Below are 72089 nucleotides of genomic sequence, written 5' to 3'. Positions count from 1 at the left end.
CGACCCCATGAATCTCAGCACACAAGGCCTCCCTGTCCATCACCAACTCCCGGAGTTCACTCAGACTCATGTCCATTGAGTCAGTGATGCCATCCAGCCATCTCATTCTCTGTCAACCCCTTCTCCTCTTGCCCCCAATCCTTCCCAGCATCAGAGTCTTTTCCAATGAGTCAACTCTTTGCATGAGGTGGCCAAAGTACTGGACTTTCAGCTTCAGCATCATTCCCTCCAAAGAAATCTCAGGGCTGATCTCCTTCAGAATGGACTGGTTGGATCTCCTTGCAGTCCAAGGGACTCTCAAGAGAAAGAGGAAAAAAAAAAAAAAAGAGTCTTCTCCAACACCACAGTTCAAAAGCATCAATTCTTTGGCGCTCAGCCTTCTTCACAGTCCAACTCTCACATCCATACATGACCACAGAAAAAACCATAACCTTGACTAGACGAACCTTTGTTGGCAAAGTAATGTCTCTGCTTTTGAATATGCTATCTAGGTTGGTCATAACTTTCCTTCCAAGGAGTAAGCGTCCTTTAATTTCATGGCTGCAGTCACCATCTGTAGTGATTTTGGAGCCCAGAAAAATAAAGTCTGACACTGTTTCCACTGTTTCCCCATCTATTTCCCATGAAGTGACAGGACCAGATGCCATGATCTTCGTTTTCTGAATGTTGAGCTTTAAGCCAACTTTTTCACTCTCCACTTTCACCTTTATCAAGAGGCTTTGTAGTTCCTCTTCACTTTTTGCCATAAGGGTGGTGTCATCTGCATATCTGAGGTTATTGATACTTCTCCCGGCAATCTTGATTCCAGCTTGTGTTTCCTCCAGTCCAGCATTTCTCATGATGTACTCTGCATATAAGTTAAATAAACAGGGTGACATGCAGAGGTCTCTGAGACTATCCTCATTTCTTTTCATTCATTTTACTTTATTCTGCTCTTCAGAAGTTATTTCCATCACTTTATCTTCCAGCTCACTGATTCGTTTTTCTCCTTCAGATATTCTGCTATTGATTCCTTCTAGAGTATTTTTATTTATTTTTAATTTAAATTTATTTATTAATTCTTCTACATCTTTGTTAATATTTTCTCCATTTTGTTTTAAAGGTTTTGATGATCTTTACTATAATTTTTCTGAATTCTTTTTCAGGTAGTTTGCCTATTTTCTCTTCATTTATTTGAACTTCTGTGTTTGTAGTTTGTTCCTTCATTTGTGTAGTATTTCTGTGCTTTTTCATTATTATTATTTCTTTTTTAACTTACTCTATTTGAGGTCTCTTTTTCTTGGGCTTCAAGGAAAGTTGAATTCTTGCCCTGAAGAAGACTGAATTTTTTCTTCCTTTTGACTTCTTCCCTTCTAATGTTGCTCCTTTGGTTTGTGTAAGCTTCGTATGGGATGAAATTTGTCCTGATTTTTTTTTGTTTGTTTTTCCTCTGATGGGCAAGGCTAAGTGGGGTGGTAATCCTGTCTGACAATTATTGGGTTTGTATTTTTGTTTTGTTTGTTGTTTAGGTGAGTCATCCTGCATAGGGTTCTACTGGTGGTTTTGTGATCCTGGGTCTTGTATTCAAATGGTTTCCTTTGTGTGAGTTCTCAGTATTTGATACTCTCTAGGGTTAATTCTCGGAGAAGACAATGGAAACCCATTAGGGCACTCTTGCCTGGAAAATCCCATGGACGGAGAAGCCTGGTGGGCCGCAGCCCATGGGGCTGCTAAGAGTTGGACAAGACTCAGCGACTTCACTTTCACTTTTCACTTTCATGCATTGCAGAAGGAAATGGTAACCCACTCCAGTGTTCTTGCCTGGAGAATCCCAGGGACGGGGGAGCCTCGTGGGCTGCCGTCTATGGGGTCGCACAGAGTCAGACACGACTGAAGCATCTTAGCAGCAGCAGCAGCAGGGTTAATTCTCTGATAGTCTAGAGTCTTTAGTCAGTACTCCCACTCCAAAGGCTCAGGGCTTGATCTCTGTTTAGGAATGAAGATTCCACAAGTGGTTTGTTATGGCATTAAGTGAGATTTAAACAAATATCCAAAAATGAGAGATCAAACATAAACTCCCGGCAAATGGGAGTTACAAAATCTGGCAAATAATAATTAAAATAATGGAATACACACACACACACACACATACACACACATGAGCAAAGTCAAAACAATCCAACAAAAATAAAGTACAGTAGATTGACCTGGCGAACACAGGAAATCAAACAATAGCTTACTCCTTGGAAGGAAAGTTATAACCAACCTAGATAGCATATTCAAAAGCAGAGACATTACTTTGCCAACAAAGGTCCGTCTAGTCAAGGCTATGGTTTTTTCAGTGGTCATGTATGGATGTGAGAGCTGGACTGTGAAGAAAGCTGAGTGCCGAAGAATTGATGCTTTTGAACTGTGGTGTTGGAGAAGACTCTTGAGAGTCCCTTGGACTGCAAGGAGATCCAACCAGTCCATTCTGAATGATATCAGCCCTGGGATTTCTTTGAAAGTAATGATGCTAAAGCTGAAACTCCAGTGCTTTGGCCACCTCATGTGAAGAGTTGACTCATTGGAAAAGACCCTGATGCTGGGAGGGATTGGGGGCAGGAGGAGAAGGGGACGACGGAGGATGAGATGGCTGGATGGCATCACTGACTCGATGGATGTGAGTCTGAGTGAACTCTGGGAGTTGGTGATGGACAGGGAGGCTTGACGTGCTGTGACTCATGGGGTCGCAAAGAGTCGGACATGACTGAGCAACTGAACTGAACTGAAGTGATATCAGTTAAGAACAAAACAACTAAAGCACAATAGAAAACAAAACTGAAGCTAGGTGCCAGGTGGGAAACAAAGCAATGAAAACAAAACTAACAAATATGTTGAGAGGAAAGGAAAGGAAGAATAGATATGCAAAGTTGAATAGAGGTAGGTGAAAAAGATTTGTACACATTAAAGATTAACTTTAGGTGGAAAAGACCAGTACAAAAGCCAAATAAAGGAAATAAGTGATTTTTGAAAAATATATATGCCTAGTTAAATGGTAGTTTGGAGTAATGAAGACAGTTAGTATTATTAAAATGGAAAAACTGTTTCAAGAAATCCAACAGGTGTTTGATAATAGAAGGAAAATCATAATCCAATCATTTCATGGTCACTTAACATTAGACAAAGTTCAAAACCAGTTTACTACAAAAGAATTTGAGAACTTGTGACATCTTTTGGTTGTGCTTTGTTTTCAGTTCTATTTGTAAATATGCATTCTGCCCAACTGCCAAAAAGCAGACACTCTTTGCATTTCATGACTTTAAAACCCTAGGACATAAGTAGGATTCTGTCAGGTAAGATAAATGTAAGAATAAACAACAGAATACACACCTTTTTAGCAGCTACATGCTGAAACATTAAGCATTCCAGAGCATCCTATCTGCACTCAATGAAAATTGCAGTTGAGTTTAATATACCAAAACCCTTCCTTTGCCAGAGGCTTTGGAATTGCTCTGCTGAAAATACTTTCAGAATCCTCAGGGGGTCTGATATGGGGTAAGCTCCCCAGTGGTTGATTAATACTATGTCTCCTAAAATACTGCAAGGTTTCCATGGTGTTTATACTAGGCATTCCACATATATAACAGTGCAAAATCAACAGAGAAGCATTGCTTTGAATTGCCGCATCCACTTTACAACAGTGTTTTTGACACAGCATCTTGAAATTTCTGCAACAAGCAATCTACTCTGGGGCACTGGTCTATCCACAAGTACGTGAAATTGCTTTGTTTTCCAGTCCACAGCCAGTTTTTGTTGTAGTTTCTGCTGCTATTTCCTTTAGGGGAGGTAGGAGATATATTGGGAGAAACTTTTGTAAGAACCACTAACTAGAGGATAACATCTGTACTACCAGCCATATAACCATCTATATTGAGAATTAGAATTCCCTTGTTGTGGTTTGAACACAAACTGCAACTGCAATATTACTTTTACAGAGCTCTCAACTATATTTTGTTCCAAAAATGAAATTTAATATATATCACTCTAAAGTGGTGTATGCGTGTGTGTATGTGTCTGTGTGTTTGGTACTTTATGTTTCAATATAATATAAAGAGAATCTCATGTAGATATCTCATTGTTCTTGCATTTGAGAAAATCATGTTAAAAACAGTATATTTTGTCAAAAAAAAAAAAAAAGTTTGTTTTAAACAAAGAGCTTCAGTTCAGTTCAGTTCAGTTCAGTTGCTCAGTCATGTCCGACTCTTTGCGACCCCATGAATCGCAGCACGTCAGGCCTCCCTGTCCATCACCAACTCCCGGAGTTCACTCAGACTCACGTCCATTGAGTCGGTGATGCCATCCAGCCATCTCATCCTCTGTCGTCCCCTTCTCCTCCTGCCCCCAATCCCTCCCAGCATAGGGTCTTTTCCAATGAGTCAACTCTTTGCGTGAGGTGGCCAAAGCACTGGAGTTTCAGCTTTAGCATCAGTCCTTCCAAAATCATCCACAGCTGATATCCTTTAAAATGGACTGGTTGGATCTCCAAGGGACTCTCAAGAGTCTTCTCCAATACCACAGTTCAAAAGCATCAATTCTTCGGCACTCAGCTTTCTTCACAGTCCAGCTCTCACATCCATACATGACCACTGAAAAAACCATAGCCTTGACTAGACGGACCTTTGTTGGCAAAGTAATGTCTCTGCTTTTGAATATGCTATCTAGGTTGGTCATAACTTGCCTTCCAAGGAGTAAGCATCTTTTAATTTCATGGCTGCAGTCATCATAATATAATAAATTATCATATTACTATTGTCATATCATATCCTCTTTAGGTATAACAACTCTACATGAAAAGTAAGTTTGTATGGTTTATTTTTTCATTTAATTTTAATGCATTTGTTCTGAGTAAAGAAAAGCTTGTGTGTAGTTTGGAAACGCTTTGAAACATTTGCTGCTACTGCTAAGTCACTTCAGTCGTGTCCGACTCTGTGCAACCCTACAGACGGCCGCCCACTAGGCTCCGCCGTCCCTGGGATTCTCCAGGCAAGAACACTGGAGTGGGTTGCCATTTCCTTCTCCAATGCATGAAAGTGAAAAGTGAAAGTGAAGTCGCTCAGTTGTGTCTGACTCTTCGTGATCCCATGGACTGCATGCAGCCTACCAGGCTCCTCCATCCATGAGAGTTTCCAGACAAGAGTATTGGAGTGGGGTGCCAGGGCCTTCTCTGTGAAACATTTGCTAAAGATATTCAATTTCCTAATGTTATTACTCTTTCTATAACACCACTCTCTTTGGTAAATCCTGTGATTTTCTTAATTTCTTAGAAGCAAAATGGGGCTCATTGTTTTCACAAGAGTAAATTCACAGATTTTTTACATTAGCTGATCAGTTAAATAGATCATAAACATTATATGTGGATTCTTTCATAAATCAATATAGGGCTATAAGGGGGTAATTATTATTTTTTATTTTATGACAAAGCTTCACCATAAACTTAAATCTTGGGAAATACAGATTTGTGTGCATACAGAGGTCTTAACCTTTAGTAGAAAATTGTGTACAAGAAAAAAATAATAATAATAAAATAAGTGCCAGTTTTCACCTGCAGCTAGTTTCAAAACATAGCTTACCAATTCCTTCATACTGTAGTTCATTCAAACAGAAATAAAAGCAAAACCAAACCCATTGCCTTAGTTAAGGTCTGATGTGGACAGAACCATGCTAATAATTGATTTCGACTACTGAAGTGGCTGCAAGTTAAAAAAAAAAAAAAAAGTACAATGGGAGCTGAACCATAATTTAAACCCTGATCTTCTCATGCTAAATCCAACATTAAAAGCTGTATTGTGCTGATATTTCATAATACAAATTAAAATAAAGAATAATAATGTAGCTACATTGTATATCATCCAATTTTGGTTTCAAGTATTCCTAAATTAAAGTCTTCCTGTTCCTTATCAAGAGTAATATTTCAAGAGATCTAAATCTACATGTGGCAAATATATAAATATATATAAATAAATAAATAAATAATACATATACATATATGTATCTTCCAGTTTTATAAGACATACTTGATTAAAAATATTTGTTTGAATTCTAAGATGCTTTGAACTAATTTAAATTTAGCTAAATAATAAAGCTGGTTTTATACTAATTTTGCTGAAGCTTGTCAAATCCTTGATACAACTTTTGTTCTTTATGATAAAGCCTTTCACAAAGCATGATTTTTCATAAGTGCTTGCTAATAAACATTTCAGTGAACTATTTCTTTTATAAACAAATGAGATCAATTCAAGAACAATTCTATAGATTTTTTTTCTTACTTTTGGATTCTTAAAATGAAATTTTTCTTTTTTAGGCTTGTGAAGTGGCCATATCAATAAAAAAGGATGTCATATACATCAGCTATTCTGGCTCTCCAAATTTTAATTGCTGGGACTGGAGGGTGCCCTGGAAGAACAAGGCTTCCATCTGGCAGCTACCAGACTGGAGGCGCTCCCTGTGATCAAGGCTATGGTTTTTCCAGTGGTCGTGTATGGATGGCAGAGTTGGACCACAAAGAAGACAGCACCGAAGAACTGACACTCTTAAACTCTGGTGCAAATAGATGGGGAAACAATGGAAACAGTGACAGACTTTATTTTCTTGGGCTCAAAAATCACTGCAGATGGTGACGGCAGCCATGACACTAAAAGATGCTTGCTCCTTATAAGAAAAGCTATGACCAACCTAGACAGATATTAAAAATCAGAGACATCACTTTGCCTACAAAGGTGCATCTAGTCAAAGCTATGGCTTTTCCAGTGGTCATGTATGGATATGAGAGTTGGACTATAAGGAAAGCTGAGGACAGAAGAATTGATGTTTTGAACTGTTATGTTGGAGAAGACTCTTAAGAGTCCCTTGGACAGCAAGGAGATCAAACCAGTCAATCCTAAAGGAAATCAGTCCTGAATATCCATTGGAAGGACTTATGCTGAAGCTGAAACTCCAGTACTTTGGCCACCTGATGTGAAGAACTGACTCATTGGAAAAGACCCTGATGCTGGGAAAGTTTGAAGGCAGGAGGAGAGGGGACAACAGAGGATAAGTTGGTTGGATAGCATCATGGACTCGATGAACATGAGTTTGAGCAACCTCCAGGAGTTGGTGAAGGACAGGGAAACCTGGTGTGTTGCAGTCCATGGCGTCACAAAGACCTGGACACAACTCAGTGGCTGAACTGAACTGAACTGTGGTATTGAGAGACCTCTTGAGGGTCACAAAGAGTCGGACATGGTTGAGTGACTGAACAACTCCTTATGGTGAGTGAGGAACTAAGGATGTGAAAATTCAAATTTCAGGATGGTGGCCCAAGATAGCTGAGATGCATATGAAAATAATAATTTAAGTAAGCCGACTCTTGCATTTCCCCATACATAGAAAAGCACTGAATTCCTTAATTTGAGATAACTGGTTTTCCTTAATTAACAGTCTTTTTGATATTCAGACTTGTCATTTTCCCCATGTTGCAAAGTTTTATATAACCTGACTGCTTGATACACCCTCCCCTTGCCACCGGCTTCAAGGAATAGTTCTCTCAGGGTCACCTGAGATGCTGTCTCTCAGGTTTGAATTTCTAAAAATTCCCACCAAATAAAGTATAACTCTAAGGTTCTCAGTTGTGACTAGTTTTTAAATTTGACAGGCTACTAGGGTGATAATAAATTAGTAATGCAGAATGGAATGATTATAACAGCATGATTTCTAGATATCACTACAATACCAGTGCAAACTTGCCACATATATACCTGCCCATGGTCAAACTTTTTCATATTTCCTATAGCAACTATTCCAAAGTTTTAGTCTCCATATTCTCCTTACTCAATCTGTTCTGGAGCAAATAGACAGAACAAATTCGTGGCTAAAGTGTTAGCTTCCTTCAGTGCCATGATAATATACTTCTCTGTATCTGAATCCTTCCTTCATTCCTTTTGCCTCAGTCACCCTCCTTATTGTATTGTTTCTCTTGATTTCTCTTCATTTCTAGACTCAATGAAAATAACCCAAAATAAGAATGAAGTTTTCCATTTTCTCAAATCAATTCATATCTCAGCCACAGCTTTTGATCTACATTCCAAATTTCTATTGCTACTGAAATCATCGAAAGAAAAGCAACTCTCAAATTTTCATTTACTGTGATCTACTGTTATGTTTTGACATTTCTGTCCACTCAGCTGTATTTTTGAACCTTTCCCCCCTCCCCCTTGCATCTCACGAGCTTACCCCCCTGGGGTCTCCTCCTATGCTCAGTGTAGCTGTGGCTCTCAATAGACCCCTGTCCTTGTACACACAATAGGTCTCAGCACTCTCTGTTAGACGTTGGCCTGCCTTTTGCCCCAGATGCTGTTTAAGAGTGAAATTATCTTTGGAATCATCTGTTTTTCTGACTTTCAGTCTATGGATCATTGCCACATCTATACATTTCCTCTGTTCCAAGATCCACTATCTTCTGTGTATCTAATAGGTAATTTCAAGTTGACATAATTCAGTCTATAGTCATTAGCCTCTACTTCCAAGTCTTACTCCTCCTATGCCATTGCTTATTGGTATCATCATTTACTGAATTTTACAAATAAGAAACACTAAAGTCAACCTCAACTGATTTCTTTTCCTCAATATCCACTATCAATGTCTTTTATTCTTTTCTCAGTTAATTAATTTTAGGATATAGCTTTGTGGGGGGAAGAAAAATATGTTATCTTTCTTCTGGTTGATCTCATAATTAAATTGACATGATACAGGTTAACAGGAGAAAATAAAATATAATTTTATACTTCTTGGGGTTCCATAAGATAAGGAAGCCCAAGGACAAGTTAAGCAATTGAAGCTCACGTGTCATTGAAAAAGAAGGTGAAGGCAGGAGGTCAGGACTTCAAAGGGTAGGAATACAATTTTCTGGAAGATCAAAAATAGCAAATATTTGGTAAAAAAGTGTTTGCTGGTTCATGCAGAGACAAATGGACACAGGCAGGACTTTCGTCAACCAGACCTTGCTAAATTTCCCTAAGTCCACGTCACCTAGTTCATTATATGTTAGTTATTTATGATGATAGTTTTGGTGGAACAAGCCCTGTATCTAAATTATTTTAGGCAGTTAAGGAGAGGAGGTAAATGCTTTACCTGAGCCCTTTGCTTCATAAAAACAATCAGCCCCAAATAATTCTCAAGAGAAAGATACACATTTTGGGGTGGCAAATTTTGTTTTCCTAAAGTCTAAATTTGTTATCTAGACATTGTCAAGACACTGACTTCAACTTACACTTTGGCACATATAGTCAAGGAAAAAAATTAAAAGAGAAAAACAAACTCGGAAAAAGTTCCGTGATACTTTTGTATCTGTCTTTTAAAGAATGAGCATGAGGTTAGATAAAAATATTTCACTAATCACACAGTAACTTATTTTTATGATATTACATTAAATCATAAACCCATACAATTTAAAAAAGAATAAAATGTTAGAATCCAATTTCAATCCATCTGTTTTTCATCTGTTTTACTGTATTTTTTTGTAAATCTCATCATAATGTACCAAATCTTCTCATTGTTCTTCCGGTTCCAAATAGGAAAAGGAGTACGTCAAGGCTGTATATTGTCACCCTGCTTATTTAACTTATATGCAGAGTACATCATGAGAAACGCTGGACTGGAAGAAACACAAGCTGGAATCAAGATTGCTGGGAGAAATATCAATAACTTCAGATATGCACATGACACCACCCTTATGGCAGAAAGTGAAGAGGAACCCAAAAGCTTCTTGATGAAAGTGAAAGTGGAGAGTGAAAAAGTTGGCTTAAAGCTCAACATTCAGAAAATGAAGATCATGGCATCCGGTCCCACCACTTCATGGGAAATAGATGGGGAAACAGTGGATACAGTGTCAGACTTTATTTTTCTGGGCTCCAAAATCACTACAGATGGTGACTGAAGCCATGAAATTAAAAGACGCTTACTCCTTGGAAGGAAAGTTATGACCAACCTAGATAGCATATTCAAAAGCAGAGACATTACTTTGCCAACAAAGGTCCATCTAGTCAAGGCTATGGTTTTTCCTGTGGTCATGTATGGATGTGAGAGTTGGACTGTGAAGAAGGCTGAGCGCCGAAGAATTGATGCTTTTGAACTGTGGTGTTGAAGAAGACTCTTGAGAGTCCGTTGGACTGCAAGGAGATCCAACCAGTCCATTCTGAATGAGATCAGCCCTGGGATTTCTTTGGAAGGAATGATAGTAAAGCTGAAACTCCAATACTTTGGCCACCTCACGGGAAGAGTTGACTCATTGGAAAAGACTCTGATGCTGGGAGGGATTGGGGGCAGGAGGAGAAGGGGACAACAGAGGATGAGATGGCTGGATGGCATCACTGACTCGATGGACATGAGTCTGAGTGAACTCCGGGAGTTGGTGATGGACAGGGAGGCCTGGCGTGCTGCAATTCATGGGGTCACAAAGAGTCGGACACAACTGAGCGGCTGATCTGAGTTTTATTCAGTTTTGAAAAATTATTTTTATAATAATTTAAGTAGCCTATTTTGCCTGTTCATTCTTTTTAGGGGAAACTTATTTACCTGTTACTTTTAGTTACGCAAACCCTCCTACCTTCCCAAAGAATTGTCTCAGAATGTGGAGGGATAATCTAGTGAGCTCTAGGTGTAACCTTGCTGATCTAGTGGTCTCTGCTATACTCTTTCTAGTAACTCTTGTTCAGTCCCTTGTCCAGGTACTGGTGGTGGTTCCTGATTGACTCAGCTCCTCCTTTCCTGACTCACATAATAGCTTCTCAGGGTGTCTCCCATCTTTTCCTTCTGAATCCTGGACTCATCTGTGTACCATGCAGTCTCAACTTCTGGGTAAAGTTTCCCTTTGAAATAGTAGACATCCTGTAGACTGCCAGCCTTGACATCAACTTCTTTCTCAGTCTCCTCTATGCAGCACCAGAAGGTTCTGCAGACTAATGGCTGCTTGTAAGTACTAGGCATTTGGTAAAGTCAAAACTGGATTTCAAGTAACCATAATGCCTATAGCTGTGGACAAAATATGTCTCCTGCCATTTCAGTAAACAAAGGATGTTGGGCTATAGCCATCAGTCACTGCAGTAACCCCCAAGAGTGTACACTGAGGAGAACTCAGGATGGAGAAAAGCAGGATATTGTTCCTAGATATTTAAGATGCATATCAAAGGAATAATTCCAATAAGTCCAGATTCTAGCATATTTTTGAATCAGATGCCCACTTACCCCCACACCCAGACACCCAGGGAAAGCAATTTGAGTTCATTCATTGAGGAAAGAAACTCCAAACTATCAGTAGAAGCTCAATCCAGAGAGGAGGCTGGGCTTTCCCAAATAAAAGATAAGAGACCACGTGTTTCTCACTCTTGAAGTCAAGGAAACTTCCCTGACTAGAAAGATCCTTGGAGGTAAAATGGGAGTGATGTCAAAACTATCCATAGACGTCTTCATTGGAATCCATCTTGGGTGAGAGCTGCATGCACACACGTCACAAGATCCTGAAATATACCAAATAATCAATATGACTGACTAAAGAAGCCTGGAAGAAATGCCACATATAACTGATTTAAACTAACACAAGAGTGCAACTCTCTCTCTGAATCCACCTGTGTGTTTATTCATACTGTATTCCTTTTCAACCTAACAAACACTTCACTTGTTTTCAGTACTTTCTGTCCTTGTAGGAATACTTTTTCTCAAAGCTGAAGGGACAGGGCCTTGTGACTGACCAGTGGCTAAGATTCAACTTTCTCACTGCTCCAGCCAACCTCTGTCTCTGGCCTGGAACTCAAACCCTGCTTCAAGCCACTGCAGGCTGAGGCCAACTGAGATCATTACCACACATGCATATTTGCTCAATCACTAAGTCATGTCCAATTCCTTGCAACACTGTGGACTGTTGCCAGCCAGGCTTCTCCACCCATGGGATTCTCCAGCAAGAATACTAAAATGGGTTGCCATTTCCTCCTACAGAGGATCTTCCCAAACCAGGGATGGATCCCAGGTCTCCTGCCTTGGCAGGTGGATTCTTTATCACTGTGCCACCTGGAAACTCTTTCGTTAACATGCATGGAAAAGTAACATGTTAACCCTTTTGTTAACATGCATGGAAAGTCATTAACTTGAGATGTCTGCTTTTTGTAATTAGCTTTAATTTTTTGATGTTCAACTATATATTTTTTTTCCCCAGAAAAAACTCTTATATATATCCTGGATTCTCCTTTACTCTTTGAAACAGTCCCTCAGAGCTAATTGAGAGGCTATGTCTATAGCTATAGTTTTCAGTAACCCTGTCAAGTAAACCACAATTCTCAACTTTTAAGTTGTGCTTTTTATTTTATTTTTCCAGCCAACACAGAACTGTATTGTGATGAGGCTATCCTCTGAGATGGTGTGAGGGTATAGCCTAGAAGGTGATCGCTCATCCCATACATAAGTGGTAGACAGTAACCTTTGTCTTCAGCACAACATCCCTATGGAATCCTAGAGTCTAAAGAAATGTACAGGTTTCTTTCATTTTTTTCTGAAGGTGTGATGGATACGTTCTGAGGAATTTACACTTCTATTTCTCTCTTCTCTCTCACCCTCTTTTTTTCTTTTTGTCATGAAATATAGAAACATACTCTCTCTCCTCTATTTTTAACACAATCCTTAAGAATTGGAAGTGATCTGCTTTTCTGTTTTCTACTTCTGGCCTGATTAGGTCTTCCCTTATCTAAAAGTTTATTATCAAATTTGCCAGTTGAAATCATTAGCTGATTAAAAAAAGAGAGAGAGAATGATAATGAAATTTAGCTTACTCACTTTTTTGTTACACAAGATAACATCCCCCTCTTTCTTGAGAAAATCATTTTCTTGGCTTGATGGAGGTGGAAGGCTGCAAAAAAATATTGTAAAGGATTATAGTGTAAGCCTTGACAGTTGATTTTTCTTCTTTGTAATGCAAGTGCCTGACTTAAGCTTTGATTGCCTAAGAATTCACTTCAAAGAGGCATCAACTTCAAAGGCAGCTATCTCTAATAAACACATTTTCACATGTCTGACTAGGTAAAGAGTCAGCCCCCCAGCCTCCATTGTTTTAGAGATCTTGGATGATTTCAATAAATGACCAGTTAGTAGCCCTGATTTTATTTTTTCAGTTCCAGAGATTTAATTCTCACTCTTTTGTTTCAAATTCACCAGTAGAGTCAATTCTAGAAAACCTAGGCTTCCACAATAGGTCAGTAAAAACAGAATTCTAGATCCCCTAATTTTCTCTCTCTCTCTCTCTACCTGTGATTTTAAGGGGCTTCCCAGGGGGTGCTAGTGGTAAAGTATCTGCATGCCAATGCAGGAAACATAAGAGATGTGAATCTAATCTCTGGGGGTGGGGGTGGGGGGTGTCAGGGAGAAAGATTCCCTGGAGGAGGGCATGACAATCCATTCCAGTATTCTTGTGTGAAATGAAATATTTTCTGCTGTACATTCTATCAGTAAACAAGCCTTTTCCAAATGCAAATTTCTGAAACCAGGGGAAACAAACCCAGCTATTTGGAAGCCATTGGCTACTTTCTCCCTGGTAAGCATGAGGAACTGAGAAGATGTGAGGGACAGCCATCCCCAAATTCACCATCTCTTATGGTAAACAAGGAATTAGTATGTGAACAATAAAGAAAGCAGGATTGGCCCCAGAGACCTAAATGCATATGAAAGAAAGAATTTTTGCAGGCCCAGAAACTTGAATTTTCCCATACACCAGTTCAGTTCAGTTGCTCAGTTGTGTCCGACTATTTGAGACTCCATGGACTGCAGCATTCCAGGCTTCCCTGTCCATCACCAATTCCCAGAGCTTCCTCAAACTCATGTCCATCAAGTCAGTGATGTCATCTGATCATCTCATCCTCTGTTATCCTCTTCTCCTCTTGCCTTCAATCTTTCTCAGCATCAGGGTCTTTTCTGATGAATCAATTCTTCCTATCAGGTGGCCAAATTATTGGAGTTTCATCTTCAGCATCAGTCCTTCCAATGAATATTCAGGACTGATTGCCTTTAGGATGGACTGGTTTGATCTCATTGTGGTCCAAGGAACTCTCAGGAACCTTCTCCAACACCACAGTTCAAAACCATCCTTCAGTGCTCAGCTTTCTTTATAGTCCAACTCTCACATCCATATGACTACTGGAAAAAAACACAGGTTTGACTAGATGGACCTTTGTTGGCAAATAATGTCTCTGCTTTTAAGTATGCTATCTAGGTTGGTCATAGCTTTGCATCCAAGGAGCAAGCATATTTTAATTTCATGGTTGCAGTACCATCTGCAGCAATTTTGGACCCCCCCCCCAAAATAAAGTCTCTCTTTGTTTCCACTGTTTCCTCATCTATTTGCCATGACGTGATGGGACCAGATGCCATGATCTTAGTTTTCTGAATGTTGAGTTTTAAGCCAGTTTTTTCACTCTCTTCTTTCACACTCATCAAGAGACTCTTTAGTTCTTCTTTCACTTTCTGCCATAAGGGTGATGTCATCTGCATATCTGAGTTTATTGATGTTTTTCCCTGCAATCTGGATTCCAGCTTGTGCTTCATCCAGTCTGACATTTTGCATGATGTACTCTGCATATAAGTTAAATAAGCAGGGTGATAATATACAGCCTTGACATACTCCTTTCCTGATTCGGAACCAGTCTGTTGTTCCATATCCTGTTCTAACTGTTGCTTCTTGACCTTCATATGGATTTCTCAGGAGGCAGGTAATGTGATCTGGTATTTCCATCTCTTTAACAACTTTCCATACATAGAAGATCACTAAATCTCTTCAGGTGAGAGATTTAACTTTTTTTTAACCAACAAAACTATTTTCATATTCAGATTACTTGTCCCTTACTGCAAACATCACCAAAGAATGTTCAAACTACCGCACAATTGCACTCATCACGCATGATAGCAAAGTAATGCTAAAAATTCTCCAAGCCATGCTTTAACAATACATGAACCGTGAACTTCCAGATGTTCAAGCTGAATTTACAAAAGGCAGAGGAACAAGAGATCAAATTCCAACATCCGTTGAATCATCGAAAAAGCAAGAGAGTTCCAGAAAAGCATCTGTTTCTGCTTTCTTGACTATACCAAAGACTTTGACTGTGTGAGTCATAACAAACTGGAAAATTCTTCACGAGATGGGAATACCAGAACACCTGACCTGCCTACTGAGAAATCTGCATGCAGGTCAGGAAACAACAGTTAGAACTGGACATGGATCAACAGACTGGTTCCAAACCAGGAAAGGAGTACGTCAAGGCTGTATATTGTCCCCATGCTTATTTAACTTATATGCAGAGTACATCATTTGAAATTCTGGGCTGGATGAAGCACAAGCTGGAAACAAGATTGCTGGGAGAAATATCAATAACCTCAGATATGCCAACGATACAACCCTTCCGGCAGAAAGCAAAGAAGAACGAAAGAGCCTCTTTATGAAAGTGAAATAAGAGAGTGAAAAAACTGGCTTAAAACTCAACATTCAGAAAATTAAGCATGGCATGGGTTACTAAACCATGGTTTACGTGGTTTCCATGGCATTGAAATCCAAAACATGGCATCTGGTCCCATCACTTCATGGCACATAGATGGGGAAACAGTGGAAACAGTGAGAGACCTTATTTTGGGGGGCTTCACCATCATTACAGATGGTGACTGCAGCCATGCAGTTGCTCCTTGGAAGCACATTTATGACCAACACAGACAGCATACTAAAAAGCAGAGACATTACTTTGCCAAAAAAGGTCCATCTCATCTAAGCTATGTTTTTTTCCAGTAGTCATGTATGGATGTGAGAGTTGGACTATAAAGAAAGCTGAGTGCCAAATAATTGATGCTTTTGAATTGTGATGTTGGAGAAGACTCTTGAGGGTCCCTTGGACTGCAAGGAGATCCAACCAGTCCATTCTAAAGGAAATCAGTCCTGAATACTCATTGGAAGGACTGATGCTGAAGCTGAAGCTCCTGTACCTTGGCTACTTGATCTGAAGAATTGACTCATTGGAAAAGACCCTGATGTTGGGAAAGATTGAAAGTGGGAGAAGAAGGGGACAACAAAGGATGAAATGGTTGGATGGCCTCATGGACTTGATGGACATGAGTTTGAGTAACCTGGGAATTGGTGATGGACAGGGAAACCTAGAGTGCTGCAGTCAATGGGGTCACAAGGAGTGAGACACTACTGAGCGACTGAACTGAGCTGAACTTCTACAAACTTGTATCTAGCCTGGCTCCTCCCCTGCTGCCTTGGAGTCTGCTCCCTTGGGGTCACCTGAGATGCTGTTTCCCATGCTCAAGTCCTAACATTCTCACAAAACAAAACCTAACTCTCAACTTTTAGGTTGAGCACATTTTTTTAGTCAACATTTGCTTGGAGAATTCCATGGACAAAGGAGACTGGCAAAGATTCAACACAACTAAAGAGACTTAACACAAGCTACCTGTCACCTTACTGTGTGACTCCACCTGTGCCCTGTACCCTCCAGGAGTTTTAATAAAATCTTGTTCTTTTTCTTCCCTAAAATTCACTGATTTTATTGCTGAAGGTATCATCCAATCATAGTAAGACCCACAAGAGCTGGTCCAGCCACTACATTGGTTATGGATAGGTTAAGATAGGTACAAAAGGAGGATGAAGTAAAGATTTAAGTTAATGTTTTCAAATTGTTTTCCACATAATACTTCCTTGGTAACATTTGGTGATACTTAAAAACTTTTTTAACCCAAATATTAAAATAGGGCTTGAGAAACTATAACCCAATTCCTGTTTTTGTAAATAATGGAACAGAAGCACATCCATTCATCCACATGTATATGTGCCCAGTATGAGAGATTTAAATATAAAGTGATAGCCCAGAGAGAATGCACAAAATAGGGCAGTAAACATTGATAGAGTAATAGATATCCAGATTGCCATAGTCTCCTTACAAATATGTGGACTTGCTAATGAGCTTTTGTAACCAGAGTCAGTATTGACTCTTCCACTCTAGAGGTGTGTTTTTGGCATCTTTTGCTATTATAATTGCACATAATGGCCTGCCTCAGAGAATCCTGCCCCTCTGCCTGGCTGTTAAGCTAAAGTGCCCTTGTTTAGCACCCTGTCACCTGTGGATGGCAAGAAAGACAAAATTAGCACATCCCCCTGCCTGAGGCTTGCGATTTTAGGAGATATTTGCAAGATTAAGTGGCCTTTTTACTTTGTTTCCCCCACATTTCCCCTTTCCTGAATCATTAAAGAACCTAGCATCCAGACACCTACAAAATGGTTATTTTGAGACGTTAGTCTGCCATCTTCTCTGTCAGCCTACTTTCAGAATAAAGTCTTAATGCTTGCCTTAACACCTCATCTCTTGGATTCATTGTCCTCTTGCACAGCAAGTAGAGCAAGCTCAGACTCAGTAACACTCACATGAGCTATTGAGTTTTTGCACTAAAAACACAGTTTCAAATCTTCCTTATGGCTGGATCATATAAATCTACCACTGATCTTTTCCTAAACCCCACTTAAAGTTAATTACTAGAATTCAGTGTCTAATAGCTAAAATATTTAACTTCATTTTGACCACAACTCTTTGCAAAGTAATTCTGCTAATATTAATTCTGCCCTTCAGAATGCTGCTTACTATCTAATTGACACACCCAAATAGTAATGTCTGGGGAGTGTGTAATTTCCTTGGTTCTGTCTCACCACAGAAAAAGGTAAAGTGATGGATGGACCAGTGTTATAACTCAGTGTGAGGGCAGGCCAGTCCAAAAAACTTTAAGAGAAGAGAAGCCCATGGCTCAGTTTTGGCTCCTCTTTTTATGTCTTTTTCTCCTCCCCCTAAGCCTGCCTTATGTAAATTGGGATGGCCAGGAGGGCTGTTTGTTTTACCTGAGGTTCTCACTCTGGTCCTTGGACCTTCCTTTATTCCATTTTCATGGGTTTTTTCCTTTCTTTGTCTTTTCAGTTCAGTTCAGTTCAGTAGCTCAGTCGTGTCCAGCTCTTTGCGACCCCATGAACCAGATCTTTGTCACTGATTCTAAGGTAGGAGATAGATGGGCTTCAGGTTGGACATTTACAATCAGCCAACCTCCTTTTACATTTCCTGAGACAAGAAATAGGTGGGCTCCAGTTTTGGAATTTACAATCAGCCTCCTCTTTGCCCTCCGAAATGGAAGTAACAACAGAAACAGAAAGACTGGGTAAATGCCCAGTCTTTGTCTCTTGTAAACATCTTAAGGAAATAATCATGGCAGGGATGGAGAGGCAAAATTCTCTTTGAGTAAAGGATTAAGGAATCTCCACTCCCCCATCTTTAGGATAAGGGAGACACTACACATGCTACACAGAAAGACTACACTACACAGAAAGACTCCTTGGAGTCAAAATTAGAGGATAATTTGAGGCCATAATGAATCTTGTTCCTCCCAAAAGCCTTCACTTCAAGATTCATCTTGGCTGAGGGGTGTATGCACACCCCAGGGAAGAGTCATAATACACATTAACCAGGAAAAGGGGGAGGGGTGAAAAGCAAAATGATTGGCTTGAGAAAAGACAAAGACCCAGAAAACTGCCCCTTTATAAAGGATTTTAACTTCCCAAAGGCACAACTCTCTGTCTGAGCTCACCTATGCGCCTCTCTGCATGTACTTTTCTTTTCAATAAATTTCTTACTTTACTTATTTACTTATTTTACCTTCTGCTTCCTCACATGAATTCATTCTTGACTAAAGAGGTAAGAATTGGGGACTCTATCCCTAACTGCTGGCTCCTGTGGTCCAGTGCTTAGGTCCCCTGGTCCAGAAAACTTTGCTTCAAGCTATTGCTTGCTGGGGCTTGCTGCAAGTTGTCACTTACTGCTGAGGGACTGAAATAAATTCTTTCCACAAATAGCCCTAGGTTCAGGATTATAAAGGACCTATAGCCTGTAGTGTATGTTTCATGAAGCTTTCTAGATCATTTGAAAATTTTCAGTGGCAAACCATGCACCAAATGGCAAACACATGAGTGAGATGTGATCCCTATCCACAAAATACTGGAGAGATAAAACATGCAAGTAAATTTCATATAAATAATACAGTGGTGACCCTACAGGTATACTGGTCTACCTGAGTGATGATAGCAAGAATGTTGGGAAAATAATGAGAAATAAAATAAAAAATTGTGAATTTAGACTGAAAATATTTTGGAAATGATACTTATAGCAAAGCATGTTAGTATTAGTTACTCAACCATGTCTGACTCTTTGCGAGCCATGGACTGTAGCCTGCCAGGCTCCTCTGTCCATGGAATTCTCCAGACAAGAATACTGGAGTGGATTGCCATTCTCTTGTCCAGCTGATCTTCCTGACCCAGGGATTGAATCCAGGTCTCTCACCTTGCAGGCAGATTCTTTACCATCTGAGATACCAGCAAAGACCTACAGAAAAGTATATATGTGTATATATATGTATATATACATATATGTGTGTGTGTGTGTATATATATATATATATATATATATATATATATTAAGTCTAGACATAGACAAATTGGATTATGAGCAATTTGCTTCAAAGACAAAAATGCTGAAACAGTAAAATGTATACTGAAACAAGGTTTTTCATATTAGCAGTAATTGGACTGAAAATTAGTGACTAGACAAGTAGAAAGATGGGACTACAAAACATAGAGATATTAAATACCAGACCATATAGGTACTGGAGATTAGCCAAAAATTTGAAACTTGGAAGGCTGCATTAAGAAAGATATTAACATTTTCCAAAAAGAACCTTGTTAACTGTGGCAGTGTTTGCTCATTTGGGGGTAAAACAGTTCTATTACACAAGTAGGGTATTGATATAAAAAAATCTAACACAATTGTGTTACTTTTTCATGTTTTATATTATATTTTAATACATTTAAAATTATATTCTTTATATTTTAGTTTTCTGGTGTACAATAATATATTTTTGTGAAAATTTGTGTGATTACCTTTTAGGTGGTGAGTATATAAGAGAGTTATTCCAAGCATTGGACTTAAGACATTTGGGGGAAAAAAGATCTTAGGAAAAGTCATAAATTTACACACAACAGTACGTGCTAAATAGAGCTGTATAAATTCAAATCAGGAACTTTGATATATATGTGTGTGTGTTTGTGTGTGGAGAATGTGAGGTAAGAATTTTTATTATTACTTCATCTTTAGGGATCACTGCATCAGTTTTTCAGTAAAGCAAACAGATTACTTATATATGTGCCAAGAATTCAGTGGAATTCCATTGACTGATTTAAAGGGTCCATTGAAAAGGGTTTTGTCATGAAGCACCTTTAATTTATTTAATGACAATAATCACTGAAATATATATATATATATATATATATATATATATATATATTTATTTATTTATATATATCTCCCAGCCATAGGAGCTTAAAACAGGAAAGGAGAATGTTGACCCCAACCAAGGGACAGAATAACCCTACATTTTGGGGACTGAATGTTTGTGTATCCCTTGAATTCATATATTGATGCCCTAACCCTAATGTGAAGAAGGCTGAGCACCGAAGAATTGATGCTTTTGAACTGCGGTGTTGGAGAAGGCTCTTGAGAGTCCCTTAGACTGCAAAGAGATCCAATCAGCCCATTCTAAAGGAGATCAGCCCTGGGATTTCTTTGGAAGGAATGATGCTAAAGCTGAAACTCCAGTACTTTGGCCACCTCATGTGAAGAGTTGACTCATTGGAAAAGACTCTGATGCTGGGAGGGATTGGGGGCAGGAGGAGAAGGGGGCGACAGAGCATGAGATGGCTGGATGACATCACTGACTCAATGGACGTGAGTCTCAGTGAACTCTGGGAGTTGGCAATGGACAGGGAGGCCTGGAGTGCTGCGATTCATGGGGTCTCAAAGAGTCGGACATGACTGAGCGACTGAACTGAACTGAACCCCAATTTGAAGGAGTTTGTAGGTAGGGCCTCAGGGAGGTAATTAAGTTTAAACTGAGTCATGAAAGTGAACCCCTGTGATAGTATTTGTGTCCTTATAATAAGAAGACGAGATCATGGCTCTCTGCCATGTGAGGACATAGCAAGAAGGTGGCCATCTACAAGTCAGGAAGAAAATTCTCATCAGAATATGACCCTGCTGGCACCCTCATTTTGGACTTCTAGCCCCTAGATTTATGAAAATATAGATTTCTGTGTTTTAGCCATTTTGTTATGGAAAACTAAACTGACTAAGACACATTTTGGCAACTGGAAGTGAGGTGTTGCTGTAACAAATATCTAAAAATGTGAAAACAGCTTTGGGATTAGGTAATGAGTAGAGGTTGAAAGAGTTTTGAGGTACAAAAGCCTTACTTTTCTATGAAGCGACTATTAACTGTTTCCGGTGAAGGCTCAAGAAGGAAAGAAGAGAGTTATAGAAAGAGCTTCCATAAATAGTCATGAATAGAATGTTGGTAGATATATACATGTTAATGATGATTGTGATGAGATCTCAGATGGAAATGAGAATGATGTTATCGGGAACTGGAGGAAAGGTAATTCTTGTTAAAATGTTGCAAACTCTTGGCTGGACAGTGTTCTAGTGTTTTTGCAAAAGGTAGAACTTGAAAGCAAAAATTTTATATGTGTAGCTGAGGAGATTTCTAAACAAAATTTTGAAGGATAGTCTTGGCTCCTCCTGACACCTTATAATCAAATGTGACAGTAGAGAGTGAAACTAAAGATGGAATTGTTAAGCAAAAAAGGAAACATAACTTGGAGGTTTACAAACTTTCAGCCTATTCTTGTTTCAAAAAATGAGAAAGCCTGTTCAGAAGAGAGTGCTAAGTGTTGACTACACAGTCATAAGAGAAGGAAAGAAGTGCGGGTGTGAATACTGGACTGAATCAGCCTTTCAAGGAAAAGACAAAACAACAAAACTGCAGTATGAACTGAAGGGAACAGAGAGGAGAAAAATGGAGGGGTTTCCCTGGTGGCTCAGGGGTAAAAAATCTGTCTGCCAATGAATGGGATGTGTGTTCCATCCCTGGGTCAGGAAGATCCCATGAAGAAGGAAATGGCAACACACTCCAGTATACTTGCCTGGGAAATCCCACAGACAGAGGAGTCTAGTGGGCTATAGTCCATTGGGTTTCAACAGAATTAGGCCTGACTTAGTGAACTAAACAATAAAAACAAAATGAAGGAAGACTGTCAGATTTCTTAGACTATACCAGACCATATCATCAACACTTTCAGCCACAAATGTGCCTTATTCTTTAATACAAGGAGGAACGACCCTGAACATTATTCAGAGACCTTCAGGGCTGCCTCTGTGGTTTTAAAGGTGGAGATGGGGGTCCATTTCCCCAGTTTCAGCAGACCAGATGATGGCTATCTGGAATCATAGAACAGGGCCAACTGAGCTGTGGGAAAAGTGTGTCCTAGAGTCTTGGGGCTACCAATCCTGCCTAGAAGAGGTGCAAGCATAGTATGATAGACCCACTGGGTCTGAAAAATGGAGCTGCCATCCCTGTAGGTCAATAAGACAGAGCCTCAAATCAAAAAGGATTACTCTTAATAGTATTTTTCTTGCTAGGTTTTGAACTCTCTTAGGACCCATCATATCTTATTGCCACTTCTTACTGTTCATGAGGTTCTCAAGCAAGAATACTGAAGTGGTTTGCCATTTCCTTCTCCAGTGGACCCCATACTTTGGACACAAATCAGATGCAGAGAACTGATTGATTGGAAAATATCCTGATGCTGGGAAAGATTGAAGGCGGGAGAAGAGTATGAAAGAGGATGAGATGGTTTAATGGCATCACCAACTCGATGAACATGAGTTTGAGCAAGCTTTGGGAATTGGTGATGGACAGGGAAGTCTGGCATGCTGCAGCCCATGGGGTTGCAAGAGTTGGACATGACTGAGCAACTGAAATGTACTGAGTTGGAGGACCATCTTTCCCTGTCATTGTGATGTCTCTTTTTAGAACAGGAATGTCTATCTTATGTCTTATATCTTATGCTATTCTAGCATATTTTGGAAACATAAAATTGTCTGGTTTCACATGTTCACAGTTAGAGAGGAATTTTGCCTCAGGACAAATCATATCTCAAATTCTAACCATATCTGATTTAGATGATGTTTTAGAAAAGACATTGAACATTATTTAAAAATATTTTTCTCTACTTATTGCTATATTATTGACATATAGCATACATATGTAACTGCAAGTTGTACAATATGATTACTTGTTACACATATATTGCAAAACAATAACACCTCCATTCATATACATATTTATAAATACACTCATATTTATACTTATACTTTATAAATATATATATGCTGCTGCTGCTGGTAAGTCACTTCAGTCGTGTCTGACTTTGTGCGACCCGATAGATGGCAGCCCAGCAGGCTTCCGCTGTCTCTGGGATTCTACAGGCAAGAACACTGGAATGGGTTGCCATTTCCTTCTCCAATGAATGAAAGTGAAAAGTGAAAGTGAAGTCGCTCAGTTGTGTCCGACTTTTCGCAATCCCATGGACTGCAGCCCACCAGGTTTCTCTGTCCATGGGATTTTCCAGGCAAGAGTACTGGAGTGGGGTACCATTGCCTTCTCCAATAAATATATATATACATAAAGATATATAACATGTATGTTGTTTTAGTTGTTAAGTTGTGCCTAACTCTTTTGCAACTCTATGGACTGTAACCTGCCAGGTTCCTTTGTCCATGGGATTTTCCAGGTAAGAATACTTCAGTCAGTTGCCATTTCTTTCTCCAGGGGATCTTCCCAACCCAGGCATTGAACCCATGACTCCTGCTTTGGCAGGTGGATTCTTTACCCCTGAGCTTCCAGGGAAACTCCTGCATATATACATATGTATATATAAATATATACACATTTTTGGGTGGTGACATTTAATTAACATTTATATTAACATCATTATGTTATAGTCTCCATGCTGTACATTAAAGCCCCCCAACTTACTCATCTTAAATCTGGGAGTCTGTACCCACTGGCCAATATCTTCCTATTTCCTCCACTTCCTTATCCCTTGACAACTGTCATTCTACTCTATTTCTATGAGTTCAGGATTTTAGATTCTGCATAAAAGTGAGAATATACTGTATTTTTACTTCATTTTGCATAATGCCTTCAAGGCCCATCGGTGTTGTTGCAAAAAGCAGAATTTACCTTTTTTATGGTTGAATAATATGTCATTGCATGTATGTGTGTGTGTGTGTGTGTGTGTACCACATTTCTTTAGCCATTCATCTATTGATGGACACATACATTGTTTCTATGTCTTGACTGTTGCTAAGAATACTGTAATAAGCATGGGGGTACAGATATGTCTTGCAAACAGTGTTTTCACTCTCCAGAAGTAGAATTGTTGAATCTTATATATTTCTATTTAAAACATTTTGAAGAACCTTCAGACTGTCTACAAGGGCCAGTGTGAGAGGGAACATGGATTGGTGGGAGCTCATCGGGGAGCCATCTAAGGCCTTGGGTTTCTGCCTGGTGCCCAGGTTGGCTAGCCCTGGAGTCTGCCATGAAGCCAGGTTCACTTTACTCTCCTGTGGGGAAGGTGTCTCTCTTCAGCTAGACTTCACAGGCTTGAGAGAGGGATAATAGAAGTGGTGTGGATCTATCTTTCCTACCTTCCTCAATATGTCCTTTCTTATTTCTGCCTTTCACCCTGGCTCTTATGAAAGTGCAGATAGTTGTTTAAATTGATGCTACTTGGGGTGCACCAAGAGAGGTAGAAATGCCAATGCCATCATTTTGCTGGCATCACCCTTATATCATGACTTTGGATGATAGACTTTAGGGTTGATGCTGGAATGAGTTAACCTCCTTTTTGGGTGTTGGGAATGTAATGAATATATTTTGCCTGTGAGAAAAACAGACATTTTGGGGGTCTAGGTAGAATGTTTTGGATTGCGTTTTTATACATCCTCCAAATATATATAGTGAATCATTAACTCCAAATGTGATGGTATTTGTAGATGGGGCGTTTTTGAGGTAATTAGGCTTGAATGAAGTCATAGAGATGGGATCCCCATGATGAGATTAGTGTACTTAGAAGAGGAAGAGAAGGGAGTTTGCTCTCTCTGCCTTGTGAGGACATGGGAGAGCACGTGTTGCCATGTAACCATATGCAAGCCATGATGAAGACCTTCACTAGAATCCAACAATGCTGGTATCCTGATCTAGAACTCCAGCCTCTAGAATTTTGAGATGCATACATATATATACTATATGCGAGGCTTCCCAGGTTGTGCAATGGTAAAGAATCCTACTTGCCAATGCAGGAGATGCAAGACATGGGGGTTTGCTGTCTGTATTAGAATGATCTCCTGGATGAGGAAATATAATCCACTCCAGTATTCTTGCCTGGAAAATTCTCCAGGCAGAAGCGTCTGGAGAGCTGTAGTCTATGGGGTTGCAAATAATTGGACATTACTTGGCACACACACACACACACACACACACAATAAATAGTGAAAGCTATTTATATGTAGCATTTTGTCTATGGCATTTTGTTATGGAAGCCCAAGAAGACTAAAACTCTAAAACATTGCCCTGCTACTTGTCTTCAAAATTGTTCTCTAAACGTGAATACTCCTCAGACACACAACTATTCTCTCCAATAATAATACAAAACTAAATAACACTTAAAACATCTAAGGATCAGGAGATGCTCTGGGGTGAGGGGGAGGAATTTACAAGAGAAATATATGTTAGAAATATGCTTTTTGTTACCAGTAATATTTAAGTACATGTATTCTGTTGGGATCCCATCACTTCATGAGAAATAGCTGGGGAAACAGTGGAAACAGTGTCAGACTTTTCTTTTTTGGGCTCCAAAATCACGGCAGATGGTGATTGCAGCCATGAAACTAAAAGACGCTTACTCCTTGGAAGGAAAGCTATGACCAACCTAGATAGCATATTCAAAAGCAAAGACATTACTTTGTTAACAAAGGTTCGTCTAGTCAAGGCTATGGTTTTACCTGTGGTCATGTATGGATGTGAGAGTTGGACTGTGAAGAGAGCTGAGCGCTGAAGAATTGATGCTTTTGAACTGTGGTGTTGGAGACAACTCTTGAGAGTCCCTTGGACTGCAATGAGATCCAACCAGAGCATTTTAAAGGAGATCAGTTCTGGGTGTTCTTTGGAAGGACTGATGCTAAAGCTGAAACTCTATAATACTTTGGCCACCTCATGCGAAGAGTTTATTCATTGGAAAAGACTCTGATGCTGGGAGGGCTTGGGGGAAAGAGGAGAAGGGGAAGGCAGAGGATGAGATGTCCGGATGGCATCACTGACTCAATGGACATGAGTTTGAGTAAACTCCTGTAGTTGGTGATGGACAGGGAGGCCTGGTGTGCTGCAATACATAGGGTCGAAAAGAGTCAGATATGACTGAGCAACTGAACTGAACTGAACTGATTCTGTTGGGGCAGGGGGAGGAAGAAAAAGATGTAACAGAAAGAACTAGTAAAACAATAAATTGAATTACTAATTGTCTCCTTGGGGTTGCAATGACCAGTGCACTAAGCACTGCCGAGAGGAGCTACCCCACGTCTGAGGTCAGGGGCAGAAGCCAGGAGGACCCCATGCCCGAAGGACGGCCGCCAAGAGGAGTTAACCCAAGTCCGAGGTAAGGGGCAGCAGCCGAGAGTGCCAGGCTGCTACGGTGCAGAAATGGCTGAGAGGAACTACCCCGCGTCCAAGGTCAGGGGCGGTGATGAGAGGAGTTACCCTGCGTCTGAGGTCAGGGACAGCGGCCGGGAGGACCAACCCCACGTCCAAGGAGCCGTGGCTACACGGGCGCAGGAGGGCCTAGAGGAGCTATCCCACGTTGAAGGTCAGGAAGGGAGGCAGTGAGGAGATACCCCTCGTCCAAGGTAAGGAGCACTGGCTGTGCTTTGCTGGAGTAGCCGAAAAGAGATACCCCACGCCCAAGGTAAGAGAAACCCAAGTAAGATGGTAGGTGTTGCAAGAGGACATCAGAGGGCAGACACACTGAAACCATACTCACAGAAAACTAGTCAATCTAATCACACTAGGACCACAGCCTTGTCTAACTCAGTGAAACTAAGCCATGCCTCTGGGGCAACCCAAGATGGGCAGGTCATGGTGGAGAGATCTGACAGAATGCAGTCCACTGAAGAAGAGAATGGCAAACCACTTCAGTATTCTTGCCTTGAGAACCCCATGAACAGTATGAAAAGGCAAAATGATAGGATACTGAAAGAGAAACTCCCCAGGTCATAGGTGCCCAATATGCTACTGGAGATCAGTGGAGAAATAACTCTAGAAAGAATGAAGGGATGGAGCCAAAGCAAAAACAATACCCAGCTGTGGATATGACTGGTGAGGGAAGCAAGGTCCCATGCTATAAAGAGCAATATTGCATAGGAACCTGGAATGTCAGGTCCATGAATCAAGGCAAATTGGAAGTGGTCAAACAAGAAATGGCAAGAGTGAATGTTAACATCCTAGGAATCAACGAACTGAAATGGGTGAATTTAACTCAGATGACCATTATATCTACTACTGTGGGCAGGAATCCCTTAGAATAAATGAAGAAGTTATCATGGTCAACAAGAGTCTGAAATGCAGTACTTGGATGCAATCTCAAAAACGATAGAATGATCTCTGTTCGTTTCCAAGGCAAACCATTCAATATCACAGTAATCCAAGTCTATGCCCCAACCAATAATGCTGAAGAAGCTGAAGTTGAATGGTTCTATGAAGACCTACAAGACCTTTTAGAACTAACACCCAAAAATGATGTCCTTTTCATTATAGGAGGCTGGAATGCAAAAGCAGGAAGTCAAGAAACACCTGGAGTAACAGGCAAATGTGGCCTTGGAATACGGAATGAAGCAGGGCAAAGACTAATAGAGTTTTGCCAAGAAAATGCACTGGTCATAGCAAACACCCTCTTCCAACAACACAAGAGAAGACTCTACACATGGACATTACTAGATGGTCAACACTGAAATCAGACTGATTATATTCTTTGCAGACAAAATGGAGAAGCTCTATACAGTCAGCAAAAACAAGACTGGGAGTTGACTGTGGCTCAGATCAAACTCCTTATTGCCAAATTCAGACTGAAATTGAAGAAAATAGGGAAAACCACTAGACCATACAGGTATGACCTAAATCAAATCCCTTATGATTATACAGTGGACGTGAGAAATAGATTTAAGGGCCTAGATATGATAGATAGAGTGCCTGATGAACTATGAAATGAGGTTCATGACATTATACACGGACAGGGGTCAAGACCATCCCCGTGGAAAAGAAATGCAAAGAAGCAAAATGGCTGTCTGGGGAGGCCTTACAAATAGCTGTGAAAAGAAGAGAAGTGAAAAGCAAAGGAGCAAAGGAAAGATATAAGCATCTGAATGCAGAGTTCCAAAGAATAGCAAGAAGAGATAAGAAAGCCTTCCTCAGTGATCAATGCAAAGACATAGAGGAAAACAACAGAATGGGAAAGACTAGAGATCTCTTCAAGAAAATTTGAGATACCAAGGGAATATTTCATGCAAAGATGGGCACAATAAAGGACAGAAATGGTATGGACCTAATAGAAGCAGAAGATATTAAGAAGAGATGGCAAGAATACACAGAAGAACTGTACAAAAAAGATCTTCATGACCCAGATAATCACGATGGTATGATCATTCATCTAGCCAGACATCCTGGAATGTGAAGTCAAGTGGACCTTAGAAAGCATCACTAAGAAAAAAGCTAGTGGAGGTGATGGAATTCCAGTTGAGCTATTTCAAATCCTGAAAGATGATGCTATGAAAGTGCTGCACTCAATATGCCAGCAAAGTTGGAAAACTCAGCAGTGGCCAAAGGACTGGAAAAAGTCAGTTTTCATTCCAATCCCAAAGAAAAACAACGCCAAATAATGCTCAATCTACCGCACAATTGCACTCATCTCACACGCTTAAAGTAATGCTCAAAATTCTCCAAGCCAGGCTTCAACAATATGTGAATCGTGAACTTCCAGATGTTCAAGCTGGTTTTAGAAAAGGCAGAGGAACCAGGGACAAATTGCCAACATCCTCTGGATCATCAAAAAAGCAAGAGAGTTCCAGAAAAGCATCTATTTCTACTTTATTGACTATGCCAATGCCTTTGACTGTGTGGATCACAATAAACTGTGGAAAACTCTGAAAGGCATGGGAATACCAGACCACCTGATCTGCCTCTTGAGAAATTTGTATGCAGGTAAGGAAGCAACAGTTAGAACTGGACATGGAACAACAGACTGGTTCCAAATAGGAAAAGGAGTATATCAAGGCTGTATATTGTAACCCTGCTTATTTAATTTCTATGCAGAGTACATCATGAGAAACGCTGGACTGGAAGAAGCACAAGCTGGAATCAAGATTGCTGGGAGAAATATCAATAATCTCAGATATGCAGATGACACCACCCTTATGGCAGAAAGTGAAGAGGAACTAAAAAGTCTCGATGAAAGTGAAAGTGGAGAGTGAAAAAGTTGCCTTAAAGCTCAACATTCAGAAAACGAAGGTCATGGCATCTAGTCCCATCACTTCATGGGAAATAGATGGGGAAACAGTGGAAACAGTGTCAGACTTTATTTTTCTGGGCTCCAAAACCACTGCAGATGGTGACTGAAACCATGAAATTAAAAGACGCTTACTCCTTGGAAGGAAAGTTATGGACAACCTAGATAGCATATTCAAAAGCAGAGACATTACTTTGCCAAAAAATGTTTGTCTAGTCAAGGCTGTGTTTTTTCCTGTGGTCATGTATGGATGTGACAGATGGACTGTGAAGAAGGCTGAGTGCCGAAGAACTGATGCTTTTGAACTGTGGTGTTGGAGAAGAGTCTCTTGGACTGCAAGGAGATCCAACTAGTCCATTCTGAAGGAGATCAGCCCTGAGATTTCTTTGGAAGAAATGATGCTGAAGCTGAAACTCCAGTACTTTGGCCACCTCATGTGACGTGTTGACTCATTGGAAAAGACTCTGATGCTGGGACGGATTGGGGGCAGGAGGAGAAGGGGCCGACAGAGGATGAGATGGCTGGATGGCATTACTGACTCAATGGACGTGAGTTTCGGTGAACTCCGGGAGTTGGTGATGGACGGGGAGGCTTGGCGTGCTGCGATTCATGGGGTCACAAAGAGTCGGACATGACTGAGCAAGTGAACTGAACTAATTGTCTCCTTGAGACAAATAACAAAAACAACAAGTGAGTAATAATGGAAACAAAATGCCGCATCAGAGTTAAAATCATTGTGAATAATGCAGAAAAATGAATGAGTGCTGTAAAAATAAGAAAATATGAGAAATTTTTATTCTGGAGAATAGAAGGAAATAGAAAGGGAAACCTGGGCATAAACACTCAAAGATACAATGGGAAAAAAAAGAATTTTCTACATTAAGATTTTTCATAAATCTAGATTTGTTGTGTGGAAGAAAATTATTTGAAAATAAATCATTAATTCCTATGCAGAGTACATCATGTGAAACACTGGGCTGGATGAAGCACAAGCTGGAATCAAGATTGTTGGGAGAAACATCAATAACCTCACATATTCAGATTACACCACCCTTATGGCAGACAGTGAAAAAGATCTAAAGAGGCTCTTAATGAAAGTGAAAGAGGAGAGTTCAAAAGTTGGCTTAAAACTCAACGTTCAGAAAACGAAGATCATGGCATCCAGTCCCATCACTTCACTTCACGGCAAATAGATGGGGAAACAATGGAAACAACGACAGACTTTATTTTCTTAGGCTCTAAAATCACTGAAGATGGTGACTGCAGCCATGAAATTAAAAGATGCTTGCTCCTTGGAAGAAAAGTTATGACCAACCTAGACAGCATATTAAAAAGCAGAGACATTACTTTGCCAACAAAGTTCCGTCTAATCAAAGCTATGGTTTTTCCAGTAGTCATTTATAGATGTGAAAGTTGGACTATAAAGAAAGCTGAGCACTGAAGAATTGATGCTTTTGAACTGTGGTGTTGGAGAAGACTCTTGAGAGTCCGTTGGACTGCAAGGAGATCCAACCAGTCCATCCTAAAGGAAATCAGTCCTGAATATCCATTGGAAGGACTGATGGTGAAGCTGAAACTCAACTACTTTGGCCACCTGATATGAAGAACTGTCTCATTGGAAAAGACCCTGATGCTGGCAAAGATTGAAGGTGGGAGGAGAAAGGAACGACAGAGGATGAGATGGTTGGATGACATCACCGACTGAATGGATATGAGTTTGAGTAAACTCTGGAAGTTGGTGATGGACAGGGAGGCCTGACGTGCTGCTGTCCATGGGATCACAAATAGTCAGACATATCTGAGTGACTGAACTGAACTGATTGAACTAAAAATTTCCCACACATTAATAGATAAATAGGCTAAACTAAAGAACTTAAGATGGAAATGTATAACTGAACAAATAAATACTAGGCAATTTGCTCTTCTCATAGGCACTGTGGTAGTAGGACAGTGGTAAAGAGATTTTAAAATGTGAATGATTCAAAAAGTCTTCTGCCATATACTTAACCATGTAACGAAGTACTAAAAGACTCAAATAATGAAAACAGCACCAAAAATTAAGCATCCACAGAGGATGAATGCAGTATAAGACAGACAACATAAAATAAAAATAAGAAATAAGAAGGATAAAGATAAAATAAAACATTAGGAAATTAAATAGCACAGTTAAAAGTTTTTAAAAAATCATTAAAAGACAAATTCCTAGTTAATTTGAGGATAACAGTTAAAGCTACACAATTAAGTAAAAGTTTTATATATTTATAACTGAACTATTTAGTAAATATAGTTTCAGAAAACACTGAAAAAATCAGAATAGAATAGAAGATTTTTAGAATATATAAAGATCAGTAGGTCTTAAAGAAGAAGCAGAGATTAAAGTTAGACTGACAGCAAGGATGTAATGAAATAACATGCCCAATACCTATCTTAAATAGAAAACACCAAGATCATATATATATTTTTAAGATAAATTTAAAATTTGCTGTGAATTTTTTTAAACATATATCTTCAAGGAGTTCAAACGTAAAAAAAAAGGATACCAGATTTCTGAATTATTTTATGAGGCTAGGAAACCTCTGTTACCAAAACAAGACAAAAATAGTACAAGAAAGAGTATTAAAGATACATTCCATGTTTGAAAAATGAAGTGAACATCTTAGTTTGATATGTGTGTAAACTAACAAAACAAAACTAGCAAAACAATCAAGCAGGATTATTTTCTGGGAGTTCTTAGAAAGGATAATACAATCAGTCTACTAATGTTCCAATGTATTAATATAATTCATTTAATCATAGGTCAAAGGGAAAAATATAACTATGTGATAGATACAAATTGGATAAAATTAAATAGATAACATTGATAACATTTGTTAATGGAATAGGAACAGAAGGGTATTATTTTGTATATCATAAGTGTAGTTATTAATCAGATCAGATTAGATCAGTCGCTCAGTCGTGTCTGACTCTTTGCGACCCCATGAATCACAGCATGCCAGGCCTCTCTGTCCATCACCAATTCCCGGACTTCACTCAGACTCACGTCCATCGAGTCAGTGATGCCATCCAGCCATCTCATCCTCTGTTGTCCCCTTCTTCTCTTGCCCCCAATCCGTCCCAGCATCAGAGTCTTTTCCAATGAGTCAACTCTTTGCATGAGGTGGCCAAAGTACTGGATTTTCAGCTTCAGCATCATTCCTTCCAAAGAACACCCAGGGCTGATCTCCTTCAGAATGGACTGGTTGGATCTCCTTGCAGACCAAGGGACTTTCAAGAGTCTTCTCCAACACCACAGTTCAAAAGCATCAATTCTTCAGCGCTCAGCCTTCTTCACAGTCCAACTCTCACATCCATACATGACCACAGGAAAAACCATAGCCTTGACTAGACGAACCTTTGTTGGCAAAGCAATGTCTCTGCTTTTGAATATGCTATCTAGGTTGGTCATAACTTTCCTTCCAAGTTGTAAGCGTCTTTTAATTTCATGGCTGCAGTCACCATCTGCAGTGATTTTGGAGCCCCCCCAAAATAAAATCTGACACGCTTTCCCTGTTTCCCCATCTATTTCCCATGAAGTGATGGGACCAGATGCCATGATCTTCATTTTCTGAATGTTGAGCTTTAAGCCAACTTTTTCACTCTCCACTTTCACTTTCATCAAGAGGCTTTTTAGTTCCTCTTCACTTTCTGCCATAAGGGTGGTGTCATCTGCATATCTGAGGTTATTGATATTTCTCCTGGCAATCTTGATTCCAGCTTGTGTTTCTTCCAGTCCAGCGTTTCTCATGATGTACTCTGCATATAAGTTAAATAAACAGGGTGACAATATACAGCCTTGACATACTCCTTTTCCTATTTGGAACCAGTCTGTTGTTCCATGGCATTAATCTTGAATTTTCATCCCATGGAATAAAATAATACATCTATTGTTTAAAAAAGTGTTTAACACTTTTTATTTTAAAAATAAATGTTCCCTCTAGAAAAGGCAAAAATATTGATTCAAATGGTCTCAGAAATAATAATAGATTAATTAATAAGACTGCTTTAAAATGAGAATTTTAAAAAGCAATGATTCTTCCCATATTTGACAATAATTTGTTAAGTAGAATAGGAGCCCCTTTTCATAATTAACCAAAAATATAAATTTAAAAAGTGTTTAGCCAGAAATCTAAATTCCAGTAGGATTCAGGCACTGGAAGCTTTTCTAAATGGTGTTTTTCAAAGATGGTTCATTTTTGAAGTGCTAAGATTGCAATAATGGAACAATAATGAAGTTCTCAGTGAATCACATGGATATGATCTGCTCTGTACAGATGAGCAGGTGGTAAGTCTTTTCAGCACAATTTGCATAATGATATAGGCTGTGTGGGTTGTAATTAAGGAATTGTAAATGGCACTGTCAGAAGCTACCTCAAATTGGCCAAAAATGCCATACATTTCCAGGGACATAGACTTTGAGTTTTTGACTAGAGAAACTCCAGATATATAGACTGAAGCAGGAATGCTAAAAAAAAAGTTGTAGTTAAGTTGATAAGATTATAAATGCATATTTTCAAAAGTGCTCTTTATCCCTCTCTGTGGTTTTATGCAGATGCTGTGAAAATAAATTCAGTTGAAAAATTATTTTGTTACAGACTTAATGCAGTATTTCCTGGTAAGCAATTTGCATTATTGATTTGATTGAGTTTTAAAAAAATTTTAATGAAAACCAGTGAATTTTGCAAAGTCTGAAGTTTTGTGAAAGAACTGGTAGAGCAAATGCATTATTTCTGCTCGAATCCATAAATTTTAGATTTTCATGTAACCTGCTATTTCTTCAATTTTCAGATAAATTATTTTAAATGGATCCAAAAATGACAGCACATTGGTAATCCATTTTCATTGAATGATAATGCTGCATAATGGTGGAAGGGGCTCACTGGTATATACTGCTGCTTCCATTTTGGGTGTGGATAATTTACATGCAGAGAAGGAAGAGAAAACCTACTGTCCTCTAAATTGTCAACTTTTCTATGGAGAGACAAGGTACTGTTTGCTATATGTCATCACCAAGGTTTCAGCAGAGTGGAGCCAGCCTCAACTCAAAAGTTAGGCATGGGACCAAAGCACACCATGGGAAAGAGCAGGAAAATCTCCCAACATCACGTTACATATTTGTAAGTTAGCAGCCCAATATAAGCTAAGGAATGCCTAGTTTCTCTTTTGCTTGAGAAATCTGGTCCAGGAGAAGTCCTGGGATGCATACCTATGCCCTGGAAACAGTTCAACCAGCCAGAAATTGTTCAGCTGGACAGTTACCAGTGTTTGTTGTTGTTGTTGTTACAGCCTATATCTTAGGGAAACTTCCCTGTTTTAATTATTTTGATCTGGAACTATAACAGAACCAAGAGTTTGAAAAACTAAGAGTGGGTAATTGTATTTGATGTGTTAGAAGAATGTAAATGATTTGTGGGAAGAGGGCCAACTCTGATGAATTAAAAATAGACATAGGTGCTTTGCCCCTTTTCTTTCATGCAGCGGAATCTAGTAATCTTCCCCTTGAATCTTGACTGCCTGTGATGGCTTTGACCAGTAGAGCATAGCAAAAATGGCTTTCCTAAACCAAGCCGTTAAGAAGCTGGAAGCTTACGCCTTAATTTCTTGAACCCTGAGATGACATGCATGAAATTCAAAAACTGCTAAGGAAACCATGTGGAGAAGCCCTGAGATTAGATGGAAGGGGACCTTTCCAGCTCTCCATGTTGGAATTATGGGCAAGGGAATTATTATGTATGTGAATTGTTAGGTATTAGATATGCAAATGAAACTGTCTTGGAAACTTCAGACCAACTCAGTCAGACTGGAATATAACCAAGTGACCCAAATTGAAACTGTGTGGCACAGAATTGACTAGCCAAGCCTGGCACAAATTTTTGATCCCCCATGTCCATCATAGGATATGATAAGATGTATGTCACTTTAGGCCACTAAGGTTGGAGGTAGTTATACACTAATTGAAAACTAGAACAAAATTCTCTTTGGATGAATATCACCTTTTCATGCAATTTCAATAAAACCCAAGTTCTATTTTTTAACTGATAGAAATATCTCACATGGGAAAAAAAAGTGAAATCCAAATTAAAAAAAAATATTGTAAAAGAAAGTTAATGGAGAACTGTAAGGCCAGATAATTAAATGTATTCTAAACTTTAAATAGTTTAGGAGAGTATGATACTAGCACTATAAAACACAACCATGGTAATAAAACTAAAGTGAAAATACAGAAAAAGATCTCAGCTTGCATAAGTGTTGTTGTTGTTGAGTCACGCAGTCATGTCTGACTCTGCAACCTCAAGGACTGCAGCATGCCAGGCTTCCCTGTTCATCAACTCCCAGAGTTTACTCAGACTCATATCCATTGCATTGGTGATGCCATTCAGCTATCTCATCCTCTGTTGTCGCCTTCTCCTCCTGCCCTCAATCTTTCCCAGCATCAGAGCCTTTTCCAATGAGTTTGTTCTTTGCATCAGGTGGTCCAAATATTGAAGCTTCAGCTTCAGAATCAGCCCTTCCAATGAATATTCAGGATTGGTTTCCTTTAGGATTGACTGATTTGATCTCCTTGCAGTCCAAGAGACTGATTTTATGATAAATTTATCATTGGTGAATAATTCTTTTATAATGTATCTTGTATATTACTTAGCATGTTATAAGCATTTCTAAATTAGACAAAACTGAAATCCCCAAAGAACTGAAATGGAAATGTGGCTGATTATTAGATTGGGATTTTTATAATTATTTAAAAAGCATATTTATTCATGCATTTTTCACTTGTTTAACTGAATATTTTTTATGGGCAGAAATCATATATTTGTCTTTAATCTCTCACAGTGATTATCACAGTTTAATATTTTTATGAGACATTTAGTACTTTCTTCTATATATAATGCTTCTTCCAAAATGTATAAATGTGATGATTTAGTAACAACCCTGGATTATATTATTAAAATGTAGACAACTTTCCCTAACTAGTGTGAGAAAAATTTGCATGCAGTCAATTTTTGTTCTGCTAAAGAATCTTGCTTCCAAGACATCAGAGCACAGAAAGATATTCTTGCAGTTAATACACTGCTATGTGGGAAAATGTATAGTTTCCCATGTGCAAGGGCTCATGATATCGAGTGACATTTAGCAGCATTTAACTCTTGGCTACTAATTTATCACTTTGCATTATACATTTCTTACATAAAAACTAAGACATAGGGAAGTTTGCAGTTGGTATGTCCTTGTGGGATGATAGCATGGTTAACATAAGAGTAATAAACGCAGACTTCGAATGTACAGAGACAGCCATATTTTCACCCTCTAACATTTGCCCACACTTCAGACTTCCATGCTGAAATGCTGAACAATTACAGAAGGAAAAAAACAGTGCACCATGGAAAAAAGTAGTATAAAAATAGATAACACTAAGTACAGTTGCTATATGGTATACCATTCACTATATGACAGTTCTATTCTTTCTGGGTAGTTACTTTAAATACCACTTAGTGAACAAGGCAATACATTCATTTTGGAAGAGATTTGCACTTCTAGGCAGTATTATAAAACACGTTTTAAATCAAAGAGATTGACTATACAGCATTTCAAATTGAAAATTTTCTTATTTTTCCTGACACATTACAAATAAAATCATATTTTTCTCCAGATTACCACTGAATATTTTGAAGTGCCATAATATGAATGCTAGTTGCTTAAGTGAGTTTAAATTTTATTAAATTCATGATCACATCACTGCTACTTTTTATCTCCTCACACGTGTAACAGGGGCAGAGGATACAGCTGAATACTTCACACCTGACAGACCTTGAAAGGTCGTTGAAAAAACAAATGTGTGTGTACTCAGTCAGTTCAGTCGTGTATGACTCATTGCAACCTTATAGATTCTGCCCATGGGATTCTCCAGGCAAGAATACTGGAGTGGGTTGCCATGCCCTCCTTCAGGGGATTTTCCCGACCCAGGGATCAAACTTGAGTCTCCTGTGTCTCCTGCATTGCAGGTGGATTCTTTACCCATTGAGACACTGCAATAGAAAATTGAGCTAATTTGGTAAGCAGGCTATTCAGTAAAGTAGAAGCATATATAACAATACTAGTGAATAGATATTCAGTCAGCTCAGTTCAGTTCAGTTGCTCAGTTGTGTCCGACTCTTTGCGAGCCCATGAATCGAAGCACGTCAGGCCTCCCTGTCCATCCCTAACTCCCAGAGTTCACTCAAACTCATGTCCATCGAATCAGTGATGCCATCCAGCCATCTCATCCTCTACCGTCCCCTTCTCCTCCTTCCTCCAATCCCTGCCCGCATCAGGGTCTTTTCCAATGAATCAACTCTTCGCATGAGGTGGCCCAAGTATTGGAGTTTCAGCTTTAGCATCATTCTTTCCAAAGAACACCCAGGACTGATCTCCTTTAGAATGGACTGGTTGGATCTCCTTGCTGTCCAAGGAACTCTCAAGAGTCTTCTCCAACACCACAGTTCAAAAGCATCAATTCTTCAGCACTCAGCTTTCTTCACAGTCCAACTCTCACATCCATACATGACTACTGGAAAAACCATAGCCTTGAATAGACAGACCTTTGTTGGCAAAGTAATATCTCTGCTTTTGAATATGCTATCTAGGTTGGCCATAACTTTCCTTCCAAGGAGTAAGCATCTTTTAATTTCATGACTGAAATTACCATCTGCAGTGAATTTGGAGCCCCCCCCAAAATAAAGTCATCCACTGTTTCCACTGTTTCCCCATCTATTTCCCATGAAGTGATGGGACCAGATGCCATGATCTTCGTTTTCTGAATGTTGAGCTTTAAGCCAACTTTCACACTCTCCTCTTTAACTTTCATCAAGAGGCTTTTGAGTTCCTCTTCACTTTCTGCCATATAGGTGGTGTCAATAACCTGCATATCTGAGGTTATTGATATTTCTCCCAGCAATCTTGATTCTAGCTTGTGCTTCTTCCAGCCCAGAGTTTCTCAGGATGTACTCTGCATAGAAGCTAAATAAGCAGGGTGACAATATACAGCCTTGACATACTCCTTTTCCTATTTGGAACCAATATATTATTCCATGTCCAATTCTAACTGTTGCTTCCTGACCTGCATACAGGTTTCTCAAGAGGCAGGTCAGGTAGTCTGGTATACCCATCTCTTGAAGAATTTTTCACAGTTTATTGTGATCCACACAGTCAAAGGCTTTGGCATAGTCAATAAAGCAGAAATAGATGTTTTTCTGTAACTCTCTTGCTTTTTTGATGATCCAGAGGATGTTGGCAATTTGATCTCTGGTTCCTCTGTCTTTGGTCAACACTGAAATCAGATTGACTATATTCTCTACAGCCAAAGATGGAGAAGCTCTATATAGTCAACAAAAACAATACCAGGAGGTGACTGTGGCTCAGATCATGAACTCTTTATTTCCAAATTCAGACTTAAATTGAAGAAAGTAGGGAAAACCACTAGACCATTCAGGTATGACCTAAATCAAATCCCTTATGATTATACAGTGGAAGTGAGAAATAGATTTAAGGGACTAGATCTGATAGATAGAGTGCCTGATGAACTATGGAATGAGGTTCATGACATTGTACAGAAGACAGGGATCAAGACCATTTCCATGAAAAAAAATGCAAAAAAAGCAAAATAGCTGTCTGGGGAGGCCTTACAAATAGCTGTGAAAAGAAGAGAAGCAAAAAGCAAAGGAGAAAAGGTAAGATATAAGCAGCTGAATGCAGAGTTCCAAAGAATAGCAAGGAGAGATAAGAAAGTCTTCCTCAGCGATCAATGCAAATAAATAGAGGAAAACAACAGAATGGGAAAGACTAGAGATCTCTTCAAGAAAATTAGAGATACCAAGGGAACATTTCATGCAAAGATGGGCTCGATAAAGGACAGAAACAGTATGGACCTAACAGAAGCAGAAGGTATTAAGAAGAGGTGGCAAGAATGGTATTCTCCAGGCAAGAGCACAGAAGATGGTTGCCATTTCCTTCTCCAATGCGTGAAAGTGAGAAGTGAAAGTGAAGTCGCTCAGTCGTGTCTGACTCTTCAGGACCCCATGGACTGCAGCCCACCAGGCTCCTCTGTCCATGGGATTCTCCAGGCAAGAGTTCTGGAGTGGGGTGCCATTGCTTTCTCCAAGAATACACAGAAGAACTGTTCAAAAAAGATCATCATGACCCAGATAATCACGATGGTGTGATCACTCACCTAGAGCCAGACATCCTGGAATGTGAAGTCAAATGGGACTTAGAAAGCATCGCTACATACAAAGCTGGTGGAGGTGATGGAAGTACAGTTGAAGTATTTCAAATCCTCAAAGATGATGTTGTGAAAGTGCTGCACTCAATATGCCAGCAAATTTGGAAAACTCAGCAGTGGCCACAGGACTGGAAAAGTTTTCATTCCAATCCCAAAGAATGGCAATGCCAAAGAATGCTCAAACTACCGCACAATTGCACTCATCTCACATGCTAGTAAAGTAATGCTCAAAATTCTCCAAGACAGGCTTCAGCAATACGTGAACTGTGAACTTCCAGATGTTCAAACTGGTTTTAGAAAAGAGGGAACAAGGAGCTGCTTAATAGTACGTTTATCATTTTGGAATAAGAATAAATCTAGTTTTTGTCATTGTTTTTGCCATTTTTTGGCCTTTAATACTAATTCACAGATGTTATTTCTAGCAGTATGTTTCTCATTACCATATTAAATGAGTTCAACAAAGGCACATTCACCCACTGCCACCTCCTAACATTATTCAATGCTGCCTGAAGCATCCGAGTCACTTTCCAGACACTGAGCAGTGAGGGACTAAATATTTCAATGCTGTTGCATTGTGGTCTCTTTTTTCTGCACTTTGGCTGTATATTTATTTGTTAGAAAGGCATTCTCCCATAGTACATATAATATGCATCACAGAAGAACTAGGTGGCCCTGTAGGATTTGTAGTGTGAGCTATCCATCCATGTACTTACAGCTTTTCCTTAATGTTATTCCCATTATTCAGAAGATTGCTTTTGTTGGACTGAATGATATCCACTGGTGCAAAGAAATTTTATATTAGCTTTCTTAGGATTTCAATACTTCAATGCATGCCTGATCTGTAGGTTTAGCTTGTTATATTTTACTGCAATGTATTTGCCATCCTGCAGTTTCTCACTGTTTAGATCATTTTGAAGTATAATTCTTTCCTACTTACTAAGACATTTCTTATGATATTTCATCATCAACACTGTTTCTTATACTCTCAGAGACTGTAGAATCTTTTTTTCTTAAATAAACACACCTATGCAAGCAGACATATGCACACACAACATGCATATATATATATATATGTGTGTATATATATATATGCATGCATACATATATACATATATTTAAGAGAAGGTTAACCACAGGAGTTAACTGTCCAGTGTTTTGGCTGGGCTAGCCAAAGAGGACTGTATGTAAGGGTCAGTACTTGGGACTTTGTGTCTTCTTAGCTTTGGTGTCACACAAAATTAAGTCCTTGATTGTCCATATGATGATTTGTGATGAGGAAGATGATACAATCTAACTCTTCATAGGCTAAGTGAAGCAGAAATTGGTGGTATAAGGGTGAGTGATTGTCAACTTTTATTAATTGAAAAACTCCATTCTGATGATTCTATTGTTACTAAAATATAAGGAATTAAAAAGACTCTGCAAGAAACACATAGAAAAGAATAGTTTTTCCTTAAAAAAAAAAAATGGTCCTATTTTGTCTATCTTACTCATGCACCAATAAAATGCCCTCTTTAGAGTAGTTCTGATTATTTATGGATGACAATTGTTTTAATATTTACTCTTGGTAAACATCTGCAAAACACTTATCACCTGCTGCACTCAAGAGATTTATGGGGAATCCAAACAGTTATATGTGTTTGATTTGACATTTTAATTAAATAGTAATTAAAGGTTGGGTTTCATTGACTAAACTTTAAATCTCAGGTAAAAGTAGCATAATGAAAGGAATGCCATTTAACTAAGCAAAAGTACTTTTATTTTTATAATCTATGTTGAAAGAAAATGCTCTTCAATACTCAAATTATCTTAAATGCTCATTATGAACATGAGAAATTATTTGGTAATTTATATTTTGCTTTGGGCTTTCCTGATGGCTCAGAGGGTAAAGCATCTGCCTGCAGTGTGGGACACCAGGGTTCGATCCCCGGGTCGGGAAGATCCCCTGGAGAAAGAAATAACAGCCCACTCTAGTACTCTTTTCTGTAAAATTCCATGGATGTAGGAGATTGATAGGCTACAGGCCCATTTAGCCAATTAATTTACAAATACTATGTTTTATGAAAATCGGATGAAACATGAGTAAAACTACAGATACAAATATGTATATTATTACTGTCTATGAGGAATAAGTGCTTGAAAAAAAAGGGCTGTATACTTTTTTATATGTCTGAAATACTTCACCATCATCATCATAAAGAAATGAAGGATAAAAGGAGGGGTAGAATAGCTCAAATGAATATCATGGCTACTTATAAGAACACTATTATAATGGTATTATGTTTATGGGAAAATAGAATAGGAATAAACAAACCACTAGGAATCAGCATGGGTTTTCTGAAAATGAATTGTATTTATAATACACAGTAATGTAGGATGCTTTGATCTCATCAGTATTTTATACAGTATGATACAAGCAATAAATCCTTCCCACTTTTGTGATTTGGTAAAATTTTCATTGCATTAATGGTTGATGATTTCAAAAATATAGTAGACACATTTTGCTGTGATTTTAGATGCGTTTTTGATAATAACTCATGTTGAATAGCTGTTCAGGTTTATCAGATATTTTTAGCTCCTCTTTGGCAAAATTCTGTCTCTCATTCACCTGTTTATTAATTTGTTCTACTGATTCATGTAAAATATATATGACATTTTTATATTATTAAGTAATTAACTTCCTTTTCTGTTTTTTTTTTCTGAATTTTGTTGGCCTTTTTATAACTTGTTTTATTTATTTATTTTTTTTATTTTTTTTAAATTTTATTTTATTTTTAAACTTTACATAATTGAAACATATAAAATATAACTTGTTTTAAATTGTGAAGTTGCTCAGTCATATCCGACTCTTTGCGACCCCATGGACTGTAGCCCATCAGGTTCCTCTGTCCATGGGATTTTCCAGGCAAGAGTGCTGGAGTGGAATGCCATTTCCTTCCCCAGGGGATCTTCCTGACCCAGGAATCGAACTCCGGTCTCCTGCATCACAGGCAGATGCTTTTACCATCTGAGTCACTAATAGTAAAATTTGGCAATATTTTTCTTTTTGATATTTTCTATCAGTATAAATTTTCATGTTTCCATTTGTAATATATAGAAATTTAATTTTCTCTTCAGTTTTTTTGGCTTAATTCTTACTTAGAGTTGCTGCTTATGCCTCTTGAGTTTGTTGAGAACATTTACTTCTCTCCATCCTCTGCCCTGAGAGCATTTTGTCAACCTTGATTCTGTAAATTATTGCATGAGTTACCTCATTCTCTCCATTCCACTTTTGCCTCTTATCAATCCACTTTCTATGATTCAAACTGAGTGATCTGTTCATTTCACTTTGATACTTGGAATTTGTTCTGGTTTTCTAATGCATAAGCAAACATTACCTCACGCCCTGTGTGATTGCCTGCTGAGCCTTGTTCCCAGCACTTCAATGCTTCTACATTTCACCTCACTCAAATGCAATGTTTTTTAGTTTCATGAATGCAATAAACACTATCTCTCTTTTGTGGCTTTTCATGCCTTCTTCCTGATAATTTCCTTTTTCATGTTTGCCTTCAAGTCTTGCCCAACTTCATGCTTACTTAATACATTGAGCTAATATTCAGTAAGGGCTATTTTGATCAAGATAGAATTAGTATATAATCTTCAGAATTTGCAGTTTAGTTGTGAAGACATAAAGTAGAAGACAAAAGAAAATATGAAATTAGATATGAAATTATAATTTATGACAAATATTATTTTAAAAATAGGTCCAATGAAATAAAATAGCAAGAGGTAAATAATTTATGCTATAAGAAAATAAGAGGTAAATAATTTATGCTATAAGAAAATACAAAACAGCATCTGAAAAAGTGGCACTTGAATTTAGAATTGAAGAAATAATGGAAATAAACCAGGATAAAAGTAGAATAAGAGTGCCTGTGATTCAGGTAATTCTTTAGACATTACTATTTCTAGGAAGCTCTGTAACTGCTTAATTAGCTTAAGCTCTGTGTTCAGAGAAAACCTTCATCTCTTCTTATTATAACTTGTTCTTATTATAGTCATTAAATAATAATAGCAATGTACGCTGTGAGCTATGATTTATATATATTTTTCTATTTCTGGGTAAAGGTGCCACACTGTGTAGTCTGATAGTATTTATACTCATCTCAATTCACACCTATCACTTTCCCATCACAGTCATTTCAGAATCATATATTTGTATATAAGAATAGGGTACTATGCCTTCAGCTCTGATAGACTCCAACTTGCAAAGGTCACTGATGTCTTTCCCCAGAAAGCACTTAAGTATAAGTGCTTCCAAAATTGCATTTTTATGAAGTTTAAAAGTCTTGTTGCCATCCACAATATTTAATACATAAATGTTATCTAGATGACCTTCCCGAATTCTGAATGGTATATATAAGCTTCCCTATTTGTCACCAATCACTGCTATAGATTGGAGACATCTCGTTCACCACTGAAACTCCTGGCTATCCCTTGCTGATTGAGAGCTGAATGGTTATATTTAAACCACATTAATAAGGTTTGTTTTTACAGGAATAATCATTTATAAAGTCACCTGATCTCCTTGCTGTAAGAATCTTCCTATGTTGCATTTGCTGTTCTCTGAGTCCAGTTTGCTCTTCCTCCCCAAATCTCAATGGTTCAATCCATCACCACTTTCAAGTGTCTGTTTTAAATGTAATCTCCTCAATAAAACTTTCCCTGACCATGGTATTTTCTATAGCACCTATATTCAAAACCACACATTATTCACCATCCATTCCCTTCATTTTTCTTCATATCAGTCAACCCAATGTTATGAGGTTGATAGGATGAGATCAGTTGGTAAAAATTTACAACATTTTGGACCTGCTATTCATTGCTTGATGAAGGTGATATGTTCTATATCCTTAACTGAGAAAACACGGGCCCTAGTCCAATGAGAGTTTCAATCCTACCTCTAAGATTCACAGTTACTGTAAGCAGTTTTATTATGTTTCTCCAAAGTCCTCTCAAACATAGCATTGTCCACATTCAGTGCTTTCAAATACCTCATTCCTCTACTGTCAGATGAGGAGGTGATGCCCTCCCTCAGATGACCCAAAACACTTTCTCAAACATTATGACCCTACTGGGGACAAATACTGAAGGTCCATTTCCCCTTATCCTTCTCCATGATAGAGACTAGTCTGTCTGTGTTCAGTCATTTCTACTACTACTAAGTCGCTTCAGTCGTGTCCGACTCTGTGCGACCCCACAGACAGCAGCCCACCAGGCTCCGCCTTCCCTGGGATTCTCCAGGCAAGAACACTGGAGTGGGTTGCCATTTCCTTCTTCAATGCATGAAAGTGAAAAGTGAAAGTGAAGTCGCTCAGTCGTGTTCGACTCTTAGAGACCCCATGGACTGCAGCCCACCAGGCTCCTCCGTCCATGGGATTTTCCAGGCAAGAACACTGGAGTGGGTTGCCATTGCCTTCTCCATCATTTAGTTGTATCCTATTCTTTGTGACCCCATGGACTGTAACCCGTCAGACTCCTCTGTCCATGGGATTTTTCAGAATACTGAGGTGAGTTGCCATTTTGTACTCCAGGGGATCTTCCTGACCCAGGGATCAAACCTTTGTCTCCTGTGTCTCCTGCATTGCAGGCAGATTCTTTACCAGCTGAGCCATTGGGGAAGACCAATAAATGTTACTAGTATCTATGTCTTTCTTAATTTCTTTCTTTTTAATAGCTCTGTCTCTCTACTAGGCAATTCAAAATTGCTATTCTTTTTTATTTGAAAACATATTGTTCTTTATTCAGCATTCTTTAACTGACACAAATTTAATATTCCAGACTTTTTAAGCACTGCCACAATTAGAGATGTGTATAGACTCTGAGAAAGGAACACAGGACTATGAATTAATGGTTCCTTAATATTATTTCTTAAATCATTGATCACAGACCTATAGGTCTTCTGGATTGTTTAATAGAATGTCCTCTAAATATCTCAGGCTGCTCACCTCGCTTCCCATTAGAAGGGAGAACACTTTGCTCCTAGTAGGGAACTTTTCCTTCATCTTCCCTTTTTGTTCCTCTGGTGTTAGTGAATCTGCCGAGTCAGACTCTCTATACTTAGAGCTCTGGTGCCTCCCTTTCAGAGACTTTTGACCCTGACTTCAGTAATCCTTTCCAAGAGTATTTTTTTTTTTAATGATTATCTGATAGTCTGAGTAAGTAGCTTTTGCATATGGAGGAGTAGGTAGAAAATTTTTTCAGGTGCATTCAGACATGTGGCTTATTTTTAACCCTCAAATTCCCTTTGAGACTCTGGGCTTATCACAGGATTATAGAGATATGCATAACCATTTGCACTCTGACTGAAAGGGCAATGTAAAGAAACATGTGAAATCTGTTACTAATAAATTAAAGACTGAAATGTATTGTTACTTGAAATTCACTGTCAAAGATGGCTTTTCTTTTCTCCTCCTCATGCATGTGTCCAATGGTTGTCTCTCTAAGCTTGAAGAAGTAGGCCACAAAATGGGCAGTGCTATTGGAAGTGCCTCAATTTTATTGATTAAATTTAAATGAATTATTTATCAGGGTTTGGCTGACTTTTGCTAAAGTCTGAAGTCATGTTTCCTAAGAAACATGCAGAATGATGGAGGCATAACAGAGATGGAAGGAAGAACATTAACAGAAAGAAGAGAAAAGAGAGAGGAACTGTTTCACATGTATGGAGAAAATTACAGAGTAGGGGAAGGAACCCAAAGGAACTGAAAGGTAGGTCAGGGTCCTACCATGGACTAGAGGGCATTGAAATTGCCTTGTTTTCAGCTCATTAAGTGGGCTTTTCTGGTGGCTCAGTTGGCTAAGAATCCAGCTGCAATGTGGGAGCCCCAGATTTGATGTCTGGGTAGAGAAGATCCCCTGGAGAAGGAAATGATAACCCACTTCAGAATTCTTGCCAGGGAAATCCCATGGACACAGTTGGACATGACTAAGTGACTAAACCACAACCATCAGCTCAATAAAGAATGGAAACTGTGTATGCAGAAGAGAACTAGTTCTAAGTTATTGCAAAGTTTCCCTGTTCACTCTGCACTACAGAAACAAATTATCTGTCTACTCCATGCTAAAATGATTTTTTAATTGTAAAATTGGTTGAGTGTGTTTATTTATAGAATAGTTCCTTTATGACCTATGGGTAATCTCTGGGCAGATATTATGTCTAGAAGACAATCTGGGTGATTGAATGATACATAGATCATTTTGAATGCTTAATAAATGGTAATTGACAATGCTAGTCCAAACTTTGATAATCTTTGGGCAGTTTTTATATGATTTGGAAGTGTATTTCTACACAGACAGTTCATACTTCCCATTGTTTATCAAAGGAAGACTGTAAATAAGGGAGAACTGAAATAGTAAAAAGGAAAAGGAATTAAGCAGCAAAGGTTATATACAAAATCATGTATGTGTATAACAGACACGGGCTCAATCCCTGAGTCAGGAAGAGCCCCTCTTCCAAGGGAACCCTCTCCAGTATTTTCTTTTTTTAATTGAAGGATAATTGCTTTACAGAATTTTGCTGTTTTCTGTTAAACCTCAACATGAATCAGCCATAAGTATACATATATGCCCTCCCTTCTGAAACCCCCTCACATCTCCCTCCCTTTCCCACCCCTCTAGGTTGATACAGAGCCCCTCTTTGAGTTACCAAAACCATAGAGCAAATTCCCATTAGCTATCTATTCCACATATGGTGATATAAGTTTCCATGTTACTCTTTCCATACCTCTCACCCTCTCCTCCACTTTCCCTGTGTCCATAAGTCTGTTCTCTAGTCTATTTCCCCACTGTTGCCCTGTAAATAAATTCCTCAGTACTATTTTTCTAGATATGTGTGTTAGAATATGATATTTATATTTTTCTTTCTGACTCATTTCACTTTATAAAATAGGTTCTAGATTCATCCACCTCATCAGAACTGACTCAAATGCATTCCTTTTGATGGCTGAGTAATATTCTGTTTTGTATATGTACCACAACTTCTTTATCCATTCATCTGTTGATGGACATCTGGGTTGTTTCCATGTTCTAGCTATTTTAAATAGTGCTGCAGTGAACAATGGTATACATGTGTCTTTTTCAATTTTGGTTTCCTCAGGGTATATGCCTAGGGTTGGGTTGCTGGTGGTTTCATTCCTACTATTTTAAGGAATCTCCATACCATCTTCCATAGTGGTTGTATCAATTTGCAATCCCACCAACAGTGCAAGAGCATTCCCTTTTCTCTACACCATCTCCAACATTTATTGTTTGTAGATTTTTTGATGATGGCCATTCTGACCTGAGTCAGGTGATATCTCATTGTGGTTTTGATTTGCATTTCTATAATAATGAATGATGTTGAGCATCTTTCCATGTGTTTGCTAGCCATCTGTATGTCTTCTTGGGAGAAATGTCTGTTTAGGTCTTTTTCCCACTCTTTGATTGGGTTGTTTGTTTTTCTGGCATTAAGTTGTATGAGCTGCTTGTATATTTTGGAAATTAATCCTTTGTCAGTTGCTCATTTGCTATTATTTTTTCCCATTCCGAGGGTTGTCTTTTCACTTTGCTTATAGTTTCCTTTGCTGTATAAAAGTTTTTAAGTTTCAACAGGTCTTACTTGTTTACTTTTGGCTTTATTTCCATTTCTCTAGGAGGTGGGTCCATAGAGGATACTACTTTGATTTTTGTCATGCAGTGTTCTGCTTATATTTTCCTCTAAGATTTTTATAGTTTCTGGTCTTACATTTAGGTCTTTAATCCATTTTGAGTTTATCTTTGTTATGGTGTCTGGAAGTTTTCTAATTTCATTCTTTTCTATGTAGTTGTCCAGTTTTCCCAGCACTATTTATTGAAGAGGTTGTCTTTGCCCCATTGTATATTCTTGCCTCCCTTGTCAAAAATAAGATACCTTTAGGTGTATGGGTTTATTTCTGGGCTTTCTATCTTGTTCCATTGGTCTATACTTCTGTTTTTGTGCTGGTACCATACTGTCTTGATGACTGTCGTTTTGTCATATAGTCTAAAGTCAAGAAGCTTGATTCCTCCAGCTCCATTCTTCTTTCTTAAGACTGCATTGGCTATTTGGGGTCTTTTGTGTTTCCCTATGAATTCTGAAATTTTGGTTCTAGTTCTGTGAAAAATGCCATAGGTAATTTGATAGGGATTGCATTGAATATGTAGACCGCATTTGGTAGTATAGTCATTTTCACAATATTGATTCTTCCTACAAAGGAACATGGAATATCTCTCCATATGTTTATGTCATCTTCGATTTCTTTCATCAGTGTCTTATAAGTTTCTGTGTACAGTTCTTTTATCTCCTTAGGTAAGTTTATTATTTAATTCTTTTTATTGCACTGGTGAGTGGGATTGATTCCTTAATTTCTCTGAATTTTCATTGTTAGTATATAGAAATGTATGTGATTTCTGTGTATTGATTTTGTATCCTGCAACTTTGCTAAATTTACTGATTAACTCTAGTAATTTTCTGACCCTATCTTTAGGATTTTCTGTGTACAGTACCATGTCATCTCCAAACAGTGAGAGTTTTACTCCTTCTTGTCTGAGCTGGATTCCTTTTATTACTTTTTCTTCTCTGATTGCTGAAGCTAGGACTTCCAGAGCTATGTTGAATAATAGTGGTGGAAGTGGACACCCTGGTCTTGTTCCTGATCTTAGGGGAATGCTTTCAGGTTTTCACTATTGAGAATAATGTTTGCTGTAGGTTTATCACATATGGCCTTTACTATGTTGAGGTAGGTTCCTTCTATGCCAATTTTTTGAAGAGTTTTAATTATAAATAGGTGCTGAGCTTTGTCAATGGCTTTTTCTGCATCTATTGAGATTATCATAAGGTTTTTACCTTTCATTTTATTAATATGTGTATCACATTGATTTGCATATATTGAAGAATCCTTGCATTTCTGGAATAAACCCATCAGGATCATGGTGTATGAACTTTTTGAAGTTTTACTGAATTTTGTTCACTAACATTTCATTGAGGACTTTTGCATCTATCTTCATCAGTGATACTGACCTGCAGTTTTCATTTTTTGTCTGGTTTTGGTATCAGGGTGATGGTGGCCTTGTAGAATGAATTTGGAAGTGTTCCTTCTTCTGTAATTTTTTGAAAGAGTTTTAGAATGATAGGCATTAGCTTTTCTCTAAGTGTTTGATAGAATTCTTTGTGCAACCATCTTGTCCTTAGCTTTTGTTTTATGTTTTGTTTTTTTGTTTTTTAATCACAGCTTCAATTTCAATGCTTGTAACTGGGTTGTTCATAATTTCTACATCTTCCTGGTTCAGTCTTGAAAGATTGAACTTGTCTAAGCATCTGTCCATTTCTTCCAGGTTATCTCTTTTATTGCCATATAGTTGTTCATAATAGTCTATTATAATCCTTTGTATTTCTGCATTGTCTGTTGTAACCTCTCTTATTTCATTTCTAATTTTGTTGATTTGATTCTTCTCCTTTTTTTCTTGATAAGTCTGGCTAAAGGTTTGTCAATTTTGTTTATCTTCTCACAGAACCTGTTTTTAGTTTTATTAATCTTTACTACTATTGTTTCTTTCATTTCTTTTTACATTTGTTTCTCCTGGGATCTTTCTTATTTCACTCCTTCTGCTATTTTTTTTTTTTATTCTTTTTCCAGCTGTTTTAGGTGTAAAGTTAAGTTGTCTATTCGATGTTTTTTCTTGTTTTTTTTTTTTTTTTTTTTGAGGTAGGATTGTATTGCTATAAACTTCCCTCTTAGAAATGCTTTGGGTGCATCCCATAGGTTTTCAGTTGTGTTTTCATTATAGAAATTATTTGATTTCCTTTTTGATTTCATCAGTAAACATGTTGGTCATTTAGAAACATCTTTTTTAATCTCCATGCATTTGTATTTCTTACAGTTTTTTTTTTCCTTCTTGTAATTGGTATCTAGTCTCATAGCATTGTTGTCAGAGAAGATGCTTGATATGATTTCAATTTTTTTTAAATTTACTGAGATTTGGCTTGTGACCCAAGATGTGTTCTATCCTGGGGAATGTTCCATGTGTATTTGGAAAAGAAGGTGCATTCTTCTGCATTTGGATGGAATGTCCTGAAGATATCAATGAGATCCATCTTCTCTAATATATTATTTAAGACTTGTGTTTCCTTATTAATTTTCTGTTTTGATGATCCATCTGTTGATGTGGGTGGGGTGTCAAAGTCTTCTACTATTATTGTGTTACTGTCAGTTTCTCCTTTTATGTCTGTTAGTGCTTGTCTTGTGTATTGAGTTGCTCCTATATTGAGTGCATGCTGCTGCTGCTGCTAAGTCGCTTCAGTCATGTCCGACTCTGTGTGACCCCATAGACGGCAGCCCACCAGGCTCCCCCCTCCCTGGGATTCTCCAGGCAAGAACACTGGAGTGGGTTGCCATTTCCTTCTCAAATGCATGAAAGGGAAAAGTGAAAGTGAAGTCGCTCAGTCGTGTCTGACTCTTCGCGACCCCATGGTCTGCAGCCTACCAGGCTCCTCCGTCCATGGGATTTTCCAGGCAAGAGGACTGGAGTCGAGTGCCATTGTCTTCTCCATATTGAGTGCATAGATATTTACAATTGTTATGTCTTCTTTTAGGATTGATCCCTTACTCATTATGTAGTGTCCTTTCTTATCTTTTGTAAGGAATAAATATCTTGTATTTATTTTAAGGTCTATTTTGTGTGACATGAGGATTGCTACTCCAGCTTTCTTTTCATTCCTATTTGCATCAAATTTATTTTTCTATCCTCTCACTTTTAGTCTATATGTGTCTTGAGGTCTCAGATGGGTTACTTGTAGGCAGCATATATACAGGTCTTGTTTTTGTATCCATTTAGCCAGTCTGTGTCTTTTGGTTGGAGGATTTAATCCATTTACATTTAAAATAGTTATTGATATATATGTTCCTGTTGTCATTTTCTTAATTGTTTGGGGTTGATTTTGTAGATCTTTTGTATTCTCTTGTATTTCTTGACTATATAAGTCCCTTTAACTTTTGTTGTAAAGCTGCTTTGGTGGTACTGGATTCTCTTAACTTTTGTTTGTCTAAAAAACTTTTGATTTCTCCATCAATTTTGAATGAGATCCTTGCCAGGTACAGTAGTCTTGGTTGTAGATTTTTCCCTTTCAGTACTTTAAATATGTCCTGCCATTCCCTCCTGGCCTGCAGAGTCCTGCTGAAAGATCAGCTGTTAAGCATAAGAGGTTTCCCTTGCATGTTACTTGTTGCTTCTCCCTTGCTGCTTTTAATATTCTTTCTTTGTGTTTAGGCTTTGTTAGTTTGATTAGTATGTGTCTTAGCATTTTTCTCCTTGTATTTATCCTGTATGGGACTCTTTTTGCCTCTTGGACTTGACTATTTCCTTTTGCATGTTGGGGAAATTTTCAGCTACAATCGCTTCAAAAATTTTCTCATACCCTTTCTTTTTCTCTTCTTCTTCTGCCACCCCTATAATTCAAATGCTGGTGTGCTTGATATTGTCCCAGAGGACTCTGAGACTATCCTCAGTTCTTTTCATCCTTTTTAATTTATTCTGCTCTTTAGAAATTATTTCTACCATTTTATCTTCCAGCTCACTGATTCCTTCTTCCGCTTCAGATATTCTGCTATTGATTCCTTCTAGAGTATTTTTTTTTATTTCCATAACTGTGTTGTTTATCTCTGTATGTTTATTCTTTAATTCTTCTAGGTCTTTTAATTGATTCTTGCATTTTCTCCATTTTGTTTTCAGTGTTTTGATCATCTTTACTATCATTCTGAATTCTTTTTCAGGTAGTTTGCCTATTTCCCCTTCATTTATTTGGACTTCCGTGATTTTAGTTTGTTCCTTCATTAGTGTAGTATTTCTCTGTCTTTTCATTATTATTATTATTTTAACTTATGATGCTTGAGGTCTCCTTTTCCCAGTCTTCAAGGTTGAATTTTTTCCTTCTTGGTTTCTGCCCTCCTGAGCTTGGTCCAGTGTTATGTATAAGCTTCATATAGGGTGAGATTTGTGCTGAGTTTTTGTTTGTTTGTTTGTTTTTCTTCTGATGTGCAAGGCTGAGTGAGGTGTTAATCCTGTATGCTGATGATTGGGTTTGTGTTTTTGTTTTGCTTGTTATTTAGATGACATGTCCTGCACAGGGTGCTACTGGTGGTTGGGTGATGTGGGTTTTGTATTCAAGTGGTTTACTTTGTGTAAGTTCTCCACTATTTGATACTCCCTAGGATTAGTTCTCTGGTAATCCAAGGCTTTGGAATTAGTGCTCTCACTCAAAAGCCTCAGGGTTTAACCTCTTTCAACCAAGATGGAATAGCCAATACCTGTACCTTTCTGCTGAAACTAATTCTGATATTAATTGGGTAGGATCCAGTCTCCTTCCATTTGTGGCTTTGCCTCTGAGAAGTCATGGAGTATTCTTCCTTCAGATCCCTCAGGGGTCCAGGGTCTAAATGTTCAGAAAGGAACATGCAAGGTTTCAGCTCACCTTTCCAAGTGCTGCCTAGGGCTCTCAAAGCAAAAGCAACCTGACCTCACATCTTTGGCTGAGTCCAGCAACTCCTTGGGCTGCCCCAGCAGTAAGCTGCCTCCACCTCCATCCTACAGGTGCCTAGAGCCCTCTCAATTATTCTTGCCTGGAGAATCCCATAGAAAAAAGTACCTGGTGGGTTACAGTCCATAGGGTCACCAAGTCTTAGGACATGCCTGAAGTGACTTAGCATGCATGCACACATGCATGTAAGTAAAGACCTGCACTCTAAGATTTTAGAATATGTTTACTTTTCTTTCTTTAACTTTTAGTTTTATTATACAAAAATATGCCAAAATAAGACTTTTGTTTTGTAAAAGTAATTAGAGTTTGGGCCAGAGTATGTCTATATACATGGATATCAGTGTATTTATCACGGTTTATTAGCAGAGTCTAAGAAAGTTCCTTTTACATACTTTATTTGCACTGGTTGCTGTTTAGTCGCAAGTAGTGTCTGACTCTTTTGTGATCCCGTGGACTGTAGCCCACCATGTTCATCTCCACGGATTTCCCAGGCAAGTATACTGCAGTGGGTTGCCATTTCCTTCTCTAGGGGATCTTTGCAGACCAGGGATTGAATCCATATCTCCTGTATTGGCAGGCAGATTGCTTACCACTGAGCCACTGGGGAAGCCCTCATTTTATTTGCATTGCTTGTCATCAAATCAGAAATGATACAGCAAGATATAAGGAGAATGTGCTAAATTATTTTATTTGATTTCATTTGAATAGAAGATAGAGTTTATTTAATTCTTTTTAAAATCAAAGACAGAATAAACTCAAAGTATGTAATTCCAATTTTGTAACACTTCCTCTCTTGCACAGTCTACTGAAAGTACTGGCTAATTATATTTTGTATGAAACAAGAACATAATTTCCAATGTTTTGACAATCAACAAATTGCACATTAGTTAGTTGTAAATAAATTTATTAGAAACAGTTGTCCTTGTTTGTAGATTCTGCTTTGAAAGAGTAAATTAATTTAAGGGTCATCATTCACAAGAAATGTATTATAATATCAAAGCAATAGTTATGAAAAATCAAAGCCTACCTACTAAATAGCAGTAGAAATCTAATATTGCAACAAGATGAAAGAAGAAAGCATGTGAGGTCTATGATATCAGCATGGTGCCTTCTGGTAATCAGATTTTCAGTCATGATTCATTTGGCTCAATTATTTTACTAATAATGTTATCTGTGCTATAATATAAACATTATATTGGTTTCCACTGAGAAATGTAAATCACAGATTGTTAAGCATCTTTTCTTGAGGATACTTCCATTGTCAATTAATTGGTAGAAATGTCAGCTTCTTTACACTTTGAGAACAATAGTTCTTGAAGTATATTAGCAAGAATGCCTGTATAGAAATCATAATCTTTCTATAATAAGATTTGGATAGCCTAACTAAAACAGGGTCTTTATTTGAATATGGCCTGTAATTATTTACTTTTGTAAAAATGTCATAATTTAGTCATAAATATCATTTTCCATATGTAGGAGGATGGTTTGAAATATGTCTGATTTTCTTACCAATTAGTATTTATTAGGTAGGCATTGTAGGTGGCAATAGTGAAGAATAATCTACCTGCCAATGCAAGAGATGTAAGAGATGTGGGTTTGATCCCCACGTCAGGAAGATACCCTGGAGGAGGAAATAGCAACCCATTCCAGCATTCTTAACTGGAGAATCCCATGGACATAGGAGCCTGGCAGGCTACAGTACATAGGGTTGCAAGAGTTGGATGTGACAGAAGCAACTTAGCACACAGCATGTCAGGATTGAGGAATGTGAGGGTTCAGAAAGTGAGTAATCCAGTCAGCTTTACAAAAGAATATCTGTATTTAAGTTTAAAGGATATGTCACAGTTTAGGTACTTCAGGCAGTTGATCCTGATCCAGAGATAAGCAGGCTAAAAGTGTACTCCAACGTGTTTGTGAGTTCACCACCTGTGGAAGAGAATGGAATAAGGCAGGGCTGTCTACAAGGAGAATTTGGGCTAAGATGCATGCTCAGGAATGCATTACTTCACTCTCCAGCGATTGAAGCTGAAATAGCCTTTTGGAACTCTCTCAAACTTGGGAGATGTGGACAGCTTATTATATACTGATGTGACTTAGTCATTGAATATGGCCTGCCCTAGAAAGGTGGTTTAACTTAGGCAAAAAGGCATCCTCAGCAGAGGTAATTCCCAAAGAGAGCTGAATGCTGAGGGCTTTCTGCAGGTAGTACTCCCAGTAGTGGAGGAATAAACTGCCAGTTCCAAATGAGGATTTGGGAAATCTCGCTACATGTATATGTAAGTTCAGTTCAGTTCAGTCGCTCAGTGGTGTCTGACTCTTTGCAACCCCATGAATCGCAGCACGCCAGGCCTCCCTGTCCATCACCAACTCCCAGAGTCCACTCAAACTCATGTCCATTGAATTGGTGATGCCATCCAGCCATCTCATCCTCTATCATCCCCTTCTCCTCCTGCCCCCAACCCCTCCCAGCATCAAGGTCTTTTCCAATGAGTCAACTCTTCACATCAGGTGGCCAAAGTATAGGAGTTTCAGCTTTAGCATCAGCCCTTCCAATGAACACGCAGGGCTGATCTCCTTTAGAATGGACTGGTTGGATCCCCTTGCAGTCCAAGGGACTCTCAAGAGTGTTCTCCACCACCACAGTTCAAAAGCATCAATTATTCAGTGCTCAGTTTTCTTCACAGTCCAACTCTCAAGGTACATATATATGCATAGGTCAAATGTACACATATGTATATGTATATATGTGCATATGAATATGTATATATACACATATGTATATATAATGTCTGCTAAAAGTACTGGTGAAGGTATGATTTTTATTAGACTTTAATATGTAACAAAATAAAATTAAACTTATTAAAATGTAATGATGTCATGATAGGAAGAACATTTCTCAGTTGCACACTATTTTAAGTTAAGACATTAAGATAAAAACAATGACATTTATGTAATAAAGCAATAGCTTTCTATAGGTAGTAAGACTTGGAATTCTGTCTTTAAAATTATAAATTACATTAAGGTGTACTAGCTATGGATTCACTATATTTCTTGCTGCTGCCCATAAAATAATAACAACAATTTAAAAATGCCTTTAAATGACAATTCTTTTGAATATCAATTTAAAAGAAGAGAAGTAAAAGGCAAAGGGGAAAAAGAAAGATATACCCATCTGAATGCAGAGTTCCAAAGCATAGCAAGGAGAGATAACAAAGCCTTCCTGCATGATCAATGCAAAGATCTAGAAATCTCTTCAAGAAAATTATAGATACCAAAGGAACATTTCATGCAAAAGTGGACACAATAAAGGACAGAAACATTATGGATCTAACAGAAGCAGAGAATATGAAGAAGAGGTGGCAAGAATATACAGAAGAACCATACAAAAAGGATCTCATGACCCAGATAACCACGAAGGTATGATTACTCATCTAGAGCCAGATGTCTTAAAATGTGAAGTCAAGTAGGCCTTAGGAAGCATCACTACAAACAAAGCTAGTTGAGTTGATGGAATTTCAATGGAGCTATTTCAAGTCCTAAAAGATGATGCTGTGATAGGGCTCCATTCAATATGCCAGCAAATTTGGAAAACTCAGCAGCGGCCACAGGACTGAAAAAGGTCAGTTTTCATTCCAATCCGGAAGAAGGACAATGCCAAAGAATGTTCAAATTACCACACAATTGCACTCATCTCACATGCTAGCAAACTAATGCTCAAAATTCTCCAAGCTAGGCTTCAACAGTACATGAACTGAGAACTTCCATAAATTCAAGCTGGATTTAGAAAAGGCAGAGGAACCAGAGATTAAATTGCCAACATCTGTTGGATCATAAGAAAAGACAAGAGAATTCCAGAAAAACATCTACTTCTGCTTCATTGATTATACTAAATCCTTTCACTGTGTGGATCACAACAAGCTGTTGAAAATTCTTCAGGAGATTGAAATACCAGACCACATTACCTGCCTCCTGAGAAATCTATATGCAGATTAAGAAGCAAGAGTTAAAACTGGACATGGAACCATGGACTGGTTCCAAATTTGAAAGGAGTACATCAAAGCTGTATATTGTTATTTTCTTTTTTAACTTATATGCATATGGCCTCATGCTAAATGCCAGACTGGATGAAGCACAAACTGGAATCAAGATTTCAGGGAGAAATATCATTAGCCTCAGATATGCAGATATGCAGAAACTACCCTTACGGCAGAAAGTGAAGAAGAACTAAAGAGCCTCTTTCTGAAAGTGAAAGAGGAGAGTGAAAAAATCTGACTTAAAATTCAATATTTACAAAATGAAGATGATGGCATTTGGTTCCATCACTTCATGGAAAATAGATAGAGAAAGAATAGAATCAGTTATAGACTTTATTTTCTTGGACTCCAAAATCACTGCAGATGGTGACTGCAACCATGAAATTAAAAGATGCTTGATGCTTAGAAGAAAACCTATGACAAACTTAGCATATTATGAAGCAGAGACATTAGTTTACCAACAAAGGTCCAACTAGTCAAAGCTATGTTTTTTAAAGTAGTCATGTATAGATATGAGAGCTGAACCATAAAGAAGGCTGAGAGCTGAAGAACTGATGCTTCTGAGCTATGGTGTTGGTGAATACTCTTGAGAGTCCCTTGGACAGCAAGGAGATCAAACAAATCAGTCCTAAAGGAAATCAGTCCGGAAGATTCATTGGAAAGACTGATGCTGAAGGTGAAGCTCCAATACTTTGGCCATCTTCTGTGAAGAACTGACTCATTGGAAAATACTCTGATGCTGGGAAAGATTGAATCCAGGAGGAGAAGGGGATGACAGAGGATGAGATGGTTGGATGGCATCATTGACTCAACGGACATGAGTTTGAGCAATCTCTGGGAGAAGGTGAAGGACAGGGAATTCTGGCGTGCTGCAGTCCATGGGGTCACAAAAAGTCAGACATGGCTGAGTGACTGAACTGAACTGAAAAATGCCTTTGAATCACACACCTACACATTTTTATATTTTTGTATTTTATCTAAATTCAAAACATTGATAAAGAATTAGATAAAACGTTAATTGTACAGGATATTAGAAGAAAGATAAGTTGTATTTTAAATATAGAAATAAACTTTTATGATAATCAAACTACTGCTCAACATGAAAGAAGAAAAAATATATAGATTGCCAGAGAATAAGATGGTAGAGAAAATAGGTGGATGCGGAGTACATCTCTCTCCATGGATACATCAGGAATACACTGTCAGACTTAGAAGTGCATAGAGAACACAAGCTGAGAGCAGACAGGAGTACCTGACCAGTGGAAAAGAATATATAGACCCATGCAAAACTCGGTAGGATGAAGGAACTAGGGGGAGAAACAGGAGTGTTAGTAGGACTGGACCTGCCCCCATCGGGAGGGGGAGCTGAAGCAGGGGTCCGATCCCCACATTGTGGCAATTGTCTAAGTCAGAGGAGAAACATTTAAGAGTGAAACAGTTGATCTGTGGCAGCCTAAATGGAATGAGACTCAGAGAGTCTTTGGTGCAGCCATATATACCCAGGACAGGGACGCTGGTCCCCTGGAAGGCCCATTGGCTGGGAGCTGGAATTCAGGGATTGTGGAGCGATCCAGGGCGAGGGCTGCTGTTGACTGCAGAGAGACAGGTCGAGGGGATGCGAGGGAGGATACTCTGGAGGGCATTTCCTGTGGAAGAGAGCTAGGCAGCCATGGAAGCAAGGTGTTAACTGCTGAGTCATGCATAGTGGGTGGAGTCATCACCATAGCCTCTCTCTCCACACGCCAGCATCGGCAGCTGAATGATAGAGAGGCTGGCCCATCAAACGCCTGATGCACTGCACTACTGAGTAGGACACCACCCAGGGTGCTCATTTAAGTGACTGATGCACTGAACTACAGAGTAGGACCGCTCCCAAGGTGCCCCTTTAAGTGCCTGATGTGCTGATCTACAGAGTAGGATCCCAGCCAGCGGGTCTCCTTTAGGTGCCTGACCTGCCAAACATCAGAGAAGGACCCGAGGCAAGGGAGCCATCTAAGTGCCTGAATGGAGGAGCTATGGAGAAAGACTGGCCAAAGAGGCCTTCTGATTGCCAGCTACAAGAGACTTGAAAAATGACCCCAATAGGGCCATATCTCCTGCGGCAGAGGCAGTCTATGTCCCTGCACACTTGGCAACACCAGGGTCCCTGCAAGCCAAGCAGCTGTGCCACCTTCATGCTCAACTCTCACTGGGACAGAGCTGACAGAGGCAAAAAATAGTCTTGTATCTTTGCACACAGGATCACTTTGGTTGTGTCCAACTCTTTGCAACCCTGTAGACTGTGGCCTTCCAGGCTTCTCTGTCATGGAGGGAGGTTCTCCAGGCAAGAATACTGGAGAGTATTGGCCAATACTGGTTGCCATACCCTTCTAGTGTATGGCACTAGAAGGGTATGTATTTCCTGATCCCCCTTCTGCCAACTCCCCCAAGTACTTGGTGCTGCCAGAAACCCTGCAACCCAAGCAACTGCACCACCTCCACACCTGGCCCTCACAAGGGCAAGCCCAAGTCCTCCAGGGCAGCCTCAGTTGCAAATCCCAGCGGACGACCCACAAGCAGAGGTGGAAATAAAACCACAATTGAAGCCCAGGGGCAGTGTAGCTAAGGAAGGAGACCCAAAACCTTCTCACCAGCTCTACAAGCTGCAGATTAAATCCACAGGATAAACTAGGCAGACTGTGTCTATGGACTATGTAAAAGGACACTGAGAGTTCCTGCAAAAGAAAACTCACTAAGTCTGATAGCTCTGGGCTTTGGAATCAAGAACACAAAGGAGTGGGACCAGATTAGAATCTGAACTGCCCCCACAACAGTTCCAGAGATCAGTACAGTGCTGGAGGGCATCCTAGGGAGGTGAGGTGGACTGTGATTCCAGTGAGGGAAAGGATTCTGACAGCAGAGACTCAAGAGAAACATTTATTATTCTTATGTTTTGACTTGTTCTGTGTATTCTTTTTTTGTTTGTTTGTTTGTTTTTTCTTTTTCTTTCCTCCCTCTGTTGTATTGTTGATATTATTGGCACTATGAAATCTAATTAAGCTCTTGAGCTTTTTTCCCCCTCAGTCACATTTTTTACATTTTTTTTCAGTTCAGTTCAGTCACTCAGTCATGTCCTACTCCTTGCCACCCCATGAATTGCAGCATGTGGGGCCTCCCTGTCCATCACCAACTCCCGGAGTTCACTCAGATTCATATCCATCAAGTCAATGATGCCACTGAGCCATCTCATCCTCTGTTGTCCCCTTCTCCTCCTGCCCCCAATCCCTCCCAGCATCAGAGTCTTTTCCAATGAGTCAACACTTCTCATGAGGTGGCCAAAGTACTGTAGTTTCAGCTTCAGCATCATTCCATCCAAAGAAATCCCAGGGCTGATCTCATTCAGAATGGACTGGTTGGATCTCCTTGCAGTCCAAGGGACTCTCAAGAGTCTTCTCCAACACCACAGTTCAAAAGCATCAATTCTTCGGTGCTCAGCCTTCTTCACAGTCCAACTCTCACATCCATACATGACCACAGGAAAAACCATAGCCATGACTAGATGGATCTTTGTTGCCAAAGTAATGTCTCTGCTTTTGAATATGCTATCTAGGTTGGACATAACTTTCCTTCCAAGGAATAAGTGTCTTTTAATTTCATGGCTGCAGTCACCATCTGCAGTGATTTTGGAGACCCAAAAAATAAAGTCTGACACTGTTTCCACTGTTTCCCCATCTATTTCCCATGAAGTGATGGGACCGGATGCCATGATCTTCGTTTTCTGAATGTTGAGCTTTAAGACAACTTTTTCACTCTCCACTTTCACTTTTATTAAGAGGCTTTTTAGTTCCTCTTCACTTTCTGCCATAAGGGTGTCATCTGCATATCTGAGGTTATTGATATTTCTCCCAGCAATCTTGATTCCAGCTTGTGTTTCTTCCAGTCCAGCGTTTCTCATGATGTACTCTGCATAGAAATTAAATAAGCAGGGTGACAATATGCAGCCTTGATGTACTCCTTTTCCTATTTGGAACCAGTCTGTTGTTCCATGTCCAGTTCCAACTGTTGCTTCCTGACCTGCATACAGATTTTTCAATAGGCAGGTTAGGTGGTCTGGTATTCCCATCTCTTTCAGAATTTTTCACTGTTTATTGTGATCCACGCAGTCAAAGGCTTTGGCATAGTCAATAAAGTAGAAATAGATATTTTCCTGAACTCTCTTCCTTTTTCCAGCAGATATTGGAAATTTGATTTGTGGTTCCTCTGCCTTTTCTAAAACCAGCTTGAACATCTGGAAGTTCATGGTTCATGTATTGCTGAAGCCTGGCTTGGAGAATTTTGAGCATTACTTTACTAGCATGTGAGATGAGTGCAGTTGTGTGGTAGTTTGAGCATTCTTTGGCATTGCCTTTCTTTTGGATTGGAATGAAAACTGGCCTTTTCCAGTCCTGTGGCCACTGCTGAGTTTTCCAAATCTGCTTGCATATTGAGTGCAGCACTTTCACAGCATCATCTTCCAGGATTTGAAATAGCTCAACTGGAATTTCATCACCTCACTAGCCTTGTTTGTAATGATGCTTTCTAAGGCCCACTTGACTTCACATTCCAGGATATCTGGCTCGACACTACAGAGTGAGTAAGGGATGAATCCTAGAGGAAGACATAACGATTGAAAATATCTAGGCACCCAGTATAGGAGAAACTCAATACATAAGACAAGCACTAACAGACATAAAAGGAGAAACTGACAGTAACACAATAATAATAGGAGACTTTGACACCCCACTTACACCAACGGATGGATCATCAAAACATAAAATTGATAAGGAAACACAAATCTTAAATGATACATTAGATGAGATGGATCTCATTGATATCTTCAAGACATTCCATCCAAATGCAGAAGAATACACCTTTTCAAGTGAACATGGAGCATCCTGCAGGATAGACCACATCTTGGATCACAAATCAAACCTCAGTAAACTTAAGAAAATTGAAATTGTATTAAGCAGCTTCTCCAACCCTATGTTGTAAGAATAGATATCAACTATAAGAAAAAAATCTGTAAGAAGCACAAACACATGGAGATTAAACAACATGTTTCTAAATAACCAAAAGTGTCCTGAAGAAATCAAAAGGGAAATAAAAAACATTGTAGAAACAAAAACAATGAAAACACGACAACTCAAAACCTATGGGATGCAGCAAAACTGTTCTAGGAGGAGGTTATAGCAGTTCTATCTTACTTCAAGAAACAAGAAAAACATCAAATAGACAGCCTAAATATACACCTAAAACAACTGGAAAAGAAGAACAAAAAAACACCCAAAATTAGGAGAAGGAAAGAAAACATAAAGTTCTGAGTAGAAATAAGTGAAAAGGAAAAGAAACAATAGTATGGATTAATAAACCTAAAACCTGGTTTTTGAGAAGATAAACAAAATTGACAAACCTTTATCCAGACTCATTAAGAAAAAAAGAGAAGAATCACAACAACAAAAGTAGAAATGAAAAAAGAGAGATTACAACTGACAATGCAGAAATACAAAGGATTATAAGAGACAACTATAAGTGAACACAGATTATAAGTGAACAACTATATGGCAATATAATGGATAACATGGAAGAAATGGACAGATTCTTCAGTTCAGTTCAGTCACTCAGTCGTGTCCGACTCTTTGAGACCCCATGAATTGCAGAATGCCAGGCCTCCTTCTCCATCACCAACTCTGAGTTCACTCAAACTCACGTCCATCGAGTCAGTGATGCCATCCAGCCATCTCATCCTCTGTCGTCCCCTTCTCCTCCAGCCCCCAATCCCTCCCAGCATCAGAGTCTTTTCCAATGAGTCAAGTCTTCGCATGAGGTGGCCAAAGTACTGGAGTTTCAGCTTCAGCATCATTCCTTCCAAAGAAATCCCAGGGCTGATCTCCTTCAGAATGGACTGGTTGGATCTCCTTGCAGTCCAAGGGACTCTCCAGAGCCTTTTCCAATACCACAGTTCAAAAGCATCAATTCTTTGGTGCTCAGCTTTCTTCACCGTCCAACTCTCACATCCATACATGATTACTGGAAAAACCATAGCCTTGACTATGCTTTTAAATATGCTATCTAGGTTGGTCATAACTTTCCTTCCAAGGAATAAGCATCTTTTAATTTCATGGTTGCAATCACCATCTCCAGTGATTTTGGAGTTCCCCCAAAATAAAGTCTGACACTGTTTCCACTGTTTTCCATCTATTTTCCATGAAGTGATGGGACCGGATGCCATGATCTCAGTTTTCTGAATGTTGAGCTTTAAGACAACTTTTTCACTCTCCTCCTTTACTTTCATCAAGAGGCTTTTTATTTCCTCTTCATTTTCTGCCATAAGGTTGCTGTCATCTGCATATCTGAGGTTATTGATATTTCTCCTGGCAATCTTGGTTCCAGCTTGTGTTTCTTCCAGCCCAGGGTTTTTCATGATGTACTCTGCATAGAAGTTAAATAAGCAGGGTGAAAATATACAGCCATGATGTACTCCTTTTCCTATTTGGAACCAGTCTGTTGTTCCATGTCCAGTTCCAACTGTTGCTTCCTAACCTGCATACAGGTTTTTCAAGAGACAGGTCAGGTGGTCTGGCATTCCCATCTCTTGAAGAATTTTCCACAGTTTATTGTGATCCACACAGTCAAAGGCTTTGGCATAGTCAATAAAGCAGAAACAGATGTTTTTCTTGAACTCTCTTGCTTTTTTGATGATCCAGCGGATGTTGACAATTTGATCTCTGGTTCCTCTGCCTTTTCTAAAACCAGCTTGAACATCTAGAAGCTCACAGTTCATGTATTGCTGAAACCTGGCTTGGAGAGTTTTGAGCATTATTTTACTAGTGTGTGAGATGAGTGCAATCGTGTGGCAGTTTGTGCATTCTTTGGCATTGTCTTTCTTTGGGATTGGAATGAAAACCGGCCTTTTCCAGTCCTGTGGCCACTGCTGAGTTTTCCAAATGTACTAGCATATTGAGTGCAGCACTTTCTCAGCATCATCTTTCAGGATTTGAAATAGCTCAACTGGAATTCCATCACCTCCACTAGCTTTGTTTGTAGTGATGCTTTCTAAGGCCCACTTGACTTCACATTCCAGGATGTCTGACTCTAGGTGAGTGATCACACCGTCATGATTATCTGGGTCATGAAGATCTTTTTTGTACAGTTCTTCTATGTATTCTTGCCACCTCTTCTAAATACCTTCTGCTTATGTTAGGTCCATACCATCTCTGTCCTTTATTGAGCCCATCTTTGCATGAAATATTCCCCTGGTGTCTCTAATTTTCTTGAAGAGATCTCTAGTTTTTCCCATTCTATTGTTTTCTTCTATTTCTTTACATTGATTGCTGAGGAAGGCTTTTTTTAATCTCTCATTGCTATTCTTTGGAACTCTGCATTCAGATGGGAATATGACCCAGAAATCCCACTCCTGAGGAAACCAAAATTGAAAAAGACACATGTATCCCATTGTTCATTGTAGCACTATTTATAATAGCTAGAACATGAAAGCAATCTAGATATCTATCAACAGATGAATGGATAAAGAAGTTGTGGTACATATACACAATGAAATATTACTCAACCATAAGAGGGAACACATTTGAGTCAGTTCTAATGATGTGGATGAAACAAGGATCTTTTATACAAAGTGAAGTAAGTCAGAAAGAGAAAGATAAATATCCTAGTCTAATGGGTATATATGGAATCTAAGAAAATGGTACTGAAGAATTTATTTACATGCCAGCAATGGAGCAACAGACATAGGGAATAAACTTATGAATATGGGGAGAAGAGAGGAGAGGGTGAGATGCATGGAACAAGTAACATGGAAACTTACATTACTAAATGTAAAATAAATATGCAGCAGGGATTTGCTGTATGGGTCAGGAAACTGGAACAGGGGCTCTGTATCAACCTAGAGGGATGGTATCAGGAGAGATGGGAGGGAGGTACAAAAGGAAGGGGATATATGTATACCTATGGCTGATTCATGTTGAGCTTTGATAGAAAACAACAAAATTCTGTAAAGCAATTATCCTTCAATAAAGTAAATAAATAATAAAAAAGAAAAATGTGTAATAGATATGATATACATGTATGCATATATAAGCTTCAAAGAAAAAGTGTGGTACTGAAGATAATAAATACATGCAAAATTAAAATATCTTATATGATATATATTCAAGAAATGCCTTCAAAGATACATGAATGAGATTATTTTCATTATAATGGATTATGATGCCAGGTTTGATAATAAAAAAATTACTTGCTGCTTCTATCTACTTGCTATTTCCAGTTCAAAATATTAGATACCTTCAGGAGAAAGTGTGTGAAATAAAACTATTTATCTCTAGTGACCAGAATTCCAAAATGTAACATGGGGTTTTCAAAGTTAAAAATATGTTTATAAGCAACAAAAATTATTATAAGGCAGTATATTTGAAATAATATGAAATGTTAAATTAGAAACCTTAAATTATCTAGTTAATATTTATCTAGAAAGTTTATCTTTGTCTTAAAAAGCAACATGCTGCAATAGAACTTTCTGTTTATTCTAGCTTTAATTTAATATAATTTTTATTAACAAATTCACATGTCAGATCACACATTTATAGGTCATTTCTGTGTAAAAGAAAAGTAGACATTATAATTTCAATGGATACAAAAAATTGACTCATATATTGAAGAAGGTATTAAGTTAGTAAAATTCTGTGAGTTCCGAATTAACTACTGTAAATTCAAACTAGTGCATTGGAAGGTTCTCCAAAAGCTCTGTACTATGACCCTGTATTAGATGGTTATGACCCTTACGGACCACTAGGAGGCACTGATTTGATAACGCATAAAGAACATGGAAAACAAAGCCACTCTATAACATTAAAATGCTGGGTTAAAGGGTTTTGACACTGACAAAACAAGAGTAAAGATAAGTGTTGCTTGTTTGACCATTCACTCTTTATGTTTGGGTGAACAGTGTCAGTGAGCCAGAAATAAAGGCTTAGGTATTTTGTGTATTCTCAGACAAGCAGTCCTCTTACAGTATTTCTGCTTTGAATGCTTGTCATGAATGTGATAGGCAGGAAGCCATGGCAACCAGAAATATATGAAAGGCATCAGAGAGCAAAGCTAAGCCACTCTGCTGCTATGACAAATACTATATTTGCGTTTTCCTGATTTACCTAAATTAAAGCTTTCAAATCAATCTGTGTAGATTTTTTTTTATTAATACTTCTCTTTGAAAGATAATCACACCCCCTCAAAGACTGGTGGAAGAAAAAAGAAAAACAAAGGAATACATTAATTTAGTCTTACATAATACTCTGTTTTTACAAGTAATTTCTAAAAAAAAAAAGAAAATAAAGCTATGAATAAATGCAATTACAGTTGATATTATTTACTTCCCAATGGAAATACATGTTGCACACAAAAAGTTCTGTATAATAATAAAATAAGTATTTAAATGTCTATTAACTATAGCTTGGGATTGGATTAGTTATTTCTCTGCACAATTAAACAAATGTTTAATTGAGCTTAAACTCACACTTCAAAAACTAACACTAACAAAGGAATTATATCAGATATAGAATTTCACAGAATGCTTCTCCTATCTCTCAAGCCTTTTTTCTTTGTGCTATAACTTACTTAAAGCAGTATCTTGCTCCATTCAACCTCTATCTTATATAAGGATGATTTCTGATACAATAGTAGTAAAAATCAGCTTATTTTGGGCGTGTTCTGTTCTATATTATATGAAAACTTTGGAGACAGCTATATATTGAACACTATAATATTCTTAGTTTATAATCGAAATAAAGCAACAGTATACAAATTAAAAACATAGACTTTTTGCTTCAAATATAAATGTGTTCAGCCCTTGAGGTGAAGACAGTTTACCCTCTATTTTATGTCTTCCCCTCACTAGAGGACCATCTAACTCTACTCATTGTTAACTGCATCTTTGCTTGTCTTTATCAGAAATGACAGAAATGAGATCCTGATGAAGAACTTCTGTCTATAAGCCAGCATCATAGAAAACCTTTGCCTGAGAAGAAGCAGGTCTCATTTGGATTGCACAGGGCAAATATACTAGAGTGGTTAAGCATGAGAGCTCAGAGGACAATTTACTTGGGTCCAGTTTCAGCACACTTCCTTTAAGCTAATTTCTTTCAATGTGATGGAGGTTATAATCACACTCACCAGATAACTTTGTTAAAGGAAAATCACTTAGCAAATCACCTGGTGCACAGTAAGCCCTTGATAAATGTTAGTTTTATCATCATCATTGTTGTCATCCTCCTCATCAAAGAAATTTTTAGACACTTTAGTTCAGGAAAAAGGATCTTGTTTATCAGCTCAGTTCTTTCAGTAATTTGGCAGAGTACAAGTAGAAAAAATTCATACAAGTACACTTGCAAAAACTTTTCAGAAAATTTTATGTACTAAAGGTTTCCTAAGTTTTAATTATTTTTAATAGGGCAGCATTAATTTAAGAGTAGAGGTTCTACAGACAGGATACATTACAAATTTATTGTTTTTAAATCTTTCTTAATTAACTTTGCATGTCTACTTTTAAGCACTTCTAGTAGATATCTCATTCTGGTGTTAGAAGTTATCCTGAACTTCAGATAGCCTTTTAGGGAACTTTCACAAGCTTATATGCAACCACTGTTCTCTGAAAACTAGCAGCAAAGTCAGTGCTATCCTCTCAAGAGAACAGTATAAGGTTTCTTCAGAGTGCTTAAGAGGCTAGTGAAAAGAGCTGAAAAAAAAGGAAAGAAAAAGGAAAAAACGGTCATTTGTAAAATCAAGAAAGGTAACAATGAAGAGTAGTTCCAAGTTCAGGCTTGACAACCAGACCGTTTGATTCTGATCTTAGCTTCTCACCTCACTGGCTGTGCACCAGTCAGGATAGGGTAAGTTTGGCTGTGATAACAGACACATGCCAATTTTTTCTTGGTTTAAGATAATTAAAGTTAATTTCTCATTCACAGCTATTTTATCTTCAAGTGTTTACAAGGGTACTCGCCACATATTCACTGATGAAGGCTTCTGCTTGGCTCATCCTCTAAGATAATAAAAGTAGGTAAAAGAAAATATGATGGATTTTATGCTGGTTCTGAAAGCTTATGCCCAGAATTGACAGGTACTTGTACTTACATTGTATTACATAAGCCAAGTATCATTACCATCTCAGAATTTAAGAAGAAGATATATAATTTTTCTTAAGGAAGATGGCTCAAATATTAATGAAGTAATGAGATAGTCTATTGTATGTAGCACTAAGTAAAAAATTTACCCTTCAAGTTTTTTTATCAGTAAAGTGAGAATCATAATAAAACCTTTTTCATAAGGTTGCTGTGAGAACCAAATAGGATAATAATTCTAAAACACTAAAGAGGTTTATCTGAGCCTGATAAATGGTTAATTAATGGCTTTTGTTACTCAGATCCCATGTGAGAAAAATCATAACTTAAAAATCAACTGTTTCAAGAATAACTAATATTTTAATGATCATTTCACAAGTAATAATTGATATTCACAGCATTGCTTCTGAGGTATTATTATTTTAATTTGAAAAATGATATATTTATTTATGATTGATCAAGTCATGGCTCAAATATAACTCTTCCAGCTCAGAAAATAAGACATGTGAGCCTTAGGAGGACCAAAATTGAAAAACAGAGCTAATGAATCATCTGCTCAGAAAAATATATAGTGCAAAATTTTGCATAAAATTTCCAAATTTTACTGACTCCCTGAAATACAAGTATGTTAAGAACTCAGTTTTATGTAATTAAACAAACATAGACTCATGAATACAGAAAGCAAACTAGTGGTTAGCAATGGAAGAGAGGTAGGGGGAAGGACAAGATAGGAGAAGGGTATTAAGAAGTAAAGACTAGTAGGTATAAAATAAATAAGATACAAGGATGTAAGGTACAATGTAGGGAATAGTCCATGGGGATTCTCCAGGCAAGAATACTGGAGTGAGTTGCTACACCCTCTTCCAGGGGATCTTCCCAGCCCAAGGCTTGGACCCAGGTCTCCAATGTTACAGGAGGATTTTTACTGTCTGAGCCACTGGGGAAGCCCTATAATAACTTAGATGGAATATAGTCTCTAAAAATATCAGGTCACTATGTTGTATACCTGAAACCAATATAACATTGTAAATCAACTATACTTCGATTAAAAAATAACCCCATTTATAGGAATTCTTTCTGATGGAAAGTCAGCCTTACATTCAACTTGCATTTTGACAATAAGACAGAACATCCATCAGAAAATCATTTATAGTTTTTAATGTACATTGCAACATCTTTAAGAGGTGAATAAAAGTACCATTAATTATTTTGCAAAACTATTTGAACAAAATAATAAATTCATGGGCTGTCTAATAGGAGTAACTTCATGCTAAAAATAAAGACTAATCAATGAGTCCTATGAGTGGAACTTATGATTGTATGAAATGAGCCTAATTCTATGCTTGAACTCTGGTTCTATTGTCTTACCAGTGACAGTTTCAAGTTACTTGTCTGGTTTTAGTAATGATCTTCAAATATCTACTATGGAAATGGAAGATTCTTAATTTTATCAAAAAGTAAACTGTACCTATTTTATACTTATTGTAGTAGATAGTGACCAGAGAAGCCCAATATTAATCCCTCCCTTTTTCCATCAAGATACAGTCTTGGGACTTCCCTGATGGTACAGTGTATAAGAATCTGCTTGTCACTGCAGGGACATGGGTTCAATCCTTGGTCTAGGAAGATTCCACATGACATGGAGCAACTAAGCCTGTGTGCCACAACTACTGAGCCCATGTACCTAGAGCCCATGCTCTGCAACAAAAAAGGCCACTGCAGTGAGAAGCCGGTGCACCGTGAGGAAGAGTAGCTCCTACTTGCCACAACTAGAGAAATCCTGCACGTAGCAGCAAACACCCAGCATGGCCAAGAATAAATAAATAATTTTAAAAAAGATGTAAAGCCTTTACTTCTAATTTTAAATATGAGCTGGCCTTCTTTAACCAAAAAACTGTGGCAAAAACAATGACTAACTCTATCTGTGCCTAAGCTTTAAGAAGCCTGGCGTCTTACAGTAATGTGCTCTCAGTAACATGCTTACAGTAACATGGGGAAGGGAGCCTTCTTGTAAGGGGAATGACTAACTTGAAGCAATGTGCTATAACAAAGTCCCAACCTGCCATGTGGATACACCCTGTACAAGAACACTAGAGGCCAGTTGTGCATGAAGCTGTCTTTGATTTTTAAAGCAGCATGGCCACCTGTTTAGTGCAAGTGAATGATTTCAGCTGGTGCTTTACAGAAGAAACATCTAGCAGAGAGAAGAACCAGTCCGGTGGAGCCCAGCCAAATCAGAACTGCAAGAAATAGCAAACTGATGTCTGTTGTAAGCCATTAAGTTTCGGAGTGACTTGTTATACTGCAATAAATAATTGAAGCATGTATTCAATATGCATAGTTTTAATGATCTTACCTATAGGGATTTGTTAGTTAAATAAAATGAAAGGCTTAGCTCTCAGGAAATGAAAAGCTTATTTTGATTGTTGAATAAGACGGTTGATTTCTTTCATGTTGTTTTCAAGATATGTATGTATTATTTTTTTAAAAAATATATAATGATTTTTCAGTATTTACAAGTTGATTTTAAAACTTAAAAATATGCCTGAAAATGAAATGTGTAAAATGGAACCTGGAAAATGCATATATGTAAATAGAGTAAAATAATGACTTTTGTATAGCTAGTTCATAATTATAAGCATGTCACATAGTTACTCCAAATCCTTCCTTGTCTGTTCAGTGTGGATTCTAGATAGATCCATGCTTAATTTTCTGATCACATTTCCCTATATTGATTTCTTCTTCTTTTGTAATATTGACTAGTTCTATCTCTTTTCAAACACATTCTTTCAATGTTCTATGCATTATTGCAACTCCTGTCTCTACCCTGCTTGACTTTCTTAAGTACTCTTAGCTTTTTCTCAAAACTGCACTTAAGTTCAGCCCTATCTCTGAAGCTTTCTGTGAAATCACCTATCAAAACTTAATCATACCATCATCTATTGTATTATTATCTACCGTTGTGTAACAACATTATCATAAATATAGGAGCTTGAAACACCACATGGTTCAGTTTCTGCAAATCTTGGCCAAAACTTAGTTGAGTTCTCTGTTTAATGATTCCACAAAACTGAAATCAAGGTGTTGACCATGACTACAGTCACATATATTGCTTGTCTGGGGAAATATTTGCTTTCAAGATCACATGATACTGGACAGCTTAGTTCCTTGCAGGCTGAGAACTGAGAACCTTGGTTTCTAGCCTAGAAGTCACCCTAATTTGCTTATCATGTGGTCATTTTCATAGGCCAACTCTCCACCTAGCATCTTGCTTTTTCAAAGACAACAGGGGAGATGGTTTCTCAGGAATACAGACATTGTAATCTTATGTAATATCATCACTAAACTGACATCAATCACTATTATGGACTGAATATTTGTGTCCCCCTGAAAATATATATATTGAAGCCATAATCCCCAGTGTGATGGTACTTGAGTTGGGGCTTCTAAGAAAGTAATTAAATGAGGCTATAAAAACAGAGCCCTGGTT

The sequence above is a fragment of the Bubalus bubalis genome, chromosome 13 (assembly GCF_019923935.1).
Source record: "Bubalus bubalis isolate 160015118507 breed Murrah chromosome 13, NDDB_SH_1, whole genome shotgun sequence".
Classification (NCBI taxonomy): Eukaryota; Metazoa; Chordata; class Mammalia; order Artiodactyla; family Bovidae; genus Bubalus; species Bubalus bubalis.
Note: the sequence above shows the minus strand (reverse complement) of the source record.